Source organism: Rana temporaria, chromosome 1 (genome assembly GCF_905171775.1).
Source record: "Rana temporaria chromosome 1, aRanTem1.1, whole genome shotgun sequence".
NCBI classification, from domain to species: domain Eukaryota; kingdom Metazoa; phylum Chordata; class Amphibia; order Anura; family Ranidae; genus Rana; species Rana temporaria.
In genome coordinates this window covers 399758304-399827229 of record NC_053489.1, presented here as the reverse complement: position 1 = coordinate 399827229, position 68926 = coordinate 399758304, and the positions used below count along the sequence as shown (strand labels likewise).

General features: G+C 44.5%; 1 protein-coding gene across 1 annotated transcript; it reads right to left on the bottom strand.

The window, feature by feature from the left end:
• Positions 1-21841: 21841 nt before the first annotated feature.
• Positions 21842-31218, bottom strand: LOC120913270 (protein FAM32A-like). The gene is made up of 4 exons (XM_040323109.1): positions 31024-31218; positions 26563-26704; positions 23209-23262; positions 21842-21989 (listed from the first exon to the last, which is right to left on the bottom strand). Exons 1-4 carry the CDS (start codon positions 31095-31097, stop codon positions 21921-21923), a joined length of 339 nt encoding a protein of 112 aa, XP_040179043.1. The 5' UTR covers positions 31098-31218; the 3' UTR covers positions 21842-21920.
• Positions 31219-68926: the final 37708 nt, after the last annotated feature.

Sequence of the window (68926 nt, the reverse complement as noted above, 5' to 3'; positions counted from 1 at the left end):
ATGCCCCATAGGTTCTCTATGGGGTTCAGGTCAGGTGAGTTTGCTGGCCAATCAAGCACAGTAATCCCACGGTCATTGAACCAGGTTTTGGTGCTTTTGGCAGTGTGGGCAGGTGCCAAGTCCTGCTGGAAAAATAGGATTTTTGTACTCCCTGTAAAATCCATTTCTCTAAGTTCATGGACGGACACAGCAGCCTTTGACCTTAGGGTTACATCCGCTTCTCCAGGAGAGGTTTAGGCAGAAACACAGCACTTAAAGTGTTAACTTTTCTTCAGTGCAGCTCCTCCCAGGGGGCGTGGTTCCCCGGGTATAACCCACACCCTGTTCTAACAGCCTCAGTTCGTAACAAGCAGTAAAAACAAAGGAGGGGTGGGTGCTGTGTCCGTTCATGAACTTAGAGAAATGGATTTTACGGTGAGTACAAAAATCCTATTTTCTCTTCCGTTCATGGATGGACACAGCAGCCTTTGACTTTAGGGACGTCCCCAAGCAGTGTCAAAAAATTTGAGGGGTGGGAAAACACAGCAAACCAAACTTCACCCCAAACAAAACCGGAGTTACTCAACGGAGGAACTCCAACCTTAAACTGCCGCCTGTAACACCCTGCGGCCGAAGGAGGCATCAGAAGATGCACTCACATCCACCTTGTAAAACTTTGAAAAGGTGTGGACCGACGCCCAGGTCGCTGCCTTACACACCTGTAGTACAGAGGTTGATGGTGGAAAGCCCAAGAGGCCCCGATCGCCCGGGTCGAATGCGCCGTGACCCGAAAGGGAGGCGCCACCCCTTCAGACAAGGCCTGAAGCACAACCTGTCGGATCCACCTAGAAATGGTGGCCGACGAGACTGCCAGACCTTTTCTGGGACCAGACACCGACACGAACAGTGAGTCCGACTTCCGGAACGGAGCCGTCGCCGACAAGTACACTCGAAGGGCCCGAACCACATCCAGGGAATGTAAAGTGGCCTCCTTCTGGTTCTTCGGCTGGGGACATAAGGATGGAAGGACAATGTCCTCATTAATGTAAAAGGCCGAAACAACCTTTGGGATCCACGGCTCCTGTACTCTCTGGGGTTCCCCAAAGGCTCCCGAACACCTTGGACCTTCATTTCCATCGCCCAGGGGACCAGGATATGAGACCAGCCTGTTGTACTGTTGATGACACGTTGTGACACCGGACCAGCCGTTTCTTCCATTACATGCCTGTGTTATCACTGGTTTTGTGAGTAGCCATTCTTATTGTGTAAAAATTACTTGAATTAAATACCCACTTACTGCACTTAGGTTGGCGCATTTTCTCTTTTTGTTTATACATATCTTTTAGAGTCTGCTTCTGCTTCAGGATTTTGCTGCCACTAAAGTGCTATTGGACTTATATTGGACTATTGATTCATTAATTTTTCATTTTTTGTTATTGACATGGACCTTATGATATATGTACTTTTCAATTATTGACTGTGCTCTCCTGGTTATGCGCCATCTACCTATATGTATTTTACCAAATCTTTAACTTGGTAATGGTACATTGGAAGACCTAGCTAGAATAAACATTGAAGTGAAATGGGAAAACATCACTTTAGGTTTGTAGTGTCACTTTCCCTAGATCTGCGCTCCATTATCTTCAGTAGATGGTAGGTGAGACATCAGGGGTCTAAATTACACATGTATTTTCCTGACTACCCATCATGTTTTGTGAGGTCCTGGAGCACCAGAAAAGCAAACACCTCAAGGTATCTTCTGAGGCATGGTGAGTCTTTGAAAAAAAATATTCAACAAAATATTATACTATATATACATATACACACACAGTATAGTCATACTCCCAAACACATTCAGCTACTCCTCCCGAGCATGGGACTAGAACATGTGTGGGACTTTTTCAATGTTTAGACTAATTATGTACTGGACATTGTATCGTAGGCATCACAAAAAGCAACCAATTGTATAAAGACCAGTATATTGCAATGGTCACCTCTCTACAAGTGGTCAGGAAATATAGCTTAGTGTAGTATCTCTTATAGTCCAAGCAAGTCTAACCTATGGGCACTTGGCTGCCTCCAGGAATGTCCTATTCACTGGCCAGAAAGTACAGGAAGCTGAAGATCAAGAGTTCTGTGGTTACCGGAGTGCAGTTGTCAGCAGGGGATGCCTGGTACTAATGTCTCGAAGGAACATAGTCAGACATGCAGATTGGCCAGTTTAAGAGGCATGGTCAGCAAATGGGGGAAAAGGCTTAATCCAGGCAGCGGGTAGAAACCTAGTCCATGAGCAGGCAGTATACTGGTGTGTGCATTTTAATTTTCATAACAAAAACAATAAGAGCCGGTTCACACAGGGGCGACCTGGGATCCGACTTCAAGTTGCTGTACCCATTCATTTCAATTGAAGTCGCCTCCAAGTCGGATCCCCGTTTACAGTGAGGCAACTTTACAGGAAGTCGCCCCAGTGTGAACCTGTTCTAAGGCAAGATCCTCCCTCCCACAGGGGAACTCCACACCAAATTTTAAATAAAACCGGCATGGGTTCCCCTCTAGGAGCATACCAAGCCCTTAGGTCTGGTATGGATATTGTATATTTATACAATTGGTTGCTTTTTGTGATGCCTACGATACAATGTCCAGTACATAATTAGTCTAAACATTGAAAAAGTCCCACACATGTTCTAGTCCCATGCTCGGGAGGAGTAGCTGAATGTGTTTGGGAGTGAAATTCTAAGTATGACTATACTGTGTGTATATATATAAAAAAAAAAAAAAAAGTATAATATTTTGTAGAATATTTTTTATTTATTTATTTTTCAAAGACTCACCATGCCTCAGAAGATACCCTGGGGTGTTTGCTTTTCTGGTGCTCCAGGGCCTCACAAAACATGATAGGTAGTCAGGAAAATACATGTGTAATTTAGACCCCTGATGTCTCACCTACCATCTACTGAAGAGAATGGAGCTCAGATCTAGGGAAAGTGACACTACAAACCTAAAGTGATGTTTTCCCATTTCACTTCAAGGTTTATTCTAGCTAGGTCTTCCAATGTACCATTACCAAGTTAAAGACTTGGTATTCATTAATTTTAAAAACTATTTTCTGTACTTCATATACTGTTGTATTTTTTTTACATAAACTGACAAAAGCTTCTCACCACATGGGTACGCAAGCCCTTAAAAAGGAGTTGTAAAGGCAGAATTTTTTTATTTTTATTTATCTCAATGCATTAGGTTAAAAAAACCTGTGTGTAGCAGCCTCCTCAGCACCCCCTAATTACTTACCCAAGTTCCATCTCTCTCCAGCGCTGTCCACGAGTGTCTTAGCCACCCGGGACCCTCCTCCCGATTGGCTAACTGGCTGTCAAAGTCAATCAGGAGAGAGAGGGGGCTGACAGACTTCCGTTTCTAGGGGGGAGTGGTGTAGACATGGCGGCGTGAGACTGCTGGAGATCGGAGCCTAATCTATACCACTGTGCACCCATCAGTAGACCGACTGAAAGAAACTTTTAGCCCCGCGGTTAAGAGACACAGATCCCCGCTGAACATCTGACAGACTGATAAGCTGAGGAGAAAAGAGATGTAAGCCGGAGGTAAAGAAAGCATCAGTCTTGCGGCTAAGAGACACAGACTCACTCTGAACAGCTGATTTTCTGACAGGCGGAATAGAGAGAGCTTTTTTTGAGCTAGTGGAACCCGCTGCCTAAGAGCATAGACCGTGACTGAAAAAAATCTTATGTCCCGCGGCTAAGAGACACAGAGCTACACAGAACAGCTGATCGGACAGGCGGAACAGAGAGAGCCATACGGAGCCAGTGGAACCCTGCTGTTTAATAGCATAAACCTCCGGAGTACTGAGAGGAGGAGAGAAAGGGGGGCCAGTGGAAGCAGGCTGTGTAAGCGTCTGTAGCGTCTGTGGTGTAGTGGGCAGTAGCAGAAAGGAGGAGCGTGTTAGCAGTGGAAGCGAAGCAGAGCGGAGGTGTGTGCCGCAGATGAATGGACATATTGCACGTGCAGCTGCTGGTGAAGGGAAACGGCTGAGAGCGGGAGGTAAGCTGGTCGGAGAGCCCCCAGCAAACTGAGCTATCAAACTGATTTATTGGTGTGTCCCATGTCGAGGCGGGGGAGAAACCCTGGAGTCCCATCCACGCCATCACACTCCTACATAACGAGGTACTTAACGGTAAAAAAGGACCTTAAACAAGCGACTGATAGTAGCGGAGGTTTAGTCCTGATACAGGAGCCATACCTTGAAGCTGTGCAGCAGGGGGGTACTCAGGATTCAGTTATCCCAGGCCCACAGGGTGAAAGAGTTATGCGGTCGGAGGAGCTAGAGAAAGAAAAGGAGCTCCCAATGGCTGATAGAAACAAAGAAGAGGTACAGGTATGTTCTCATACAATATCTATGATACAAGATAAGGGGATAGAGAAGGATATTTTTCAGCTCAAACAATTAATTCAGGCTCTCCCCACTAAGGATGATATACATCAGTTAATGACCAGTATAACTGGATCATTAAGAGAAGAGATTTTGGAAGTTCAGAATAAAATTGAGACAGTAGATCTTAAAGTGCACAACGTGGAACAGAAACAAAATTTGTCAGATAACCGCATAGAATTGTTAGAGGAAAAGGTGCATGTCCAACATCAACGGATGATATTTTTGCAATTACAGTCAGAGGAATTTGAGAACAGAAGTAGAAGGAACAATGTTCGGATAAAAGGTATTCCGGAGGAGGTAGAAGGGGTGGCACTAAGAGAAACTGTTATGGCTATTTTTAACCAACTATTAAAACTCCCCCTAAACTCGCCTATAGAGCTGAACAGAGTACACAAAGTGCCCACGACTCGTAACCCTGCACACACTAAGCCAAGAGATGTCCTGTGCAGAATACACTTTTTTAGGGTTAAAGAGGATATACTCAGGGCTGCATGGCAAGAAGGCTCAGTAAAGTATTTGGAGAGCGAGATTCAGATATACCCGGATCTGTGTAAATACACGAAAATGAGGAGACGTATATTAAAGCCCCTATTGGAGTACTTATTGAATAAAGGGGCGACATATAGATGGGGGTACCCACTGGCGGTAATCATATAGAAGGATGGTCAAAGCTCTAATTTGAGAGATCCTGGCCAACTCCCAGAACTGTTTAGGTGGTTGAAGTCGGAGCCTATCGAGATCCCTAATTGGACAGATTTGCCAGCAGCAGGAGAATTTTTATTCTAGAAGAGGATAATTGGACTAAAGGAAAAAGGAATGGAGTTAGGCTGGAGTGAAGGGGGAAGAAAAGAAAAGAAAAGAAAATTAAGACTGATTTAAAACGGAACTGCAATCATTTGTTTTTTTTTGGGTGCAAGTAAAAGATATACAATTGACAAGACTATCTAATATGGGTGAAAATACAAGGGAAAACACTAATCTGGAGTTAGGATTTAGAAGAGTCGAAGTAGAATGTTTCCATTTGTATTAAACCTGGTTTAAGGCATAAGGGTAAGTAATCCCCCCACCCTTTTTGTTTTTTGTTTTTTTTAGGGGGGGGAAAGGAAACGGGGAAATGTACAAAAATGTATAAAAAGAGTCAATCAGTATATGACCTGGAAGGAAAGGGAGAAGAGGATTTTTTTTTTTTTTTGGCTTTCTTCCTCTCCTTTTGTTTTCCTCTTGGTGTTTTTTTTTTTTTTTTGTTTTATTTTTTGGGCAGGTAAAATATATACAATTGATAAGAGTATCTAATATGGTTAAAAAAATATAAGGGAAAGCAGGTATCTGGAATTAGGACTCAGAAGAGTTGAAGTAGAAGGTTTCCCCTATTTTTTTTTTGTGTGAAGTACTGGAAATGTACTCTGTTTTTTTTTTTGTGATATTGGGGGTGTGTCTATAAGGGGGCAGGATCAACTGCTGGGGTAGTTTTTTCCTTCTTGGTATGGGTAACATATAATAGCATGGTACATAAGTAGTTACAGTGGAACAATTCATAGTGGAGTGTTGCCCCTAGATCCCGGGGGGAGGGGAGTAGGGGTGATTGTGAGGGTGTATATGTCTTGGGGTATATTCAATTTTTTTATGTTGGGGGGGGGGGGGGGAATTCACAATATTTTTCACAGATAATGTTTTCACGGACAATAGGGGTCCCAGAATATTGTAAGTAATATGTGTGTGTATATATCGGCAGGGTTGAGCTGATACTATGTTGGCACTGAGGTTATACTTGTGTTACGAGTTATGTGTATGAATGGTAGGGGAGTTGGTATATGTAAATATCAATGTTGGTATAGGGGTACCTGTTTTTTTTTTTTTTTTGGGTAAAGGACTGGTAATAGGGGGGAGGGGGGGCAGGTTGTAAGGGGTAGTACACAGGTTTTTTGGATCACTAGAGCACTAGGCTATGAAGGAAGGGTAACACTTGATGAAGGGGGGGTAATTATTAATATAAAGAGGGGAGGAATTTAGTTAAGATAAAGGGGGGGAGGGAGGGGGGAAGGAGAGGGGGGAATAAGGGGAGTAAAAGGGAGGCATATTAAGTTTTTTTTTTGTTTCCCCTGGGAGAGGAGGGGCTACTCTTAAAAGGTACTACTAGTAAGGGACACCCCCAAGGTGGCAGGAAGGATAGCGGGGTTAGGGGTTCCTTTTTTTTTTTTTTTTTTTTGACTATGTAATTTTTTTTTTTTTTGGGGTTCCGTAAGAGTCTAAGTTTAACGGTCATATCTTTCAAACAGCATTGTTGGGAATAAGCAGTGGGAGTGAAGGGGGCTCACTGGAAGGGGAGGGGATCAAAAGGTGATGTTAAGGTAATAAGAAGCGGGTAGAAAGTGGGTGCAAGGGGTGGATAGGAAGGCTCAGATCGCTGCTGTGTTTATTTATTCCCCCCTATTTCAACGTCTCTCCTCCAAGTGGAGGGAAGTCGGAGACGTTTAAGATTTTTTTTTTTCTCTTTTTCTTGTTTTTGCCGTTTTTTTTTTGGTTTCTTATAGTAGGCAAGTAGTAGGCAGAGTTGCCAGGGCATAGTGCCTACAACTGCCTTGAGAGTATAACACCCAGGGTACTGGAGGATCTAACCAGACCCTAAGGAACTTGTAATATTTATTTATTTATTTAGTTATTTATTTATTTTTTTGAGGTTTAAGTTGTTTTTTTTTTTTTTTGGTTTATCGCTTTATTGAGTTTATTTTTTATTTTTTTTTTATTTATTGCTTTATTGAGTTTGTTTTTTTTTAGTTTTTTTTTTTTTTTTATCTCCCTGGGGTCCGGTCTTATCCCTCCACAGGGCCGTCTGGGGAGAAATTAGGGTAGGAAAGATGACGAAGTGTAACTTTACTTCGTACAATGTGAAAGGGCTAAATAGTCCGGAAAAACATACTAGATCAGTGATGGCGAACGCGTGGCACGCGTGCCGCTCCTGGCACGGCAAGCTGTTTCGGTGGGCACGCCACACGCCATGAAAAATTGAAAAGAACACACTAAAATCCATTTGTCCCCACCGCACCGCAAACTACAACTCCCACAGTTCTCTAGGGCTATTGATGACGTGTCTGAGTGGGAGTGACAAAGAAGAAACTCCCGGGAGTGATGTGCGTGCGTGTGTGCGCACGCACTCTGATCCAATCAAAGAAGCTGTCTCATCCACACCGCACAAATCAGCGGTGACGTGACTGGGAGCACACACGGCTGGAATCAGAGGAGCCTTTCGGCGGGAATAATGAGCTGCTGGAGCAAGGTCAGACACTGGGAGACAGGAGTTAATGTGCAGTGTACGGTACAGTTATCTTGTTAGTCCTAAGCCTGCCCCACTCTCAGATATCAGGTGCTAGCTCAGCAAATAATCAATTGTGCAAAAAGAACAGCCTCATTACTGTCATTGGGAAACATGTGTCATCATTGGTGTTATTCAGCCTCATTATTGGTTTCATTAGGAAACATTGTGCCCCATCATTGTTGTCGTCATTGGTGTCATTGTGCCTCATTATTGGTGTCATTGCCTCATTATTGGTGTCATTGCCTCATTATTGGTGTCATTGTGCCTCATTATTGGTGTCATTAGGGAACATTGTACCTAATTATTGGTGTCATTGTGCCTCATTATTGGTGTCATTGTGCCTCATTATTGGTGTCATTGCCTCATTATTGGTGTCATTGGAAAACATTGTGCTCTCCCATTTTTTGTCATTATTGGTGTCATTGTGCCTCATTATTGGTGTCATTAGGGAACATTGTGCCTCATTATTGGTGTCATTGCCTCATTATTGGTGTCATTGCCTCATTATTGGTGTCATTGTGCCTCATTATTGGTGTCATTAGGGAACATTGTGCCTCATTATTGGTGTCATTAGGGAACATTGTGCCTCATTATTGGTGTCATTGGAAAACATTGTGCCTCATTATTGGTGTCATTGCATGTGTCAGGTAGGTGAGTGTAATAGTCGGGTAAGTGAGTGTAATGGTCAGGTAAGTGAGTGTAATGGTCAGGTAAGTGAGTGTAATGGTCAGGTAAGTGAGTGTAATGGTCAGGTAAGTGAGTGTAATGGTCAGGTAAGTGAGTGTAATGGTCAGGTAAGTGAGTGTAATGGTCAGGTAAGTGAGTGTTATGGTCAGGTAAGTGAGTGTTATGGTCAGGTAAGTGAGTGTAATGGTCAGGTAAGTGAGTGTTATGGTCAGGTAAGTGAGTGTAATGGTCAGGTAAGTGAGTGTAATGGTCAGGTAAGTGAGTGTAATGGTCAGGTAAGTGTTATGGTCAGGTAAGTGAGTGTAATGGTCAGGTAAGTGAGTGTTATGGTCAGGTAAGTGAGTGTTATGGTCAGGTAAGTGAGTGTTATGGTCAGGTAAGTGAGTGTAATGGTCAGGTAAGTGAGTGTAATGGTCAGGTAAGTGTTATGGTCAGGTAAGTGAGTGTTATGGTCAGGTAGGTGAGTGTAATGGTCAGGTAGGTGAGTGTAATGGTCAGGTAAGTGAGTGTAATGGTCAGGTAAGTGAGTGTTATGGTCAGGTAGGTGAGTGTAATGGTCAGGTAGGTGAGTGTAATGGTCAGGTAGGTGAGTGTAATGGTCAGTGTATGTTGCACAATGCATTCCTAATCCCTGCAGTCTGAGCGAATCTGGCAGAATCGTCCATTTCTAGTCCCTTGGGGCTCATTTAGATAAGTCCCAACCTCTGTACAGAGCCGCTGGAAGGTTTAATTCTGTGTTGGCACTTTGCAAGAAATAAATTGCTCTTGTGTCGCGGTTTGGGCACTCGGGCTCAAAAAGGTTCGCCATCACTGTACTAGATTATTGGCGGAGTTAGGTAGATTAAAATCTCAAATTATTTTTCTACAAGAGACACATTTTAGAAATGACAAAATTCCTAGACTAGGGAACCGTAGGTTCCCAATCGTGTATCATAGCGCATCCCAAACATCAAAAGCTAACGGTGTAGCAATTATGATGTCTAACCAGGTGCCATGGAAAGAATCTAAGATAACTCAGGATGAGTCAGGGCGCCTTCTTATTATAAATGGAGTCTTGTATGAACAAAAGGTCACTCTGGTCAATATGTACTTACCTAATGAGGATCAAATAACTGCTCTAGAAACATATATGGATTTGGTTCACCAAAACAAAGAGGGAATTGTCATACTGGGTGGGGATCTGAATATTGCATTGGATCCCACCTTAGATGTCTCAAAGGGAGTGTCTCACTTGTCCTATTCCAAACTTCGGACGGCGAAAAGATTATTGCAAGACTTACAGATGATAGATACCTGGAGAACGTTAAACGCGTAATGAGAGAGATTATACTTTTTTTTCTGCAAATCACAAAACGTATACTAGAATCGACTATATTTTTATATCTCAGAATGCAATAACATGCATAGTGGAAGCCTCAATAGGCCCATTCACATTGTCAGATCATGCTCCAATGAGTTGTACTATGGAATTGGGCGAGGCAAGTCCGAAGGAATGGAATTGGAGGATGAATGAGACACTCATAAGGGAACCCGAGTATGAACACAAAATTAAGCAGGAACTAGAGGCTTTTTTTACTATCAATGAGTCAGAAGAAATATCACCATTATGTAGTTGGGAAGCTCACAAATGCTATATCAGAGGTATGTTGATAGCATTAGGGGCCCATAGGAAACGTGTTTTAGGTGCTAAAATGGAGACATTGTTGAAAGAGATTGGGGTATTAGAACTGGCACATAAGAAATCACAAACCCAGCAAGTAGAAGAAAAACTTATGAGGCTACGAGAGGAATTAAATGGGTTATTGATGGATAGAGCTAAAGCAAAACTAACACGATGTAGACGGGCGTATTATGAATATGGAAATAAACCTAGTAGAATGCTGGCAAACGCCTTAAGAGAAACTCGGGCTAGGAACCATATTGAACAGATAAAAACACAGGGAGACATTTTGGTGAAATCTACTAAGGATATAGCAGAAGTATTCAGAAAGTATTATACCAAATTGTATAAAATAGAAGGGCAACAGGAAGCAGTAAGGATGTCTAACCGAGAACATCAGGCAAAAGAGTATGTAGAGGCATCAGGGCTGCCCGGGCTGTCGGCAGAGGAAGCAGGAGGGATTGATGGGCCAATTACTATGGAGAAATTTTTAGAAGCCATAAAAGTAATGAAGCCAGGTAAAGCGCCTGGTCCCGACGGGTATACACTGCTTTATTATAAGACGTTCTCTGAGAAATTGGCATCAAAATTTTTGACGGCCTTTAATTCAATAAGGGAAGGGCAGGAGATGCGCGAAGAGACATTGATGGCTCATATTACACTACTCCCTAAGGAGGGCAAAGATCCAACTAATTGTGCCAGTTATCGGCCAATTTCACTATTGAACGTTGACCTTAAGATCCTGACAAAAATCTTGGCCAACAGATTATTAGGATATATTCCAGCAATTATACACCCAGATCAGGTGGGGTTTACTCCTGGTAGAGAGGGGAGGGAGAATACCCAAAGGGTAGTAGGAGCGATTCATACAGCGCATGTTCAAAAGAAGCCGTTAGTGATTATATCTGCCGATGCTGAAAAGGCATTTGATAGGGTAGACTGGACATTCCTGAGAGTGGTGTTGCAACATATAGGGCTGAGAGAGGGGATGTTAAATTGGATTAAGAGTTTATATACATGCCCTAGGGCAAGAGTCAAAGTAAATGATCTGATGTCTAAACCTTTTTCAATTAGTAATGGGACACGGCAGGGATGTCCACTCTCCCCTATCATATTTGTTCTTACGGTAGAACCATTGTTGAGGACAATTCGGGCTAATACAGATGTTAGGGGTTTGGTAACAAAAGGAAGAGAACATAAAGTAGCAGCCTATGCGGACGACTTGCTATTTTTTATAACTTCGCCAGCAATATCTCTACCAGTATTGCTACAAGAATTACATAAATACGGAGAGCTATCTAATTTTAAAGTAAATTATAGCAAGTCCGAGGCAATGGGTGTGGAACTAAGCGAGAAACTGAAACAACAATTAGTGGGGAATTTTGGATTTAGGTGGACGGATGCATACATAAGTTATTTAGGGACCAAAATACCAAACAAGCTGAGCCAAGTTTTCGAACTCAATTTTGCACCCTTAATCCGGCAAATAAAATTGGACTTTGTAAGGTGGGATAAAGAGGTATTCACGTGGTTTGGAAGAATAAATATCATTAAAATGAATGTGATGCCCAGATTGTTATACCTTTGAGAGATATCAGTTCTAGGTTTGTGAGATTTATCTGGGCAGGGAAAACCCTGAGAGTACGCAGAACGGTGCTGACTCTACCTAAAGAAAGAGGAGGGGTGGGACTTCCGGACCCAGAAAGCTACTATGTAGCAGCACATTTAATGAGAGTGGTAGAATGGTGTATAGCGGATAAGGAAAAACCATGGATACAGATGGAGCAAAATATAACTGATATACCCTTGGAGGGAATAGTGTGGATAGAGGAGGGGGTGATACCAAAGGAGGTGAAGGGACATCCCACGATAGGAGCTACAATCCAGGTCAGTAAAAAAGTATTCAAGAAAACAAAGATGTCGGTACACCCAAGTCCTATGACCCCAATTTTGGGGACACCAAGTTTTGAGCCAGGATTGGTAGACCAATGGTTCAAAGAGGTAAGGCAGAGGGGAAGTAGTAGGATGGTTCATTTTTCAAGGAATAACTATGTAATGACTCGGGAGATCGAAAATGAGTTCTCTGAAAACTTGGACAGCTTCAGGTTAATACAACTCAAAGCATATATACGGGTAGCCACGCAACATATGGCAGAATTACGAATGTTATCTGACTTTGAAAAGATATGTTTAAAGGGAGAGCCTCTGAGGCACTTACTTTCTGCTATGTACGCGATGGTGGTGGATCTAGGAGCTCCACAAGAACTGGCTTTTTTAAAAGTATGGGAGAGGGGGGGCGTGGCTAGCCGCGGTCGGAGATGGCTGCTTGATAGAGAAGCTCCGCACCATCGGAACTCCCAGCGGCACATAGCATCAGACCGGGCTCGTTCTGACACCCGTGGACCGATCCCAACACCGGAGGAGACCTGTCAGCAATGACGAGGAAAAGGAAGGAGGATCGGAAGCCTCACAAACTGACGGAATTCTTTCCGTTCAGTCACCAGGGAGGTAGGCAAGATGGCGCCCGCATGTCCTCAACCCCTGCATGCTCGTTCCGCTCTGTCCCTCATCCCACCAACACGCAGAGCAGGCCCAGCGGGTCCCCGGAGAGCACCCACTCATGCCCTGATACCCCACAGTCGGCCAGCCCGGCCAAATCCAGGTTCAGGCTGGAAGAACCACATCAGGGCCTAGACCTAGAAACGGGGGCAGACTCGGGTGATGACACGAGGGAACTCCCTGACAGGATAGAAACATTCCCAACCTCCAACCAGCCCATTATGGACACAGTTTTAAAGGACATGCTCCTCTCGCTCCGCAGCACTATCCAGGCAGACATGATGTCCTGCATGAAAAACGTCCGTGCTGACATACAAGAGGTGGAGACGAGAGTTGAGCATATAGAGACCAAAATGGGCGAATACGCCACAACAATTAATGATCTGGTGGATGCTCAGGAGCAGGGGGAGGACGAGATGGAGGGCCTCAAAGCAAAACTCGCTGATTTAGAAGACCGCAATAGGAGAAACAACCTAAAAATAAGAGGGGTGCCTGAATCAGTGTCACAAGGAGAGCTCAAAAAATTTGCCTCCACCTTGTTCTTGGCGCTAATCCCAGAACTCACTGCCATTGACATTACCATTGACAGGATTCACCGCCTCCCAAAACCATCCTACCTCCCTGACAATGTGCCCAGAGACATTATTCTGAGAATGCACTTTTTCCATGTCAAAGATCAATTGATGACAACCATGCGCAACAAGGATCAAGTGCCATCTCAGTACCAGCATTTGCAATTTTATGCTGACCTATCACAATACACCTTGGCGAAAAGGAGAGGGTTGGTGACCATAACGAAAGCATTGCGGAACCACCAGATCCCTTATAAATGGGGATTTCCAACAAAGATCACCGTTACAAAGGAAGGCAAAAACCATGTGATGACCTCACTAGACAATGGTCTAGCATTGCTGAGGGAATGGCAAATCCTCCCGGAGACGGAAACTACTGACAGCAACCGGGGACATCCACGGGCAGTAAGTCAAGACTGGAAGAAAGTTACAGCTAAGAACTCTAAAACACATGCCTAAGTCTGATCCATAGGTTCACTTGTTTTGCCCTTCAATTTCCGATGAGGGGCTTACTCTCTAAACCACGAACTTTCCCCCAATTATGCCTGTGCAGCTATACGCTGCATCATGCGGAACTGTTTCTGTTTTTTATTTTTTGGGGCGCGCGCAGACCCAAACGGTCGCCGCCCTCGCACGGTTACTTAGCATTGCCCTGCTATTTAGGCAGGTGAATTCTCTGTTTGTTTTCTTTTTTGAAGTTTTCTATTTCTTTTTTTTTTGCTATGACTCTCTTTATCCATCGAAGGCCATCCTGAAGAACCTTAAAGACACTTTGAGATCCTCTGTGCCGAAGCTCCACTCATCTAATCAGTGCCTGCCAACAGCTGAGGACCGAAGCGCCACATCGACGGTATACGGGACCCTCGCAACCCATGATGCCCTGCCAGGTTTCGTGAGTACTCCAGCTGCGCTGGCTTTGTCCCCCCACATCTTCTACAGCCCACCTACACTAGGAACTAAATCTACCTCTGATGACTATGCTATGCTCCCTGATGGAGCCTCCTATATCACTGGCTCTGCTCCGGCACTATGGGGGTAACATGTTTATCTGTCAATACCAGGGGTTTAAACCACCCTGCTAAACGTAGGTCACTTTGGGCGGAAGCACTACAACACAAAAGTGACGTTTTATGTGCACAGGAGACACATTTTTGCGCCTCGGCGCAACCCAATTGCTCTCATAAGAACTTTCCTTACATTTTTACGGCCAGTGCCAATTCCAAAACGAGGGGAGTTCTTACAGCTATCAGAGATACAGTATCATTTCAGCTGCATAAAGAGGTGAAAGATGCTAACGGCAGGTATTTGATTCTAGTCTGCGACATTAACTCTGTTACTTACACGTTAGTGAATGTGTACACACCGAATTCCCATCAAACACGTTTTCTGAATAAGTTGATGAAAAAAATTGAGCACGTCAGACAAGGTGCTCTGATTTGTTGTGGTGACTTTAATCTCGCTCCTGAAAGATCAATGGACACGACCTCAGGGCTCCCCAATAGAGGCCCCTCACTTCAACAATTTATTCTCCAGCATAACATGTATGATGTGTGGCGCTGCCAGCACGCAGAGGAGAAGGACTTCACCTTTTTCTCGACCTCACACGGATCCTACTCCAGGATAGATCTTTTTCTAGTGGACTTTGGTACCCTACATAGGTCTACCGACACAAGTATAAATACTATAACCTGGTCAGACCACGCTTCCATATCCCTAACGCTGTCTGACGCTCTATCAGTTGGGGCATCTCCAATATGGAGAGCTAATGCATCATTGTTGCAATTGACGAAACCAAGGACAGATCTGGAATCATATCTAAAGGAATTTTTTGAACTTAATGTGAATTCTGTGTCTGATGGTTTTACAGTGTGGAACGCCCATAAGGCGTATATGAGAGGCATGTTTATCAAGATAGGGGCGGGTGTAAAGAAGCGGAGGCAACAAAAGGTCCTAGATCTGACCAGGGAAATTGAAGCCCTTGAAAGGCAAAACAAGTTGGCCCCTACCCATCTCCTATCAGGGAAATTGACCAAGCTAAGATGTGATCTCAGGGCTTGTCTCCTGGAGGGTTTCGAAAAATCCTCCAGAAGATTAAAATCTCAGTTCTATGCCAGCGGAGACAAGGCGGGTAAGCTACTGGCGCATCGTCTCCGAGGGCACAGGTATAAAACTAGAATCCCTTATATACTCCACCCAACTACTAAACTTAAAAAATACCATCCTAAAGATATTGCGGACGCTTTCAGCAGTTACTATGCTTCCCTTTATAATTTAGAGAAAGACCCTGGTACTTTCCAACCTGATCCAGCTGCGATTACGGAATTTCTGTCTAAATTGTCACTACCTCAGCTAACCCCGAAACAGCTAGAAGAATTGAATACTCCGTTTACTATTTCAGAAATTCATACAGCAATAGACTCACTACCCTCTAATAAATCCCCGGGCCCTGACGGGTTTGTAGGAGAGTACTACAAATCGTTTAAGCAAATCCTATCACCTTATCTGGTCGATCTATTTAATGGTGCTGTTGCCTCGGCTTCTTTCCCTGCAGAAATGCTAAAGGCTTTGATCATTACGCTGCCCAAGCCGGGGAAGGACCCGTCAGAACCGAAAAACTTTAGACCTATCTCGCTACTGAATTTGGACTTGAAGCTCTATGCCAAATTGATTGCCCTTAGATTAAACACAGTGCTCCCTGGCCTCGTGCATGCGGATCAAACCGGATTTACGAAGGGACGCCAGACCTCGGACGCCACTAGACGCCTGATTAATATAATACACCACGCCAATAGGACACGAACGCCTTCTCTGCTCCTAGGTTTGGATGCAGAGAAGGCGTTCGATCGGGTGCACTGGGGCTATCTGGCTAAAGTGTTATCGGCTTTCGGTTTTGAGGGTTCGATTTTTTCGGCTATAATGGCGCTGTATACTTGCCCAACGGCTCAAGTATTTACGTCGGGCGTGTTATCTACTCCTTTTCCTATCACGAATGGCACACGCCAGGGTAGCCCACTATCACCTTTAATTTTTAATCTGGTGATGGAGCCCTTGGCGTGTCACATTCGAAGCCATCCTCAAATCTCAGGATTTGGGTCCCCTAAGTCCAAGCATACTATCAGTCTATTTGCGGATGACGTGATTTTAATGCTAACTGACGTGGAACGGTCCCTGGCTTCGGTGCACAAATCCCTGCAACTCTTTGGCCAACTGTCCTTCTACAAGGTCAACGAAAGTAAATCTTACATATTAGGTTTGAATATAAACGACACGCTGCGAAAAAAACTGGCCAACTCCTACCCATACGCCTGGGATGACACAGGGATCAACTATCTTGGAATCACCCTCACATCCTCTACTGCTGGCCTGGTCGGGGCGAACTACTCCCCATTCCTTACCAAGCTAGAGGCCAAACTTCGTGATTTGGCAAAAACTGAATTATCCTGGTCGGGCAGGTTAGCGGCCTTCAAAATGGTGCTCTTGCCACAGATGATATATCTATTTAGGGTCCTCCCTATACCAGTGCCAAACTCTTTCTTTGCGACTGCACAATCGATGTTAAATAGATATTTATGGAAGGGAAGGAGGGCACGCTGTGCATTCTCCAAATTACTCAAGACCAGGCGTATGGGAGGCGCGGGAGTAGTGGTACTAAAAGATTACTACACGGCCACCCTGCTGTCCCAACTTAAAGCCTGGTTCCCATCTTCCTGTAGACAACGGTGGGTGGAATTGGAGGAGAGCCAGGTGCCAGGCCACAATCTGTTTCACTTCCTTCTGTTATCCCATGCTTTTAGGGGTCATAGGGGGGACCTCTCTCCTACGATCCTAGCATCACTGGGGGGGTGGGAGATTCTCACCTCAATGAGCCTCCAGGATAATCATACCTGTTCTAAGATCCCCATACCAATACAATGCTTGTCTAGTATAATTGAAAACACTAACCTAGGCGGGTGGATGGAGAAGGGCATAAAAGAGGTGGGAGACTTAATGGTGGGTCCAGCCCTGAAAACCTTCCGAGCCCTCCAAATTGAGTTTGACATTTCCAACCAGGAAGCATTTATATATCTGCAGGTTAGGCATTTAATGCAATGTAGCCAGATCAGGGACATTTCACTACCATGGCAGGTGACTTTGTATTACACCAGCCCTACGACAAAGACTAGGGGTATTTCACTGTTCTACCTAATACTTAACAATAAAAACGTATTCAACAAAAACCCCACACTGTCACTCTGGGAAAAGGAACTGGGGAGGGAGTTTACCTCTGACCAGTGGCGTAAGGCTATCAATGTGACATACTCGACAACCAAGTGTGTAAACCTGTGGGAACTTACTCACAAAATTCTACTACGATGGTATATGACTCCGGCTAAGATTGCTAAATTCGCACCACAGACCTCGGCCTGCTGTTGGAGGGAGTGTGGAGAACAGGGGAATCTGTACCATATCCTTTGGTCCTGTCCTATACTGTGCAATTATTGGTCCGAAGTGTTTAATCTGATATCAGTCGTTACAGGACTGAATATAGCAATAGAGCCGGGCCTCGCACTGCTCTCACTGGGAGCGGAGATGCTCCCCCCTTCCAAAAGAATTATAGCCGTACATATTCTTTTAAGTGCACGACTAGTAATTGCACGCCATTGGAAACGAGCACATCCCCCACCAATACAAGAGGTAATTACTACCACGCACTCTCACGTCACTTATGAAGCATTGTTAGCCTCGTCACAAAACTCCCTACTGACTACACGCCCTACCTGGCAATTATGGTTCGACTGGTACAAGCTTTACAGTACTACCTGAAAACCCGCTTAGAGATGACTTTGATGGATGAGTAATAGCTATCTTCTTCTTTATTTGTTTTATTTTCTTGTTCTTTTTATTTCTTATGTTATACACTGTTTGTGGCAAAGTGATGCTTGAAACTCGCTTACTTCCTCAAGGCTTCCACAATTAGATTCTCATCTGAAGAATTAATAAAAGAATGATAAATATATTTACTGCTTGTTGCTGTTGCATCAGCTATGGGCCTCGAGCCTTGTAATATGCCACTTGAAAAATTTTTCCAATAAAAATCTAATGACTTTAAAAGTATGGGAGAGGGACCTAGGAATGACTTTTTCGGAGCTACAGAAAAAGAAAATACTGCTATTTACCCATAAAGCCTCGATGGCAACTAAATATCAGGAGGGAGGGTACAAGATCTTAACCAGGTGGTATAGAACTCCGGCAGTATTGAATAAGATGTTTCCTCAAGTGTCTAATCAATGCTGGCGGTGTCAAAATGCAGAAGGTACCATTTTACATATTTTTTGGGAGTGTTCTGGAGTGCGAGACTTTTGGAAGATGGTGGCTGAAACAGTAAAAAAAATTACAGATGTGGCTCTTGTAGAAAAACCGTCAGTGTTCCTTTTGCATGACATCCCGTTATCCAATGAAAAATACAAAAATTCTTTGGTGAGACATTTACTTACGGCAGCAAAAGCATGCATTCCGAGTCTTTGGAAAAGTACAGTAGCTCCAACAAAAATGCAATGGATAGGGAGAATAACGGAGATTCAACAAATGGAAAACCTGACTATGATATTAAAAGAACAGGAAGGGAAATATCAGGAAGTATGGTCACCATATGAGGAATATAAGAAACAGAATCCATAAGGGGGTGCAAGGGGGGGGACCGGACCTCAGGGGGAGGGGGTAGGTTGTGTGTTTTTTTTTTTTATTTATTATTTTTATTTAATTTTTTTTTGGTTCTTTTTTCTTTGCTTGTTGTTTTTTTTTCTTTTTTTTTCTCTTCTTTTCTCTCTGCTTTTGTTTTTACTTATATTTAAACAGCATAGGATAAGAAGGGTGTGGCTGAGAATGGGGGGGCTCAGTCGGACCTGAGGTAAAATGTTTTTGTGCTAATAATATAGAGTGATAGTTGAGCTGTTCAGAATTAAGGGATAACCAGTGGTAAAGAGGATAGGTGTAAAGAATGTAATAATCAGAGAAGTGGATGTAAACTGTAATTTGAAATATTGACATGTGACTGTGTATTAGTGCATAATGTTGTTAGGATTGCTGTTAACAAAATAAAGAATTTAAAAAAAGGAGAGAGAGGGGGCTGGTCCGGGTTCCGTGTATGAATGGACAGACAGAGCTGTGACTCAGCTCAGGTTCCCCCATTGCAAGCTGCTTGCTGTGAGGGCACGTCACGGGAGGGAGGGGCCAGGAGCAGCAAAGAGGAGCATCTAAGCGGTTTCCTGCAAAACCAACTGCACAGAGAAGGCAAGTATAGATTTTTTTTAGATATATATATATAAAAAAAAAAAAAAAAAAGAGTGCAATAGATAGGCCTAATATTGCACTACCGGCGCCCGATAACATTATAACACCTTTAATTAAAGTGACAGTGCAAAGAGTGAATAAAAAATACCAAAGAGATTGAAGAAAATACCACTGAGTGCTAATGGTATTTATCTTTAGAAAGCAGCTATTTAAATTAAACGGAGTGCACCATTTAAAGAATAAAGCAGAGTATCCAAGTATCACGTGAACAGTAGTTCAGAAGATAAAACAGCGCTAGTGAGTTGGTGAATGCCCAGCTCAGAGAAAAAAGATGATATCCCAGTGATCACGGATGATGTGAGAGGTGATCGAAGGAAGGTGTAATTGCACCATACACCTCAAAGAATGACACCCCTATACGTGGTTTACTCCCCCTAATGGGGTGCAGGCTTACCACAGCAAAGGACATGACTTTGCAAGTACACCATCTGATCCTCCAGGTATTGTTAAAGGAAAAAACTCTCAGCCAGGATACATGCAAGACAAATAAACAAACCAGTAATAGTGTAATATTGTCTGTGTTGGAGCCTGGCTAAGTGAGGTAAAGACCAGAGGTTAATGCCCGTACAATAAACTGTTAAAATGAACAAATAAACAGGTAAGAATTCACCGCTGTCACCGCCCAGGCGGTGATACTTAGATACTCTGCTATATATATATATATATATATATATATATATATATATATATATATATATATATACACACACACACATATACACACACATATATATACACACACACATACACAGTGAGGAAAATAAGTATTTGAACACCCTGCTATTTTGCAAGTTCTCCCACTTGGAAATCATGGAGGGGTCTGAAATTGTCATCGTAGGTGCATGTCCACTGTGAGAGACATAATCAAAAAAAAAAAAAAAATTCCAGAAATCACAATTTATGATTTTTTAACTATTTATTTGTATGATACAGCTGCAAATAAGTATTTGAACACCTGTCTATCAGCTAGAATTCTGACCCTCAAAGACCTGTTAGTCTGCCTTTAAAATGTCCACCTCCACTCCATTTATTATCCTAAATTAGATGCACCTGTTTGAGGTCATTAGCTGCATAAAGACACCTGTCCACCCCATACAATCAGTAAGAATCCAACTACTAACATGGCCAAGACCAAAGAGCTGTCCAAAGACACTAGAGACAAAATTGTACACCTCCACAAGGCTGGAAAGGACTACGGGGAAATTGCCAAGCAGCTTGGTGAAAAAAGGTCCACTGCTGGAGCAATCATTAGAAAATGGAAGAAGCTAAACATGACTGTCAATCTCCCTCGGACTGGGGCTCCATGCAAAATCTCACCTCGTGGGGTCTCAATGATCCTAAGAAAGGTGAGAAATCAGCCCAGGACTACACGGGAGGAGCTGGTCAATGACCTGAAAAGAGCTGGGACCACCGTTTCCAAGGTTACTGTTGGTAATACACTAAGACGTCATGGTTTGAAATCATGCATGGCACGGAAGGTTTCCCTGCTTAAACCAGCACATGTCAAGGCCCGTCTTAAGTTTGCCAATGACCATTTGGATGATCCAGAGGAGTCATGGGAGAAAGTCATGTGGTCAGATGAGACCAAAATAGAACTTTTTGGTCATAATTCCACTAACCGTGTTTGGAGGAAGAAGAATGATGAGTACCATCCCAAGAACACCATCCCTACTGTGAAGCATGGGGGTGGTAGCATCATGCTTTGGGGGTGTTTTTCTGCACATGGGACAGGGCGACTGCACTGTATTAAGGAGAGGATGACCGGGGCCATGTATTGCGAGATTTTGGGCAACAACCTCCTTCCCTCAGTTAGAGCTTTGAAGATGGGTCGAGGCTGGGTCTTCCAACATGACAATGACCCGAAGCACACAGCCAGGATAACCAAGGAGTAGCTCTGTAAGAAGCATATCAAGGTTCTGGCGTGGCCTAGCCAGTATCCAGACCTAAACCCATTTTTGATTATGTCTCTCACAGTGGACATGCACCTACGATGACAATTTCAGACCCCTCCATGATTTCCAAGTGGGAGAACTTGCAAAATAGCAGGGTGTTCAAATACTTATTTTCCTCACTGTGTAATATATATATATATATATATATATATACATACACATATATACACACACACACACACACACACACACAAGACTTTACAATTACTTTAGGTGCCATTCACATGGCTAAAATCAAGTGTCAAAAAGCTTAATTCCTGTTGCTAGGTTTGGCAGCTTTGAGCAGATATATTCCCATCACAACAAAGGTGAAAGAATACAAAATTCAATCCCACAAAATGTTCACAATTTATTTTATTTACATGGATGCAAATGGTAAAAAGTAAATACAATATAGAAGTTACATAATAAAATAAAAACAATCTTATTTTGTCCAGCTAACTTTCGGGATGTCATAATGCTCCGTCAGTGTGTCCAGGTGACGATTAAAGTCCTAAAAGAAAAAAAAAAAAAAAAAAAGTGTAAAACTCGACTCCAGTCTTGACTGACACCTCTCGCAACACACACACACACTCCTGTTCTGTATTGAGAACAATCACTCTTATTCCGTGCAAACTTGCATCTCTACAATATAACCATTTTAACCTGCAGCAATTACCTTGGCTAAATTTCAATCATCCTCCCCTCTCCTCCTGATCCCTACTGTAGTTGACCCACCTCTTATAGCATCCCCTATCAATCACGTTTACTCTTCATGTGTGGGTGTAATCATTAGGGCTGGGGGGGAGAGAATAGATGAAGAGGGGACACATTCCCAGCATTCTGCCTGATAACATGCCGTTATAGTGTAATCAAACAACTGATCAGCAGATTATATAGCCCCCAGAGAGGAGGAAGTACATCTAAAAAGGGGATGCCAGTGATGTATAGTTTCAGAAATTGTTCATAAAAACAGCAGTACAGTAACTGGGAGGTACCCAGCAAGGCAGCCAACATTTACAAAAACCCTCCAAAGAGCCAGGTCGCTGCTTAGGAGGACTCTGGAAAGAAGGAACCACTCTTTTGCATTACTTGCATTTGACAGAGTTTTACACGCACACATCTGGGAATTCCTATCAAAAATTCAACCAGCCACTCAAAACTTCTTGGATGTCCAAGTACTGCCATGTTTACATTATATATGACCCATGCTTCTACATTTAAAAAAAAGGATTGTAGCAGTGACCGATTTAGGCTTCATTTTCACTGGTGTTTTTACAGCCACTTTTCTGAGCGTTTTTTACAGCTTAAAAACGCCTGTCCATGTTATTCTATGGCATCATGCCCACATAGACGTTTTTGAGCTGCAAATGGCATAGGCGTTTTTGAGCTGTAAAAAAAACGCAGGACCAGGGCGTTCTGAAGCTCCAGAGTAGAGCTGTAAAAACGCCAGACGTTAAAAAACGCTCAAAAACGTGCGAAAACGCTCAAAAACGCGACCGCGGCATTTTTAAAGCTGCAGCTCACAAAAAAATTTTTTTTTTTTTTTTACAAAACAAACATGGACAGGCGTTTTTAAGCTGTAAAAAAGCCTAACAACAGTGGCTGTAAAAACGCCAGTGGAAATGAAGCCTTAAGATGTCCCAAAAATGCCTTAAAACAGGATGTGTATTGAAGCACCAAACATGTCAGCCTACACATACATTTTACAGATCAAATTACTTTTTACCCACCTCAACTCTTTGTTTGTGTGTTTTTGTAGCTTTCTTCAAAATTCTTTCCATTTGCTGCAGAAAAGAAAGTCAAGTTTTAGGTCATGTGAAAACGATAGCTCTTTGGTACCATGGTTATAGCTATATGGCTTTAAGTAGCCCTATTCGTAAAGGGTTAAACTAAAATAAAACCAGTCTTTAAAAGGATAAGTTCAAGGAAGACTCAACAGCGCCGTGGTACAAGCCGACAGCCGAAACGGATGCTTGGACTTGTAGCTCATTCACAGAACACTGAGCATGAATGGCACAGCCCTGTATGGCCACAACATTTTTAAAAAGTGACAGCTACAGTGCCTTGAAAAAGTATTCATACCCATTAAAATTTTACAAATTTTGGCATGTTACAACCAAAAACAAATGTATTTTATTCGGATTTTATGTGATAGACCAGCACAAAGTGGTTTCAAAATATTTGAAAAGTGTGGTGTGCATTTGTATTCAGCCCCCTTTAATCCGATACCCCTCCAGCTAAAATCTAGAGCAGTGGTTCTCAACTTTCTAGTGCCGTGACCCCTTGATAAAATTTCACAAGTTGTGGGGACCGCCAACAGTAAAATTATTTTCATAGCGTGGGTTGAAAGCACCCAAGGCAAGACAAGTAATTTGCTCCTCTAACCCACGGACATTTAGCGCTCCCTGAGTGCCTTCCACTCGTACAGTATTAAAACCCCTTATAGTACATTTTAGGGTGTACCACACTTTCTCTTGGTTCTCCTTTCATCTCTCTCTATCCTAATTCCTTGGTTTTTCCCACATCCCTCTCTCTAATTGTCTTTCTTGCTCTCTCCCCCCCCCCCTTCTCTCCCTTTTAGTAATTACCTAATTAGTAAATAGAGTCTACCTCTGTGTAATTCAATCTCAGTATAAATACAGCAGTTCTGTGAAGCCCTCAGGTTTGTTAGATAACCTTAGTGAACAAGCAGCATCATTAAAACCAAGGAACACACCAGACAGGTCACGGATAAAGTTGTGGAGAAGTTTAAAGTAGGGATTAGATTATATAAAAAAAATAAAAAAAAATACCCAAGCTTTGAACATCTCAGGAAGCACTGTTCAATCCATCATCTGAAAAATTGAAAGAATATGGCACAACTGCAAAGCTACCAAGACATGGCCATCCACCTAAACTGACAGACTGTTTGTGGAGTACCAATTATTAGTTGTGCACTCCACAAACCTGGTCTTTAAGAGTGGGAAGAAGAAAGCCATAAGAAGTTCCATTTGCACAGTTTGCGAGAAGCCATGTGAGGGACACAGTAAACATGTGGAAGAAGGTACTCTGGTCAGATGAGATCAAAATGTTAGCGTTTAGCTTATAGGCCAAAAAGTATGTGTGGTGGAAACCTAACACTGCAAATCACCCTGCACACACCATCCCCACCGTGAAACATGGTGGTGGTGGTAGCATCATGTTGAGGGGATGCTTTCCTTCAGCAGGAACAGGGAAGGAAGTCGGAAATTATGGGAAGCTGAAATGAATATATATATATTTCATTACAGTCTGCAAAAAAAAAAAAAAAAAACACACCATTTATGTGTTAGAATGGCCCAGGCAAAGTCCAGACATAAAATGTATTTGAGAATCTGTGGCAAGACTTGGTTCACAGATGCTCTCCATCCGATCTGACAGAGCTTGATCTATTTTGTAAAGAAAAATGGGCAAAAATGTCACTCTAGGTGTGCAAAGCTGGTAAAGACTTGCAGCTGTAATTGCAGTGAAAGGTGGTTCTACATTGACTCGCTATGACTCTATACGTGCACTTTACACATATTTGTAAAAAAAAAAATTAAAAACCATTTATCAATTTTCCTTCCACCTCACAATTATGTGCTGGTCATAATGGAAACAAAAAGCAAAATATTCAGTGCTGTCTATCAAAGATGAGCAGCTACAAAACCAAAGACAAGTGGATGAATAGACAATGCGAACAAAAATGTAGCGCTAGATAATGGATGAATATACTACATGAATAGTATACAATATACGTTGTAGATCTGTGGATACATGTGTAGATTAAAAGTGCAAACAAAGTCTATATAAAATTAGTGATCAAGTGATGGTGCTCCAAAAAATTCAATGTATAAATTGAACCAAAGTGAGAAGAAGCCGTCACCAACTGAAAGGAGGCTTACCGGAGAGATTGAACCCTGAGGAACATACGTTCGAGAGGGTCAATCTAGCGTGATATAGGCGCATGGATCAATCAATGCTGCAGCTCATAAAACGACCTCCAAATCTCCAAATGGTGTAGCCAAATACATCAAACCATTCACCTTTGGCTACACCATTTGGAGGTCGTTTTATGAGCTGCAGCATTGATCAATCCATGCGCCTATATCACGCTAGATTGACCCTCTTGAACGTATGTTCCTCAGGGTTTAATCTCTCCGGTAAGCCTCCTTTCAGTTGGTGACGGCTTCTTCTCACTTTGGTTCAATTTATGCATTGAATTTTTGGAGCACCATCACTTGATCATTTATTTTGGACTGTCACTTATTTTATATAGAGTGTGTTTGCACTTGTGGTCTATCACATAAAATACATTTAAGTTTTGATTTGCAACATGACAAAATGCGGAAAATTTCAAGGAGGTATGAATACTTTTTCAAGGCACTTCTCCACATACTGCTGTCACAGGGAGAGAAGGCAGTGGCTACATGTTACATGTTCTAACCTATAAAATGGGTGGAACATGCAACATGTTCCCAAAGGTGAACTTATGCTTTAAAGTTCACTTTTTGTGGATTTTTTTTTAAATGAATGCACATATTTGTGTAAAAAACAAAAAAGGGCATTTATTTATTTTCCCACAGGAGTCTACAAAGCATTACATCCATGATCAGTGGAAAGTTGGTGCAATGTCAGCCACCTGCAGACAAGACACACAGCCTTCAGCCCATGCCTCTAAATGGGCTAATCAGTTTGAAAGCTGCAGGGTTTGTAATTGAACTACAAGGGCGCTCATCGGCACATTCGCAGTTCATTGAGAAATACAAGCTGTCTGACACAATAGAAGACGGGACTTGTAGGTTTCTCATCCACAGACTCTAGTGAATGAATGGTATGGCTGTACACACCAATCTTTAAAATGTGACAGTGGGTGCAGGGAAAGGATCCCCCCACACAGGGGGAGGATCAGGTGGCAAGTAGGACATGCGCTGGAGCATGTTATGTCCTAAATATGAGTGTAAGGCCAAATGCAAACAAAATGCATCCGAAAGCAAATAGAATTTTGCTCACTGAAAAGCCCAAAGCCTGTCAAAACAGAACAACACTTTAAGAATTAAAGAAGAAAAAAAAAATTCAACTCCTACTCTTTTTTCCTGCATTTTTTCAAAAGCAATCTGAGCTGGTGTTCTTTTATCTAAAGCCGGCTTCTTTTTTTCCTCCTCATTTTTCTTGCTAGTCATCATTTGTTGTACGAGTTTGTTTTTGTCTTGGTTTTTCTTTTTCTTTCTAAAAAATAAAAATGTAGATTATAAGTAACAAAATCATTTAAATAAACTGTGATGCAGCACTATAAAACATGTAGCGAAGACTAGGTAGAATAGAATCTACAACTTTTAGTCAGCGTCCAAGTCTTAAAGAAGCAGTCAGCAGAACCCACCTTAAAGTGGTTGGAAACGGTAGAAGATTTTCTTACTGCATTAAGGTAAAAAAAAAAAAAAAACCCCCACCTTCTTTGTGCAGCTTTCCCCTATACTTACACGAGCCCACTCCCGATCCAGCTCTGTGCTGAAGAACAGCGTTTCTCAACTCCAGTCCTCAAGGAGTCCCAACAGGTCATGTTTTCAGGATTTCCCTCAGAAGAAACAGCTGTGGTAATTACTACAAACCACCTGTGTAAAATAATAGGAAGCCTGAAAACATGACTCGGTGCGCCTTGGGGACCGGAGTTGAGAAACACTGCCCTAGTGCAGCGGCTCAGTCTCCCCTCACAAGGCAAATTGCTAGCAGCAGGAGCCATTGGCTCCTGTCTCTGTCAATCAAATTCTGTGATTACGGCATGGGGGCAGTGCCAATGGACAGTGTGGCTTTGGATTGAGGCCAAAGGTGTGCCACGATAGGGAATAGCTTCCTATGGTGGCACACAGATGAGGATCCAGGAGTGCTAGTGGGAGACCCAATAAGAGAAGGATCTGGGATACTCTGTGCAAAACACTTGACCTCTGAAAGTCCCAAATCCCCCCCCCCCCCCCCTTAATGACCAGGTATTTTTTTGGGGATAAGTCACTGCGTTACTTTTGCCCGGTCATGCAACGTTGTACATAAATGAAATTTATGGACTTCCCCCCCCAACAAATAAAGCTTTTTGGTGGTATTTGATCATCTCTGCGTTTATTTTTTTGCCCCATAAACAAAAAAAGAAGCTCAACAATTTAAAAAAAAAAATAGGATTTTTTGTACTCGCTGTAAAATCCTTTCCTCTGTCATCCATGGACAGACACAGCTTCTTAAATCTTGACTTGTGTTCCTGTGCTATAGGAAGTCCTCTCCTATAGAACAGGAACATAACCCACAAGTCCGGATTTAAGGAGCTGTGTCCATCCATGGATGAAAAAGAGAAATCTTTTTTACTTTCAGCTATAGAACCTATACAATAAATGTTTTAAAAAAAAAATCTAATTTCTTCATAAATTTAGGCCAATATGTATTCTGCTACATAGTTTTTGTAAAAAGAAAAAAAATCCCCAGCGCATATTGATTGGCTTGCTCAAGCTTTCCTACAAATTATGGTTGGTGTGTGTGTGTGGGTTGGCGTGTGAATTGAATTTTTTTTAAAGTAATGGCAGTGATCATCGACTTATAGCAGGACTGTGATATTCCGGCACACATTCAAGCACTGACTCACAAAATAAAAAAATAAAAATAATGCAGCAGTGGTCCGTTTTTATCCAATCACTGAAATCTATCACCTATTTTGTAGACGCTATAACTTTTGCACAAAGCAATCAATATACGCTTATTGTGATTTTTTTTACCAAAAATATTTAGAAGAATACATATCAGCCTAAACCAAGGAAATTTTTTATTTTTTTAATTGGAATATTTATTATAGTAAAAAATATTGTTTTTTTTCCCCCCCCAAACTTGTCACACATTTTTGTTTATAGTGCAAAAAATAAAAACCACAGGTGAAAAAAAAAAATTATACACACACACACACACACACACACACACACAATTGTTAGCTCTCGTGGTAGATGCGTTTTTGTGTAGTGAGTCGACACCAAACAGGCATGTATCGTTAAGGGCCTGGTAGCCCACGTTTATTAAATGAGAAAAACAAAATTCCACTCAGGAATCCCACGTAGGGGGACGATGATCAGAAATAACTGAAAATACTAGTCCAACTGGCTACTCTTCGACAGCACTGCTGCCATAGGTCCCATAAACCAGCAGCTCCTTCAGACCCCCAGTCTTGGGTGAACACGGCTTTGAAGCCCTTCAACTCCCACAGCGTCTGTCCGCACACAGCGACACCAGCAGCCACTGCTCCAACTCCACCTTCCTCTCACTTCTGCTCTCCCCAGCCCTTCATTATATGACAGTGGTTCTCAACCTGGGGGTCAAATGATGATTTTCCAGGGGTCACCAAATCCTCAGCTGTTCCTGAAGCCCGCAACTCTTTTGCAGCCACCCAGCAGGGCTGTCCCTAGAGCCCACAGCTGCCTACTCGGCCTCTTTGCAGCCGCCCATTCAGTTTACAACATGGCTGGGGGGGGGGGCAGAGACTTTAGGCCAGCAGACTAGTGAGGAATGTGAAGTGGGAGACATAGTGAGTAACACTACCTGTGATTATAGTTCCCATTAAAAGTTTCTCAGATCAGCAAATGACCTTGATCAAGAGCACCTATGTTGACTGATCAGAACTCTCCCACCTGCACTGCCACTCATCCCAACTCTCCCACCCCCAAGGCCACTCATCCCAACTCTCCCACCTGCACTGCCACTCATCCCAACTCTCCCACCCCCAAGGCCACTCATCCCAACTCTCCCACCCCCAAGGCCACTCATCCCAACTCTCCCACCCCCAAGGAGTAGGGAAAGGAATAAATATAGAGAATACGTGGAAAGGAAAAGATGGGGAACATATAAAAAGGGAGAGAAAGATTGAGAGAGAGAGAGAGCGCAAGAAAGACGGCTAGATTGAGGGATGGGGAAAAAAAAAAAAAAAAAGAAGAAGAAATTAGGATTAGAGAGATAAAAGGGAAAGAAAGGAGAACAAATAGTGGTACATACTAAAATGTGCCATAAGGGGTTTTAATACTTCACAAATAAGGGTTAGAGGGGCAAATTACTTGTTTTGCCTTAGGTGTTGACAACCCACGCTACGAATTTTTTTACTGTTAGGGGTCCCTACAACTTGGGAAATTTTATCAAGGGGTCACGGCACTAGAAAGGTTGAGAACCACTGTTATATGAGCTGTGTGCACCTGGGCACACACCCTGCAGGCGGTCTTTAAAACCCGGACGACCCCCCCCCCCCCAGTGCAGACTGTGTTCCTCCCAGTTCAGCCTGTGTCCCCCCCAGTTCAGCCTGTGACCACCACCCCAGTGCACACTGTGACCCCCCCAGTGCCAACTGTGTCCCCCGTGCAGCCTACTTGTGCAGGTGAAGAGAGAGGGGAGCCGGAGCCACTGCCTGGTTGATTACAGCGCTGGGGAACATAACAGCTTTCATTTCAATAGCTGTGTTCCCTGCCGTGCGCCGTCATATACAGCCCCTCCCACCCCATCCGGGGAACTTTGATAACAGATCACCCATCCAATCCTGGGATGGGTGATCTGTCTATCAAAGTTCCCCGGACAAAGGGGAGGGGCTGTATATGACGGCGCGCGGAGGGGAACACACAGCTATTGAAATGAAAGCTGTTATGTTCCCCAGCACTGTAATCAACCAGGCAGTGGCTCCGGCTCTCCTCTCTCTTCCCCTAGAACGGCTCCCTTACCATCCAGGCTAATGGCGGTTCTCGCCCCCCCCCCCCCCCCAAGCAGCCTACACTCGCCAGCCCTCAAAATGCGAGTGGAATTTTGAGGTGTGTGTGTGTGTGTGTGTATAAAAAAAATGTAATTTGGGTATAGTGTTGCATGACTGCGCAATTGTCATTCAAAATGTTACAGCGCGGAAAGCTGGAAATTGGCAGGAAGGGGGTGAAAATGCCTGGTATTGAAGTGGTTAAAAAAGGGAAGTTTCTTTTTAACCATTTCCCAACCCAAAACAGTGATTCCTTTAAAAAAAAAAAAGTTTCTGAACACCAGGGAGAGGGAAAGATCACATGACCACTGCGACTGTCACATGAGTCACGTGATTGGGAGCTGGTCTCACTGAGCAGCATTCATTAGCAGGGACCAAGAACTATCTTTCGCAGCACAATAAAAATCACGCATATGTACATTAAAGAACACTCTGTCATAAGGGTCAATCTAAAGGAGATTGTATAAGATCAGATTTACAGGAAGTGGAAACTAGCAACTCTACTGGCAGGATCAAGAGGGAAGCAGAGAATATATATATATATATATATATATATATATATATATATATATATATAAATATATATATTATATATATATATATATATATAGTTGTTTATACCCAGTAAGATACGACACAGGTAGGTACACAGATACATACCACACATTTTTTCAACAAGCTCACACACAACACAAAGAAAATCCTGTACAGAGACTACCGATCATTACTAATACAGAGATTATACACATACATGAAACCGTCCTCTAGGTGTCCCTACTCTCAGCCGTATACTTACTTCTTGCCTACACTCAGCTCCCCAGCCCCTTTTAGCTTCAAAGGCCCCTTCTGAGCCAAGCTGTACTCCGACATCTCTTCGTCTCCTCCAGCCAGCTGAACAACACAAACTTCCGCTCTCAGAACCAGCCTATGAACACTAGAGCCCGTTTACGAGAGAGAAGCCATCACAGTTGCTCTGTGTCGTCCATTTTTTTGTAGACCACGGGAGACTATAAAATGGCGAAGCCGGAAGCGCTGCGACGACTTGTAAACACCCAGGCAGGTCGGACTGCTCACCACCAGTACTATCAGAAAGTGTGTACATCCTAAGTTCATAGCGCCATCTTGTGTGCATTCAGGAAATTACAGGCTATCAGCCATTTAAAAGCATACCGTAGTTGGCAAATAAACAAAGCAAACCTTTCCTAGCAGAAACATGGTCTGGGAATTCAGTATGCTACTCGGATAAATAGCTGGCACATAGCTCCCAACTGTCCCTGATTTTGAGGGACTGCCACTCATTCAGAACAAAGTCCCTCTGTCCCTTTCCTACTCATTTGTCCCTCATTTTGGTCTGATCTAGGGTTGCACCAATACCACACCAAGCGGTGTTCCAGCCGTAAACACTGTAGCTGCTGACTTTTAATAAGTACACTTACCTGTCAGGGCGCCCCGCGATGTCGTCCCCCAAGCCGATCCGTCCATCGTATTGTGTGCCGGCGCCGCCATCCGCACTAAGGGGTAACAGGGAGTGGAGACTTGCGGCTTCACTGCCCGTTTCCTACTGCGCATGCGCGAGTCGCGCAGCGTTTTTTGAATGGTCGGCTGTCTTCCGGGACACACACAGGTCCCAGAAGACAGCACACCCAAATTTCCCAGAAGACAACGTGAGGAGAAGAATGAAGACTACCGTGGAATAGGAAGTGGCAGATTAGGACGATCTGCCTAGCAACAGCCATTTCTGGTAAGTCAAAAAATATATATGTTTTCAAATGCATTTTAAGTTAGGGTGACCAGACATCCCCAGCTTCAGGGGACAGTCCCCTGATTGAGGACACTGTCCCCGGACCAAGTCTGTCCGTGGTTTTGTCCCCAGATTGAATTTAATAGGGGGCAGGGGCAATTTCAAAGACAATCAGTAGAGAATTAAAATAAAAAAAATTGAATTAAACACCCCCGCTCCGCCGCTCCCACTAGCATAGGGTAATTGTATTTTCCCCATTATCTGTGCCCCTTTCTGATGATCATGTGCTGGTCGGAGTGAAAGGAATATTTCTTCAGTTTCGGGTGCATGCCCATTCAGCTTCGCTCGCATGTTCTTCTGCCTTGGCTCAAATCCTGGCCAGCCACCTGCCTATCTCCTTGCCTTCCCTGGCGGAGTGATCTTCCTCCGCTCCCCATCCAGTAGTAGCCGGGGCCCGAAGAGTAATGCCGCGTACACTCCATCATTCTTTATGTGATGAAAAAAAAATTACGTTTTTAAAAACGTCACTTTAATTGACTGTGTGTGGGGAAAACGTCGTTTATGTCTTGTAAAAAACGACCAAAAAAAATTGAAGCATGCTTCAATTTTATGTGTCGTTTTTCAAAAGTGCACTTTTTACTTCACAGAAATTGACCGTGTGTAGCAAAAAAACGTCGTTTTCTAAGACGTTTTTTTCATCCACGCATGCCCAGAAGCTGGTAAAACGTGGTGGAACGTAACCTCACTTTGCAAGAACATTGTGAGAAAAAACGATGGTGTGTAGGCAACTTCGTCTTTGAAAATTGAAGTTTCAAAAACGTCATTTTTTACTTCACAGAAAGTGTCGTTTTTTTTCATCACATAAAGTGATGGTGTGTACGCGGCATAAGACTTGAGAGGCTGTGAGGCGGGCGGCGATAGGCAGAGAGTGCTGATTGTTGCCATTACTAGTAAAGGAAAAATATGTCCCCGATTTCATTGAAAAAAATCTGGTCACCTTATTTTAAGTGTCTATGTATTTTTTTTTTTTTTTTTAGGGTGGACCTCCGCTTTAAGACAGAGTACAAGTACAGATATTTATTTTCAAGTACTCGCCAATACCGATTACCGATACTTTGTTTTAATGTTATGTGACAGTGGCACTAATATGCAGCACTGATGGGCACTGATGAGGTGTGGACTGTCAGTAGTTTTTTATTTTTATTTTATTTTTTACCGGCTCCTTTCTCTGCTCTCTATCCTGACAGATCTGGGACGGGGGAGGGGGGGAATAATGACCCAGGGAGCTGGAGGGGCATGCATAAGACCTGGGGAGCCAGAGGAAGCCCCGGAGGAGGACACCGGGAGTAAGAGGAGGACACAGAGGACAGTCGGGGGTAATTGGTGAGGAGGTGGGGGCAGTTACAAGCACCAATCTCAGCTGAGAGCCGTGGGAGGGAGAGGAGCAGAAGCGGCTTTCAGCTGCTTTATTGAATGCTATACAGAGAGATTGGTGCTTGTAACGGCCCCCATGGCTGCACCAATCATCTGTTGTGAGTATGCCTCCCCCCCCCCTCTAGCTATGCTGAGGACGCCAGACCCGGTACAACAGATATTGGATTAAGCATCAGAGCATTTGCACAAGTACAAGTACTCTGTATCTACTAGTATCAGTATCGGTGCAACCCTAGTCTGATCTACTGTAGATAGTTGTATATACAGTATCTCACAAAAGTGAGTACACCCCTCATATTTTTTAAAATATTTTATCATATCTTTTCATGTGACAACACTGAAGAAATTACACTTTGCTGCAATGTAAAGTAGTGAGTGTACAGCTTGTATAACAGTGTAAATTTGCTGTCCCCTCAAAATAACTCAACACACAGCCATTAATGTCTAAACCGCTGGCAACAAAAGTGAGTACTGTGTCATCAATTGTCACCACTGTTCCATGCCATCAAACGCAGCCACTGTGCCATCAATTCGCACCACTGTGCCATGCCATCAAATGCAGTCACTATGCCATGCCATCAAACGCAGCCACTGTGCCATGAATTGTCACCACTGTTCCATGCCATCAAATGCAGTCACTATGCCATGCCATCAAACGCAGCCACTGTGCCATCAATTCCCACCACTGTGCCATGCCATTAAACGCAGCCACTGTGCCATGCCATCAAACGCAGCCACTGTGCCATCAAATGTCACCACTGTGCCATGCCATCAAACGCAGCCACTTTGCCATGCCATCAAACACAGCCACTGTGCCATCAATTGTCGCCACTGTGCCAATTGTCACCACTGTGCCCTTTAATTGTTGCCACTGTGCCCATTGATGTCACTGTGCCCTTTAATTGTCGCTACTGTGCCCATTCATGCCGCTGTGCAATTGTCCCCACTGTGCCCATTGTCCCCACTGTGCCCATTGATGTCACTGTGCCCTTTAATTGTCGCCACTGTGCCCATTCATGCCACTGTGCCAATTGTCCCCACTGTGCCTATTGTCGCCACTGTGCCCATTGATGTCACTATGCCCTTCGTCGCCGCTGTGCCCTGTAAAATGCCCCTTTCCCCCCCGCCCGGGACTTACCTTTTACTGGAGTCAGCCATCCACGTCCTCGACCCTCGATGTCTTCTCCCGCCCTCGATGACGCTTCAGCCAATCAGGTTACCGGTAGCCAGAACCGGCCAACCTGATTGGCTGAGACGCCTGTCAGTCTTATCCAAGGAACGCACCCCCCGTGCGTTCCGAGGATAAGCTTCCGGGGACCCGAGGGCTGTACTCGGAAAGCCGCTGGCTCTGATAGGCACTTCCGTACAGCCAACCAGCTGCCGTTATTCAGATGGTCGGCGCCTCATGTCCGGCCATCTGAATAGAACAGCGGCAGCGGCGACAATAACATAGATTTGTGCAATGCATTAATCTATGTTATTAGACTCAGTGGCGGTGAGGGCCAAGGGGGGACGGCGCTCCAGCGCCCTCTTTGGACGAACCGCCACTGCATCTGAACCAAATAAGCTTATCTTGGTCTCATCAGACCACAGGACATGGTTCCTGTAATCCATGTCCTTAGTCAGCTTGTCTTCAGCAAACTGTGTGCAGGCTTTCTTGTGCATCATCTTTAGAAGAGGCTTCCTTCTGGGACGACAGCCATGCAGACAAATTTGATGCAGTGTGCGGCGTATGGTCTGAGCACTGACAGGCTGACCCCCCACCCCTTCAACCTCGGCAGCAATGGCTGGCAGCACTCATATGGTCCTATTTCTCAAAGACAATTCTCTGATATGATGCTGAGCACGTGCACTCAACTTCTTTGGTCGACCATGGCAAGGCCTGTTCTGAGTGGAACCTGTCCTGTTAAACCACTGAAATAGTCTTGACCATCGTGCTGCAGCTCAGTTTCAGGGTTTTGGCAATCTTCATCTTTATGTAGAGCAACAATTCTTTTTTTTCAGATCCTCAGAGAGTTCTATGCCATGAGGTGCCATGTTAAAACTTCCAGTGACCAGTATGAGAGAGTGAGGGCGATAACACCATATTTAACACACCTGCTCCTCATTCACACCTGAGACCTTTTAACACTAATGAGTCATTGTACATGACACCGGGGAGGGGAAATGGCTAATTGGGCCCAATTTGTACATTTTCACTTAGGGGTGTACTCACTTTTGTTGGCAGCAGTTTAGACATTAATGGCTGTGTGTTGATTTATTTTGAGGGGACAGCAAATTTACACTGTTATACAAGCTGTACACTCACTACTTTACATTGTAGCAAACTGTAATTTCTTCAATGTTGTCACATGAAAAGATATAATAAAATATGTACAAAAATGTGAGGGGTGTACTCACTTGTGGATTTAACCAATCAATTTTTGTTACAATTCTCCTTTGGGGGGGGGGGGGGGGGGGGGTGACAGGGGTATATCCTACATACTTTGCTAATAGCTGTCCCCAGGGGTCAAGTCCGGGGAAAAGTGTGGGAACTCCCACCCAAGATCCACTCCCCCACCGCATAATTACTAAACCGCAAGTTCTTTCTAATCCCGCGATAACTCGCAGGCAGACCTCTGCAATGTCTCCTGGGAACAATGACAAAAGCTTCCCAGAGGACATTGCGCATTGAGGAAGTGACGGAATACCGCACACTACCTGATGAATCCATATACAGGAAGCGGACAGTAACATAAAAGATTACTAAGGTTTACCTGCCCCTGATAGTGACTCGAGCTGGGCATCGCCGCTTAGTAAAGGATTGGCTCGGGCGGCTCGGCTGCTCTCAGCTGCTCTAGTCTGCAAAGGGAACGGAGTTCCTGCTGTGAAAAAGTGCAGGAACTCCGTTCCCACGCGTTCCCGCAGGACTTGAGCCCTGGTTGTCCCTCATTGCCATCTCAGAAGTTGGAGGTCTGCTGGTGGGTATGACCATGTGCCAAATTCAAAAAATCCTTGCTGCCAATTTCCATAGCGTTACCTACACATGTGACAGATTCAGGAAGTTCTTACAGCGGTATGAACTTCACCACCACATTTTTGTTTCTTTTATCGGGCCCTAGGATGTCATAATTATTCTCGCATTTGATGCAAACTTACTGTCAAACAGAGCCATCCCATGCTGCACTGTCACCACCACTAGCAGGTCCTGGACATTCCATATTTGTCCCATCTTCCTTCCAGGTTTGTGCTCTCTGACCACTTGAATGGCAGGCCGGTGATACTGTCACTCTTGTGCATGCACACATGTGGGCAGGTCCTACTCAAACTGTACATGGGGTACTTCTTCCCATGTGCATGCTCATTAATGTCCAGACCAGGCAGGTCTGCGTTCATGTGACAGTGAACAGTATGACAGTTACCCCAGCTTACAGATGAGCATACACTGTGTGCAGTAGTTAAATGTAGATCCTATATCACTACAACACCTTCCGTGATTTGTGTTGCATTTAGAAGAGGACACTGCGAGCCTGTGCCCTCTCCACCACCCAGCGTAACTCCGCCACCTCACTCCCCAGTAACAGAATGGGGTCCCGTTCAGGCACTTGAGCAGACCTCATCTGTGTTCAACATGACTCCTTCCGCTCTCCCGTTCATTAACCCACCTCGCACCGCATTACCTGGCACCTGTGCCAGGTACTACTTTCTATGACTGTACACTTTCCCAATCAGTTCCTGGTTACCTGTGGCAACTATCATCCAACTCCAGGCTCTTCTACCGAGTTAAAGTGGTAGTAAAAGCTTATTTTTAATTCATACCTACAGGAAAGGCCTATAATAAGGCTTACATGTAGGTACAGTAAATATCTCTTAACAGTAACAACCGTTCAGGAAAAAAAAAAAACGCTCCACTCGCAACAAAGTCTAACTGCCGAATGCCTGCTCTGCTGTTTGACAGTTCTTAAAGCGGAGGGTCCACCCGTTTTTTTTTTTTTTTTAAAGCCAGCAGCTACAAATACTGCAGCTGCTGACTTTAAAAAATAGACACTTACCTTCCAGCGCGCCCGCGATGTCAGCAGATGAGGTGAGCAATCGCTCGGTCCTCGGCTGCTTCCACACGCCATCCTCAGTGAGGGAATCAGGAAGTGAAGCCTTGCAGCTTCACTGCCCAATTCCCTACTGCGCATGCGCGAGGATCGCGGCACACCGTTACTAAACCGCAAGTTCTTTCTAAATCCAGCGATAACTCGCAGCAGACCTCTGCAATGTCTCCTGGGAACAATGACAAAAGCTCCCAGGAGACATTGCGGCATTGAAGAAGTGACGGAATACCCGCACACTACCTGATGAATCCATATACAGGAAGCGGCCAGTAACATAAAAGATTACTAAGGGAAGGCGCATGCGCGGAGGCTCCTGTGATGGCGGCTTAAGCTCGGAGCTCCGCACTGCCCCGGCCATTCCGCCGTCCTAGCCTCGGACGAGGGCAGCCGGCAGCCGATAATTTTGGTTGTACATCCCGGGGAACCTCAGGGCTACTAGCCCATGCACAGGCAGCTCGGTCCGGCGGGACCGGAGGACAACGCTATACGCCGACGGAGGTCGCGGTCGAATCCAAAATGGCGACCGGCACCTCAGGTAACAGACGCTAACGCTGGGGGAAAGCAGGAGGGCAGACAGGCTGCATCCCAGAACCCGGTCTCTTATGCTGAAATGGCTGCACATGGAGCTCCTCTCCTCTTGTCCCTCTCATCTGCTGCCTCAGAGCCTCATAAAGGGAACCCATCACAGCAGCACTCTGTCCCTCATAATACCCATATGGGAGCCGCTCTGTCCCCCTCAGGCGCCATATTCTCCTCAGGCAGCCAGGAACACATTATGCCTCAAAACGCAGGGGAACTTTTCTTAAAACTATCTGAATTGCTGGAAAGGGGCTTAGCCACTACTGCTAATAAGATAACTAATGATATTAGATCTGATTTCCAAAACCTTGGATCCAGAATGGAGGTGATAGAGCAAAAATTGGATATCACAGTTTCCAGGGCCAACCAGAACACTGACCATATACAGTCTTTACAAGAACAACTGGACACTGCTTTGAACAGAATTGACGACCTCGAAAATCGTTCGAGAAGAGAGAATTTTAGGGTCAGGGGGCTCCCTGAATCCATTTTGGATGTTCCCACAGCAGTTCAAGACCTCTTAAAGCACCTTTTGCCGTCAATTAATGGTCATAAATTAGAACTGGACAGGGCACACAGATCCTTAGGCCCTCTCAGGAAGGACGGCTCACCCAGAGACATTGTAGTAAAACCACATTACTACTCAGTGAAAGAAGAAGTAATGAAAGCCTCACGTCAACACCCCTCCATCTTGTTTCAAGGATTCAACATTCAAATTTTCGCAGACATATCCCCCCTAACCATCCAGAGGCGTAGGTCCCTGAAGCCCCTGCTATCTGTTCTGTCTCAAAAGGAAATTCGGTATTGGTGGGCCTTTCCATTTGCCCTGAAATTTTCCATTAATGGGAAAAATTATTCCTTCACATCCCTAGCTGAGGGAGAAAAGATCCTACTGTCCCTGAAGCTCATTTCATTGGATCCAGCAATGGACACTTCTGCCCCACAGACAGGATCGTCCAAAAGGCCGACTCCCACTAGCCCTATTTCGCCGCCATGGAAGTCTAACAAAAGCAGACGCATAAAAGAATCAGCCGCGACTTGACTTTTTCATGTCAACACACCTGCTTTCCTCCTAAAGGTTTCCTGAGACGTCCCTTATGGGGGCTTCTCTGCCAGGAGTTCCCAAGTTCATTGGGGAATCTCTGGTCTACTTGGACCAAAATATGTTCAACCAATTCCGTTTGCTATTGCTCCTCCTCAGGATCGACTTTTGCAAATCTTATTATTACCTGTTTTTTTTTTTTTTTGGCTTTTCAGTACTACTAGGCTACTTATACAAGTTCTTGATTGTTCCAGTTTGGTGAGAAAATCTAAGATAAATACTCCTTTGGTATTTTTTGGTATTTTTTGATAACATCTACACTTATTTTTAGTCCTCTCAGAACCTCAATTTAGTTATCATTGACTCATGGTCATTGAACATAGATGCAAAATTTAGCAATATGCTACTGTTCTAGAATTACATGTTGCTGTGTTTGATTTAAGTATATTCCTGATCAAAGGGCTCCGGCTGCCCTCGTTCTACAAGTTCTACTATGTTACAGTTTTTCTGGATTTACATAACTATGATAATTTTATGAGCCTTATTCCTCTCAGGGATGGCTATGGCCGGGGCAGACGCCTTGTGCCCACGTCCGACCTTCGACTGTGGATACTTCGCAGTCGGGAGTTGGACTGGTAGCCCTTAACTTGGGCTATGTGAATGTTTTGTTTGGCGGGAGGGGGTTGGGGATTTCCCCCCACCACTCTCGTTGGTTTCATTTAATATGCTTTATTATATGCATTTTTCTTCTTCTTTCCTGTTCTTCTAGTCTGTCCTCTATTGTCGCCAGTCTACGGACACAGCACCTTCCATGCCCTTCTCGGGGGTATGGTCCCACTGGTATCGTCTGCTCTCGGATCCCACGCCTCCTACCGTCCGGGGTAAGTTCTCATAGCTATGATATGATTTTGTGTTCCAATGGTTATGCCACGTAATACCATTCCGTCTCCACTCCTTAGAGTGGTGTCCCACAACGTCCAGGGCCTGAATTCCCCGGTCAAACGCAAGAAAGTGTTCCAATCCTATCGTTCACAAAAATTGGGAGTACTTCTTCTACAAGAAACCCACTTCCCTGCAAGTTACTCCCCTTCGTTCATCCACACTCATTACCCACAGTTCTTCCTGGCAAATGCTGAGGATAAGACCAGAGGGGTCGCAGTTCTTTTCGCTAAATCTTGTAAATTTAAATCGCAGCTGATACACAGGGACCCGGACGGCAGATTTATTCTAGTGAAGGGGTGGTTAGATGAGCAACTCTTTTCTTTTGTTTCTTACTACACTCCTAATAGAGGCCAACTTAAATTTTTTCAAGATATGTTTAACACTTTAGATTCACTACTGGAGGGGATAGTCATATTTGGAGGAGACTCCAATGTGGCTTTCGATCAAAGTCTTGATAAGTCCAGACCTTTATCATCACAATTAACCCGTCCTACTAGGATTAGTTCACACTTAGCAAAGCTGGTCTTCCAACGAAGTCTTGTGGATGTCTGGAGGGAATTTAATCCCTCTAAAAGGGATTATACTCATTTCTCCAACCCTCATCGCTCCTATTCAAGGATAGACCACATTCTTGTCACCTCGAGGCATGTCCCCCTGATCACTAAAGCACTTATTAAGGATACGTCTCTCTCCGACCACTCAATGGTGATCTGTTCCCTGCGAGGTCGAACAGGTGACTATCGTCAATTTCATTGGCGCCTTAATGAAACCCTCCTTAAAAACCCAAATGTTATCATGGACATTGAGAAAGCATTACAGGAATACTTTAGCTTAAATGATGTAGAAGGGATCTCAGCTGAGACTTTGTGGGCCGCGCATAAAGCCTCGATCCGAGGTAAGATGATACAAATTGCTGCTAAACTGAAAAAGGCCAAAGCTTTGGAAATAGAAAAATTAGACAAGGAATTTTCAGAACTTTGCAAACAGCACAAAAAAAAACAAACAACAATTACGACTTCCCAGTTGGAATCCGCTAGACTTAATCTTAATCTAGCGCTTACCGTAAGGGCGGAAGGGTCCCTGGGTTGGAGCGGAGCAAAATTTTACCAACATAAGGATCGAATGGGCACTATGCTGGCCACCAAACTATCACCGACTTATCGCACATTCTCTCTCCCAAAAATTAAAACTCGGGACGGGACTACAACCCTCAACCCTGAAAACATACTTAAAACCTTCCAAGGTTTCTACTCTACACTTTACCAGTCCGATGACTCAGCTGGGATTCCTGAGATTCAGTCCTATATTGCCAAGCTACCTATTCCTAGCCTTCACAGGGAGCATGTGGAACTCATGGAGGCTCCTATCTCCGTGAGGGAAACATTGGAGGTGATCAAGAACCTGAAGGGCGGTTCGGCCCCGGGGCCGGATGGCTTCTCAAACCCCTATTATAAAAGCTTTGCCGATACCCTGGCCCCTCACCTTACAAGGTTTTTCAACTCCAAAAGAACGGGGGAGGACCTACACCCTCATCTGAACGAAGCGTTCATATCTGTTATCCCCAAGCCTGATAAGGACCCGGAATTAGTTGAAAATTATAGACCCATCTCGCTGATCAATAACGACATGAAAATTCTCACAAAAATTTTGGCTAACAGAATAAATTCGTTCATTTCCCATTATATACATAGAGATCAAGTAGGTTTCATACCAGGGAGACAGGGCCCGGACCAGATCAGGCGGGCGATTGATGTGGTCTCAATATTGCAGTCGGGGTGGGATGGAGGTCATCCCCAGGAGGGAATGCTCCTTTCACTGGACCTTCAGAAGGCCTTCGATTCTATATCGTGGCCATACTTATTTGAGGTTTTAAGGAGGTGGGGATTTGGAGAGAGTTTTATGGGTATACTGCGCTCCTTATATTCAGGACCACAGGCGAAGGTCAAACTACAGGGATACTTCTCAGATCCGATACAGATTAGAAGAGGAACCAGGCAGGGTTGCCCCCTGTCACCGGTGATTTTTGCATTGGCAATAGAAACCTTGGCCATTGCCATTAGATCTAATCAAGACATTACTGGTGTTTGTTGTGGACAACACACTCATAAGTGTGCTTTGTTTGCTGACGATTGTCTCCTTTTTGTTACCTCCCCAAATACATCCTTGACGGCCATTTGCAAAGTACTTGAATCTTTCGGACATGTCTCGGGATTGCGAGTGAATATGAACAAATCACATGCTTTAAATATAAATTTGAAATCCACAATGGTAGAGAATCTGAAGGTTTCCTTCAAATTCCAGTGGGCTGTTTCTTCCATTCGCTACCTTGGGATAAATCTAACTAACAGATTTGAAAATCTTTATCAGGCTAACTTTCCTCCTATGTACCGCAAACTCGAAATGGACCTAAAAACATGGGCCACTCACAAAATATCTTGGCTAGGGAGAATTAATTCTGTTAAAATGACGCTCCTACCCAGACTGCTATATTTATTCAGATCTCTCCCCATTGCAATAAAGAAAGATCAACTTAAAAAATTTCAGGGAAGGGTGCTTAAGTTTGTGTGGGGTGGTAGAGGATACAGGTTGCCCCAAAATGTTTTATATGGGCCCATAACTAAAGGGGGTCTAGGACTACCTCATCTCTTTCGCTACTATCAAGCAGCCCGGCTGGCTCAGTTGTCTTCTATCTACTCCGGTCGAGAGAAACCGGATTGGATGGAGATGGAGGGACAGGCAGTTCCTCACATTTCTCTGGATGACCTGCTTTGGTGTCCCCAAAGACTGAGACCGGCCATTATGGCCCCTACACTCTCCCAAGCCTTCAGGCTTTGGGACGAATTGCGGAAGTCTCCAGCTATAACCTCTGCCATACAACCTTTGGCTAATCTATTTCAAAATCCCTATTTTAATCCGAGGGGGGACTCTACAATTTATCGCTGGTGGTCGGACAAGGGACTTTACAGGATTGGACACTTTCTTGCCCCATCGGGACTGATCTCGTTAGCACATTGTGTGGGGACCTTAGGAATGCCGGATACAGAAAAAGATAGATTTTCCCGAATATCTCAATTTATTAACTCAATCTGGAAAAATAAGCCAAATCCCCCTGACTTTACTCCTTATGAGAAATGGTGCATCAATTTTACAGAACAAAGAGGTGGCATTTCCATTGTATACAATTCATTATCAGAACCTACATCCAAATCTTCCTACATGGAGGCGTGGGAGAGGGATCTACAGATGTCATGGACCATGGAGAGGTGGCATGAGGTAGGGTTGAGGGCTTCTAGGGGTCTCATCAACATCTCTCTAATAGAAGCTAACCTCAAAGTATTTATGCGGTGGTATTTGGTTCCTTGCAAGCTAGCTGCAATGTTCCCAACCACTTCTCCATTGTGTTTCCGAAATTGCCTAGCCCAGGGTTCTATGTTGCATACCTGGTGGGAATGCCCTAAAATCAGGGGATTTTGGAACAAAGTGTTCTCTCTCATTAGGAAGGTGACCGGGATACCGGTGGACAAATCTCCACAAATAGCGTTATTGGGGGTTAATGTCCCACAGGCCACCAAATACACTCAAAAATTGATAGCCTTCTTGCTCACTGGTGCTAGGATCACACTGGCTGGGGCGTGGAAACAACCTTCTGTATCATTCCAGAAGACCAAAAGGAAAATCTCTTGGATCATGCACCAGGAGAAAATGGTCAGTACAATACTCGATTCTTCCAAATCTTTCGAGGCAGTATGGGAACCCTGGGCTAGATATATAGGCATCTCTTTGTTATAAGGATAAGGGAAGGTGGGGGATATCCATCCTTTTTGGATTGCTGTTATTTTTGATATTGGGACGTATAGAGCGAATCATATAGTCCGTAGCTGGCGACACTAATCTATGTTTTCTTTCTTTCTGGTCTTCCTCTGTCTCTCTGTTTCTTTTCTTACCCTCTTTCTCTTCCTTTTCCTTTACATATCTCCATAAATATATTAAGGTATGATAGGCAGTTGCATCTTGAAAAGACTACAGTAGAGAACTTTATCTTCTCTCTTCTTTGTTTATGTTTATGTGTTATAGTGAGCACTGGAGATTACTGCTTGTTAAGTAAGCTCTCGTCAGGAGTCTCATGCTTTTACTAAAATATGGAAATAGGCTAGGTTAATCCCTACGTTGGGATGGGCCCATGGTCTCGGAAATTTCTGTTATTCCGGGATAGGGGGTCCATTCTTACCCTAGTTAGGCACACATTGCGAGCTGAACGCATTCACTGGTTCTTAGGCACAGTATGAACCCATTGGGGGTGCCGGGAATGCAGTCAGTACCAGGTGCCATTTTATTCCTTTTTTTTTTTTTTTTTTGATCGCATTCTTATTCTCGTTTTCTCCCTTTTGAAGACTTTAGTCTCAAAGTGGTGAAATTATCCTATTACATGTATATGTGATGTCCTTGCACTAAACTCCTTCTGACAATATTGTTACCTTAGTCTCTGTACTGTATGTATACCTTTTAGCCCCAGGTTGTGCTGGAGGCTCATGCTATGTACTGTACTGCCTTTCAATAAACTGATTTGAAATTAAAAAAAAAAAAAAAAAAAAAAAAGATTACTAAGGTTTACCTGCCCCTGACAGTGACTCGAGCTGGGCATCGCCGCTTAGTAAAGGATTGGCTCGGGCGGCTCGGCTGCTCTCAGCTGCTCTAGTCCTGCAAAGGGAACGGAGTTCCTGCTGTGAAAAAGTGCAGGAACTCCGTTCCCACGCGTTCCCGCAGGACTTGAGCCCTGGTTGTCCCTCATTGCCATCTCAGAAAGTTGGGAGGTCTGCTGGTGGTATGACCATGTGCCAAATTCAAAAATCCTTGCTGCCAATTTCCATAGCGTTACCTACACATGTGACAGATTCAGGAAGTTCTTACAGCGGTATTGAACTTCACCACATTTTTGTTTCTTTTATCGGGCCCTAGGATGTCATAATTATTCTCGCATTGATGCAAACTTACCTGTCAAACAGAGCCATCCCATGCTGCACTGTCACCACACTAGCAGGTCCTGGACATTTCCATATTTGTCCCATCTTCCTTCCAGGTTTGTGCTCTCTGACCACTTGAATGGCAGGCCGGTGATACTGTCACTCTTGTGCATGCACACATGTGGGCAGGTCCTACTCAAACTGTACATGGGGTACTTCTTCCCATGTGCATGCTCATTAATGTCCAGGACCAGGCAGGTCTGCGTTCATGTGACAGTGAACAGTATGACAGTACCCCAGCTTACAGATGAGCCATACACTGTGTGCAGTAGTTAAATGTAGATCCTATATCACTACACACCTTCCGTGATTTGTGTTGCATTTAGAAGAGACACTGCTGAGCCTGTGCCCTCTCCACCACTCCAGCGTAACTCCGCCACCTCACTCCCAGTAACAGAATGGGGTCCCGTCAGGCACTTGAGCAGACCTCATCTGTGTTCAACATTGACTCCTTCCGCTCTCCCGTTTCATTAACCCACCTCGCTACCGCATTACCTGGCACCTGTGCCAGGTACTACTTTCTATGACTGTACACTTTCCCATCAGTTCCTGGTTACCTGTGGCAACTATCATCCAACTCCAGCTCTTCTACCGAGTTAAAGTGGTAGTAAAAGCTTATTTTTAATTCATACCTACAGGAAAGCCTATAATAAGGCTTACATGTAGGTACAGTAAATATCTCTTAACAGTACACCTTTCAGGAGATATTTACTTTAGCAGTGTCAGTGATGACAATGGCTCCCTTCTGAACCATGCCAGGCCACATTCTCTCAACATGGGGGGGGAGGGTGCCCCCCCCCATATCCACCCCTCATGTGAATGAGTATGGGGTACATTGTGCTCCTACTCATTCACCAAAAATGTGTCAAAAATAAATAGACAGGGGCAGTTTTTGACACTTCTTTTATTTAAAAAATAAAAAAACAATGTTCCCTGATGTAGATCTATCGTCAATCACGACGTCCGCCGCACACGAAAAAAAACGCTCCACTCGCAACAAAGTCTAACTGCCGAATGCCTGCTCTGCTGTTTGACAGTTCTTAAAGCGGAGGTCCACCCGTTTTTTTTTTTTTTTTTAAAGCCAGCAGCTACAAATACTGCAGCTGCTGACTTTTAAAAAATAGACACTTACCTTTCCAGCGCGCCCGCGATGTCAGCAGATGAGGATGAGCAATCGCTCGGTCCTCGGCTGCTTCCACCGCCATCCTCAGTGAGGGAATCAGGAAGTGAAGCCTTGCAGCTTCACTGCCCAATTCCCTACTGCGCATGCGCGAGGATCGCGGCACACCGTCACTGGTCCCCGGTCTCTCCTGAGAACAGTGTTTCCCACAAGACAGCGGGGGGGGGGGGTGGATGACGTGACAAGGCTGGACTTCCGCGGGAGTCAGAACCCAGAAGTGGTGCAAATACCTGTCGCAGACAGGTATCTGCACCCCCCTGAAAGGTGCCAAATGTGACACCGGAGGGGGGAGGAATCCAAAAAGCGGAAGTTCACTTTTTGTGTGAACCTCCGCTTTCAATAGGTAAGGGGCAGGCCATCTGGTGACATCACCTGGTGGCACAGCCCCCTTGTGACGTCACCGACCCAGCATGAATCAGTCCCAGAGGGAGCAGTAAGTAACCAGTCCACAAGCACCTTGACACAACACTTTTCACCCCGCTTCCCCTCCCAGCTAAACTGGGAAACAGCTTTAGAATATGCCACCCATGAAGAGAGGATAGGAGTACAAACTTGCTTTTAAACTCTTTACTTGTTATATCAGCAGGGAATACATATTTTTATCTGTCTCCGGAGACAGCTGTATTTTCCCTATTAAGGTAGGGAAAGTTCTGGACAGCCGCACTCCAAATTGTTTTTTGCCTTTATTATAAAAAGATTTCAAAAGTATAAGCCACAGCAGAGTACAGGACAGAAACTGACGCATTTCATACTTTCAACAGTGCTTAATCATAGCTATACAGCCACAAAACTTAGCTGCAAATATATACTGATCCATATTAAACATGTGACCAAATGTGGTTAATTGAAACGAATTAACAAATTGAGTGAATTTAATTAGTATACATGGCTAACATATGTGGTTGAATGTGGGGACACATACTTATATCCAAGTAAATAAAGGTAAAAACCAAAAACGTGATTAAGAAAATCCTTTAGTGTGATTATAAATACTCGATGACTGTACATGTGTGGTATTTATATAAAATTTGTGATAATTAAATATTGATAATGTGAAGCGAGATGATAATGAATGTTCATATGCCAATAAGTTATGGTGACCAGATTTTTAAAATGAAATCCGGGGACATATTCAATAATTTTTTACTAGTAATGGCGACAATCAGCAAATCTCTGCCCGTCGCCGCCCGCCTCACAGCCTGTCAAGTCTTAGGTCCCATTCACACCTGAGCGTAGCGTTTTTTAGCGTTTTTTCCGGCTTTCGTCACACGTTTTGTCACGCGTATTCGCACGTATTTGCACGTTTGCATACAGCGTTGTCCGACGTTTTTGAACTTCATCGTTTTTTATTTTAGCCAATAGGAAAAATTATCACCTCTTTCATCATTTGTTGCTATGTTTGTAGATTTTTATTTTCTTCCTGGATGAATAATCTTTTTCACAGAACAGATTAAAGCGACAAAACGCCTTTAGAAACGCTCGTTGTCGCGCTAGACGCTTGAATCGAGCATTTCCATTCGTTTCTATGGGAATACAAATGTTCAAAAATGCCCAAATCAGCCCAATTCGAGCGACAAAAAAGGGTCCAGAACTTGTTTGAGCTTCAGGCGTTCGGCTTCAGGCGTTTTGGAGTGGAGATGTGAACCATCTCCATTGAGAATAATGGATTTTTTCCCCTCTAGTGTTTTATAGCTTCAGGCTTCAGGCTACAAAACTCTCAGGCCTCGTACACACGACCGAGTTTCTCGGCAGAATTCAGCCAGAAACTCGATCGGAGCCGTATTCTGCCGAGAAACCCAGTGGTGTGTACACTTTCGGCCGAGGAAACCGACGAGGATCTCGTCGGGCCAAATAGAGAACATGTTCTTTATTTCCTCGTTGTTCAATGGGAAATTTCCGCCCGCCGAGATCCTCGGCGGCTTCACAAGGAACTCGACGAGCAAAACGATGTGTTTTGCCCGTCGAGTTCCTCGGACGTGTGTACGAGGCCTAAGGTGTGAATGGGCCCTTACTCTCTGGGCCCCGGCTACTACTGCGTGGGGAGCGGAGGAAGATCACTCCACCAAGGAAGGCAAGGAGATAGGCAGGCGGCTGGCCGGGACTTGAGCCAAGGCAGAAGAACATGTGAGCGGAGCTGAATGGGCATGCGCCCGAAACTGAAGAAATATTCCCTCCAGCACATGATTATCAGAAAGGGGCACAGATAATGGAAAAAAAATACCCCCCCCCCCTAAGCTAGTAGGAGCGGCAGAGTGGGGGGGGGGGGGGGTGTAATTCAGAATATTTATAAGTACAACCTTGTATTTTCCCTGTCTCGGGCAACCTTTGTCCTGGCCCCTGCTAGGGGAATCAGGACCCCTAGGCATTCCACAGCCAGGAAATGCCACTAGTTTAAAGTCTTTGTGGTGTACAACACGGCCCCTCCTCATTCCCTAAGGGGGCCGAACCTGGATCCTCTATCTTCCTAAATGTTTAATGTCCAAACTCCACCAAGTCTGCACAGAACCCTAGCATATATGCCAGGAGTGGTTGTTATCTAGTGTCAGAAAAGTAAAAACCCCCTAATGCCATTCCACCCTTTGACTATAGTAAATTAAATCTGTGTCCAAACTAGGACATTTTGTCAGACACGGCCAATTTAACTTTTGGAATATATTTTTGTTTATTGTCTGTGTATTGTCATGATTGCCAATGTGTTGCACATGTATTGCCGTGGTTGCCAGAATTTTGCCCACATTTTTTGCCCATGTACTGATCTAATCAATACGCGTTGCTCACATTTGTTACTCTTGTGTTATTATGATTACCATTACATTCTCACAAATTATCACACATGCTAGTTTATTACCACATACTGTTGGTGTGAGTGTGTGGCAAAGTCAGGGCTGGTATTTCTACAGACTTTATTACTACTTGACCAGAAATGGCATGCCACTACCAAAGCATGTCCCAAAAAACACATTCTGGCCCTGCCTCTAATATTTACATCACAGTACATTATTGTCCCTGTTCCCCATTTTTTCACATCTCATTTTTCTTTCTACACATAGACAAAGCCTGAATCATTTTTGCATGCAAAATGCAGCCTGCCTAGAAACAGTAAAATTATAAAAATGACCTCAAATCATTAATTTCTCATTGAGAAGAAAAAAAACAGTGACTATAACAAGACCTGAAAATCTAATAAATACTATCTGTGCTTAGTGTGAAAATAAAAAATTCAATTCAATTAGTGATAATTAATAATGCTGACAGCTGCACTCAAACATATTGCACATAACAATATAAAATTACAAATAAAAAAGAAAAATTTTGCGCTGTCATCAAGTAAGTAAATATATAAAATTTACAAATGTAAACCAATAAACAATTATTAAAATACATAAAGTTCCTCATGGCAGTATGTAATGTGATATCAATAAATTTGGTATAAACAACAATCAAAAAATAATAATCTGTGCAGCCATGCAAAGATCACAGTGGGCACAAGTTCAATGTGCACATCCTCATTATGCTGGTGCTGTAAATAGCCACCTATATGTGCTTCACTCTGGGCCGGGCCCGTGTGTGTGCTCTCCACTCTCCTCCAGCCCGGGGGGGGGAGACAACAGCAGCCCCCAGTTCTCCTCCACCAGTAACATCTTCAAGTAAGGAAGTGTTGCAAACCTTTGCCATACAAATGTACACAATGGGGCAGATCTACAAAGAAAGTACGCCGGCGTATCTATTGATACGCCGGCGTAATTTCAAAATTGAATCCTCAAAACAAGATACGATGGCATCTGGGTTAGATCCGACAGGTGTACGTCTTTGTACGCCTTCGGATCTTAGATGTAATTTTTCGGCGTCCGCTAGGTGGCGTTCCCGTCGTAATCCGCGTCGAGTATGCAAATGAGCTATTTCCGACGATCCACGAACGTACAGGCGGCCGACGCATTTTTTTACGTCGTTTCCATTCGGCTTCTTCCGGCGTATAGTTAAAGCTGCTATCTGGTGGCGTACTCAATGTTAAGTATGGCCGTCGTTCCCGCGTCTAATTTTGAAAATTTTACGTTGTTTGCGTAAGTCGTCCGTGAATGGGGCTGGACGCCATTTACGTTCACGTCTAAACAAATGATGTCCTTGCGACGTCATTTAGCGCAATGTACAGCGGGAAATTTTAGGGATGGCGCATGCGCAGTTCGTTCGGCGCGGGGACGCGCTTAATTTAAATGAAACACGCCCCCTACGCGCCGCATTTGAATTCCGCGCCCTTACGCTGCGAGAGATACACTACGCCGCCGTAACTTACGGCGCAAATTCGTTGTGGATTTCAAACAAAGCCAGGAAAGTTACGGCGGTGTAGCGTATCTTAGATACGCTGCGCCCGTGCAGATCTTTGTGGATCTGCCCCATTACCTTCATTTATAGATAAAATTACACCTGAAAATCAGGAGAAGATTGATCAAGCTCTTTCAAGAGAAATATACTGAGAGTGTCTAAGTGTCTATACTAAGGGCCAGATTCACAAAAGAGATACGACGGCGTATCTCCTGATACGCCGTCGTATCTCTGAGATCCGTCCGTCGTAACTATGCGCCTGATTCATAGAATCAGGTTACGCATAGATCTCCCAAAGATCCGACAGGTGTAATTGTCAGGGACTCACCTTCCAAAATCGTCAGCCCAGTATTGGGCTGAGACAGCGGCGTGCATCAGCGGGACGTGCGCGTGCGTGCACGTGAACCCTCCTTGGCGCCAAAACGCCTTTAAAAGCTCAGTCCTTGCTTCCTGCAAGTTGCTGTCTGATCTGCAGTCCCTGATTGAACTTGAACCTGAGAACCTGCTTACCTGATTTGAACTTCTGATTGAACTTGTGACCCGGCTTGTTTGACCATCCGTACCTCTCCGATCCTGACCCCGGCTTCCATTGACCACCTCTTCAGATTGACCTACCGTTGCCAGACCTTCCTGCTTGTACCCTGATTACTCTTCTGCCTGCTGCATCTGATTACCTGAACCATCTGTTGTGACCCGGCTTACCTGACTCTGCTTCCGTCTGCTGTCATCGATCCAATCATCTTCCAGCCTACCCTTCCAGAGGAAGTCAGCACCTGCTTCACCTACCCAGCACGCCGGCACTCCTACCCCGCCAGGCTCCTGAGTCTGCTGTCCCCAATCCGGCAGCTCACGAGCCGGAGCTGTAAGAGAGGCCTCCTCCTACCATCGGGCTCTGGCTACCAGGTACGTGATACATAACAGTATCAGACAGCCATGACAGAGCCTTCAGGAGTGGCCCCGGCCATGGAGGAGATTTGTAAACACCTCGCATCCCTCACACAAGCTGTAAAGAACCTACAGGACGGCTACATGCGACTGGAAGGTCAAGTACAGAACCTATCCGGAGACGCAGCTCCTACATCCGCTGCCAGATCATCTCCATCGGCCTCTGCTCCATCCGTAGTAATGCTACCGCCCGAACCCAGAGTTCCGATGCCAGAGCGATTCACCGGGGATCGTTCCAAATTCCGGGATTTCCGTAATGCCTGTCAATTATATTTTGCCCTTCAACCAAGGACTTTTTCCCTAGAAGCCACTAAAGTGGGATTCGTGGTTTCTCTTCTTCAAGGAGAGCCCCTAGCCTGGGCACACCGATTATTGGAAGAAAATGGCACCAACACAGAGACTTTACTAGCCTTTTTTCGGGTCATGGCACAAATGTATGATGATCCTCAGCGGACTACCACTGCCGAGGCCGCCCTGCTCGCACTTCAACAAGGCCGCCGAGCAGTGGAGGATTATGTCGCGGACTTTCGCCGCTGGAGTGCGGACACCCAGTGGAACAGCGCAGCTCTGCGACACCAGTTCCGCCTGGGACTTTCAGAGGCCTTAAAAGATGAACTGGCTCGCATCGGGGTTCCTGATACCTTAGAAGATTTGATTGACAAGGCTATTCAGATTGATCGACGTCTACGAGAACGACGGGCCGAACGTTCTTCTCATCTAAGTCGTCCAGTTTGGGTCACTACCAAAGCACCCATGCCTGCATCCCGATATCAACCACCTGTCTGCCCAAGTCCTGCTAGCTCTCCCCCAGATACTTCAGAGCCTATGCAACTCGGAGTCATGCGACCCACATTGCCTCCAGAAGAACGAGCACGCCGTCGTCAACTGAATCTATGCCTATACTGCGGTGAGCCCGGTCATTATGTCGCCAACTGCCCCACCAAGATGCGTAAGTGCCGTTCCTCTGTTTCTCTCAACGTTTCCGCTCTCCCAGTCAATACAAACCACCTTGCTCTCTCTCTGTCTTTACAGCTCCAAGGAAGAACGATTCCGGTCAACGCAATTATTGACTCCGGGGCCTGCAGCTGCTTCATTGATGCCGCCTTTGCCAACCTACATAATATTCCTCTTCGAAGAAAGAACTTCAGACTTTCCGTTTTTCTAGCTGATGGATCCCACATTAAATCAGGACAAGTAACACAAGAAACCCTTCCTCTACCTGCTACTACTTCCGCTGATCATAAAGAATTATTAATTTTGGATGTGATCTCCTCTCCTCTATTTCCTGTGATTCTTGGCATTCCCTGGCTCCGGATTCATAACCCTCAGGTTGATTGGTCCTCTGGAACTTTACGATTTCCTTCTCGGTACTGTCAAGAATATTGTTTACCTAAAGTACCTAGTTTTTCTCCCACTCTGCTATGCCTGAACACCGATCCCAGTTTACTCCAGTCCGTCCCGGAACATTATCACGAGTTCCTCGATGTGTTCAGCAAAAAGGGGGCCGACTCCCTACCACCTCACCGTCCTTATGACTGCCCGATAGAACTGCTTCCTGGGGCTGAGATCCCTTTTGGGCGCATCTTTCCATTATCCGAGAAAGAACAAGATGCTCTGAAAATTTATATTGACGAAAACCTAAACAAGGGGTTCATTCGGCCGTCCACCTCACCGGCGGGTGCTGGAATATTTTTTGTTGCCAAAAAGGATCAAACCCTTCGCCCATGCATCGACTATCGGGAACTCAACAACATCACGGTTAAAAACCGATACCCGTTGCCCCTAATACCTGAATTATTCCAAAAACTAAGATCCGCCACTATTTTCACCAAGCTGGACCTGAGGGGGGCTTATAATTTAATTCGCATCAGAGACGGTGATGAGTGGAAAACTGCCTTTCGCACTCGGTATGTCCACTACGAGTACCTCGTCATGCCTTTTGGGTTATGCAACGCTCCTGCTACCTTTCAGCATTTTGTCAACGACATGTTTAGAGACTTTTTAGACATCTTCGTCATCGTCTACCTGGATGATATACTGGTTTTCTCTGGCTCGTTAGACAAACATCGGGAGCATGTCTGCAGAGTTTTAAACCGGCTCCGCCTGCATGGCTTATACGCAAAGGCAGAAAAATGCGAATTTGAGTTACACACCATTCAGTTCCTGGGTCTGGTGATCTCCCCGACGGGAATCGAGATGGACCCAAAGAAAGTGTCTGCCATTCTGGACTGGCCAGTACCTCTAGATAAAAAGGGGGTACAAAGATTTATAGGATTCGCAAATTTCTATAGACGCTTTATTAAAGGTTTTTCTTCCATCGTTGCTCCCATTACACAGCTCACCAGACAAAATTTCCGTTTCCACTGGAACTCCGAGGCTCAGAAGGCCTTTGACACCTTGAAGGGACTCTTCACTTCTGCTCCGATCCTCAGTCACCCCAACCCGGTTCTACCTTTTCTCCTTGAGGTGGATGCTTCTGAAGTCGCTGTAGGGGCCGTTATATCTCAACGACTTGGGAACAAGGACTTAGTACACCCGGTGGGCTTCTTCTCCCGAAAACTCTCCCCTGCGGAGAGAAATTACGACATAGGTGATCGTGAATTATTGGCCATCAAGGCCGCATTAGAAGAGTGGAGATACCTGTTGGAAGGTGCTGCACATCCAGTGCTAATTTATACGGACCACAAAAACCTAGAATATTTAAGAACTGCTAAACGATTGAAACCTCGACAGGCCCGCTGGGCTCTCTTCTTCTCCCGTTTCTGTTTCCACATCACCTACCGTCCTGGATCAAAGAATGTCAAGCCAGACGCTCTGTCCCGCATGTTTGACAACCCAAAGGACACCTCTACCCCTGACACCATTCTTCCAGAAAACAGCTTTCTGCTATTACATGCCGATCTTATATCATTACTTAGAGGAGCGTCTTCTGAATCTTCAAAACCTCCCAATATTTCTCTAGAGTCCAGAGATGGATTATTTTGGAAAGGAAGCCAAATTTTTGTACCTGAAAAGACCCGAGTCGAAGTTTTAAAACATCTGCACGATCACCCACTGGCAGGACATTTTGGGGTTCGCAAAACCCTGGAACTAGTACGCCGCACCTTCTGGTGGCCCGGCTTGGAGGATTTTTGCAAGTCCTATATCAGATCTTGCCCTATCTGTAACCGGAACAAGACACCCCGAAACCAAGCTTGGGGGCTACTGAAACCACTACCTGTGCCCGATCGACCATGGAAAATGATCGCCATGGATTTTATTGTAGAACTTCCCTGCTCTGAGGGTTGTTCTGTCATTTTTGTGATTGTGGACCGTTTGACCAAAATGGCCCATTTTCTTCCTTTAAAGAATACACCTTCTGCCATTGAGACTGCTCGTGTATTCATTAAAGAAATCGTCAGACTACATGGGGTGCCCTCCAACATCGTGTCAGATAGAGGAGTTCAATTTACCTCTCGGTTCTGGAAAGCTCTTTGCAAGACGCTACAGATTGAACTTGCTCTATCCTCGGCCTATCATCCTCAGACCAATGGGCAAACTGAAAGAACCAATCAGACTTTGGAACAGTACATCAGGTGTTTTACAACGTTCTCCCAAGATGACTGGGTGTCTCTGTTACCCCTAGCAGAATTTGCGTACAATAACGCCAGTCATTCTGCTACGGGGCAATCTCCCTTTTTTGCCAATTATGGTTTCAACTTAACCTTTTTACCAGACTTTCTTTCAGAGTCCTCAGTTCCGGCTGTACAGAGCACTATGGAGTTCCTCAAACGCAATAACCAACTGTTACGGGAGACGGTGACCAAGGCCCAGGCTGACAGTAAGAGGTTCTTTGACAGAAAAAGGAGAGGTGAGCTAGATCTGAGACCAGGAGACCAGGTATGGCTTTCTACGAACAATCTTAGACTAGCCTGTCCGTCCAAGAAATTGGGACCAAAATTTTTGGGACCCTTTCCGGTCAAGAGGAAGATCAATACAGTTTCATATGAACTATCCTTATCTGATTCTCTTAAAGTGCATCCTGTGTTCCATGTCTCTTTGTTAAAACCCGCAGTTCCGGATCCTTTTCCTAATAGGGGGTCCAAACCTCCCGAACCGATCCATGTCGATGGCAACGAGGAATTCGTGGTAGAGACCGTCCTGGATTGTAGGAAAAGACAAGGACAAAACCAATTCCTGATCAAGTGGAAAGGTTATGGACCAGAAGACAATTCCTGGGAACCCGAAGGTAATATCCATGCCAAAAGACTAATACGTGCATTTTTTCTCGCTCACCCTGACAAAGTGGCCCGACTGGGCATCCGGAGGTTGCCCCTTGGGGGGGGGGCAATGTCAGGGACTCACCTTCCAAAATCGTCAGCCCAGTATTGGGCTGAGACAGCGGCGTGCATCAGCGGGACGTGCGCGTGCGTCAGCGGCGCGCGCGCACGTGCGCAGCGGGAGCGCGCGCGTGCACGTGAACCCTCCTTGGCGCCAAAACGCCTTTAAAAGCTCAGTCCTTGCTTCCTGCAAGTTGCTGTCTGATCTGCAGTCCCTGATTGAACTTGAACCTGAGAACCTGCTTACCTGATTTGAACTTCTGATTGAACTTGTGACCCGGCTTGTTTGACCATCCGTACCTCTCCGATCCTGACCCCGGCTTCCATTGACCACCTCTTCAGATTGACCTACCGTTGCCAGACCTTCCTGCTTGTACCCTGATTACTCTTCTGCCTGCTGCATCTGATTACCTGAACCATCTGTTGTGACCCGGCTTACCTGACTCTGCTTCCGTCTGCTGTCATCGATCCAATCATCTTCCAGCCTACCCTTCCAGAGGAAGTCAGCACCTGCTTCACCTACCCAGCACGCCGGCACTCCTACCCCGCCAGGCTCCTGAGTCTGCTGTCCCCAATCCGGCAGCTCACGAGCCGGAGCTGTAAGAGAGGCCTCCTCCTACCATCGGGCTCTGGCTACCAGGTACGTGATACATAACAGTAATTGACTTACACCATCGGATCTTAGGCTGCAATTCTAGGCCGGCCGCTAGGTGGCGATTCCATTGCGGTCAGCGTAGAATATGCAAATGACTAGTTACGCCGATTCACGAACGTACGCTTTGCCCGTCGCTGTAAATTTACGTAGTTTCCGTAGAGATACGCGGCGTAAAACTAAACCTGCCCTCTAGGTGGTCTAGCCAATGTTAAGTATGGCCGCCGTTCCCGCGACGAAATTTGAAATTTCACGTCGTTTGCGTAAGTCGTCCGTGAATGCCGCTGGACGCCATTTACGTTAACGTCGAAACCAATGACGTCCTTGCGACGTCATTTAGCGCAATGCACGTCAGTAAATTTTAGGGACGGAGCATGCGCAGTACGTTCGGCGCGGGAACGTGCCTAATTTAAATTGTCCCCGCCCCATTTGAATTAGGCGGGCTTGCGCCGGGCGGATTTACGCTACGCCGCCGCAAGTTTACAGGCAAGTGCTTTGTTTATCAAGCAATTACTCTGAAAACTTGTGGCGGTGTAACGTAAATGGGATACGTTACGCCGCCGCAGCGTAGGGCAATTCTATGTGAATCTGGCCCTAAGTGTCTTGCAAAAGTATTCATACCCCTTAAAATTTTCTACATTTTGTCATGTTACAAACTAAAATGTAAATGTATTTTATTGGGATTTTATGTGATAGACCAACCAAACTGGCACATAATTGTGAAGTGAAAGGAAAATGCTAAATGGTTTTAAATTTTTTTTTTTGTGGCGTGCATTTGTATTCAGCCCTCTTTACTCTGATACCCCTAGCTAAAATCTAGTGGAACCAATTGCCTTCAGAAGTCACCTAAGTAGTAAATAGAGTCCACCTGTGTGTAATTTAATCTCAGTATAAATACAGCTGTTCTGTGAAGCCCTCAGAGAACCTTAGTGAGCAAACAACATCATGAAGACCAATGAACACACCAGACAGGTCAAGGATAACATTGTAAATGTTTAAAGCAGGGTTAGGTTATAAAAAAATAGCACTGTTCGATCCATCATCTGAAAATGGAAAGAGTATGGCACAACTGCAAACCTACCAAGACATGCCTGTCCACCTAAACTGACAGGTAGGGCAAGGAAAGCATGAATCAGAGAAGCTGCCAGGAGGCCCATGGTAACTCTGGAGGAGCTGCAGAGATCCACAGCTAAGGTGGGAGAATCTGTCCACAGGACAACTAATAGTCGTGCACTAGACAAATCTGGCCTTTATGAAAGAGTGGCGAGAAGAAAGCCATTGTTGAAAGAAAGCCAGAAGAAGTTTGCAGTTTGTGAGGAGCCATGTGGGGGACACAGGAAACATGTGGAAGAAGGTTCTCTGGTCAGATGAGACCAAAATTGAACTTTTTGGCCTAAAAGCAAAACGCTATGGGTGGCAGAAAACAAACACTGCACATCACTCTCAACACACCATCCTCATCATGAAACATGGTGGCAGCATCATATTGTAGGGATACATTTCTTCAGCAGGGACAGGGAAGCTGGTCAAAGTTGTTGGAAAGATGGATGGAGCCAAATACAGTACAATCTTAGAAGAAAACCTGTCAGAGTCTGCAACTGGGGCAGAGGTTCACCTTCCAGCAGGACAACGACTCTAAACATACATCCAGAGTTGCAATGAAATGATTTAGATCAAAGCATATTCATGCGTTAGAATGGCCCAATCAAAGTCCAGACCTAAATCCAATTGAGAATATGGGGCAACAATTAAAAATTGCTGTTCACAGGCGCTCTCTTTCCAATCTGATAGAGCTTGAGCTATTTTGCAAAGAAGAATTGGCAAAAATGTCACTCTCTAGATGTGCAAAGCTGGTAAAGACATCCCCAAAAAGACTTGCAGCTGTAATTGCAGAGAAAGGTGGTTCTACAAAGTATTGAATGTGTGAATGCATGCCACACTTTTCACATATTTATTTATAAAAACAAAATGAAAACCATTTATTATTTTCCTTCCAGTTTACAATTATGTGCCACTTTGTGTTGGTCTATCACATAATATCCCAATAAAATACATTTACATTTTGGGTTGTAACATGGAAAAATTTGGAAAATTCCAAGGGCTATGAATACTTTTTCAAGGCACTGTATGCTTCTGGATCAGCATTGTCCATAACTGAAAATGCATATTGGCAGGAAGTTTTTACATTATTATTATTATGAGGGAAAGGGGGAGGGGTGGTTTACTTATTGAATATGTATAGTTGAAATGTTACCCCGTATACAGTCCTTGTTATTCAATTTGTAATAAAAAATATATATATTTTTTAAAAAGTTTATTTTTCCTGAATAAGATGTACTTTTATTTCAAGAATATTTATTTTTTTATACACTGCATTTCACGTTCCCAGTGTAAACAAAATTACTTTGAATTTGTAAAACTACTCCACACTGAATTTCGTTTTTTTTCCAGAAGGAAAAAAAATTGCGAAAAAATCGTTTTTTTCCCCCATGGATTCAAAATGTTATGATATTTTACATCTCTAGCACTGTGGCCAAGTAGCAGTAGCTGTATGTGCCTTGTGTATATATACTGTAAGGGTGTCTGGTTGGGAAAGCAGGCATGTGTAAAGGCAGCCATGGTCTGCTGAGCACCATTAGCCTGACCTCTCCTTATGGCATCCTACTGTCTGGCATTCTGCTCTTAACCTTTGATTCCCTTTTTCCCTTCAATAACACCTTTAATTATTAATTACGTTTGTCATTTGTATTGAACTCTTCTTTGTCTGTCTGTTGTTTTATCAGAAATGTAGTGGAGTATCTTCAAAGGTAGAGCAGTTTGTGCAAACCAAAAAGTTTAACTTGATGCAACAAACAAAGCTGAAATTTGTTTTATCGCTAAAATATTATATGTAGTTACTGCGATATGGCTGCATTGTAGTTTTATTAAATATTTGATTATCCGTGTGATTAAGTCTTGTACAAACCTATAGAATTGTTCCCACTCAGAAGTAACACTAGGCAATCATCAGTTATATATAGAATACATTTTGTTATCAAGAGTAAGGTTGATCAATGTGCTACGTTTATGTTTCAGACTTCTTTGTGCTTTTGTTCTAGCTCTCTCTGAATCTACGTTCTAGCTCTCTCTGAATGTAGGTTCTAGCTCTCTCTCTCTCTGAATGTAGGTTCTAGCTCTCTCTGAATGTAGGTTCTAGCTCTCTCTGAATGTAGGTTCCAGGGCCGATCTTAGGGTCACAGACGCCTGGGTGCAGAAATATTTCTGGCGCCCCCCCACATGGGTGTGGTCATCTTACCAACTCCTCCCCTTTACAAATGTTTCTATGGCAACGACTCAAACACAGAGATGCTCCCCTAACACGGACAAAGAGAACACGTTAGGCACGGACCACCCCCCAGAGACGTCACTGCATGGCTGGACTCTCTCTACACAGAGACAGCCGCTGCTTCGCTCTCCTCCCCTGACAGGAGGAGGGAGGGGAGACGGGCTTGCGCAGGAAACACAGTGGCTGCGGTGGTGACCGGCGGAGAGAGGCGCCTCTAGACACGGACAAGGAGAGGAGGAGGGAGGGGAGCACTCTGGTGCTTCAGTGCCTCCCACCTTTGTGGCGCCTGGGTGCTGTCAGGGAACTCCTGTGAGACGTTTTGCACACAGACGTGCGCAAGCGCATAGCCTTTGCCATAGAATGGCACACAGGCGCGCGCATGCGCGCCAGAGCTTGAAATTGCGGACACGCATGCGCACAGATGCGGGCACATGCGCACAGATGCGGGCACATGCGCACACACGTACGAACCTAATCCCGTTTGTTGCCAGACAGCCTATTTAAAGGGAGTCTGGGCAAGCCTAATCCCGTTTGGTGCCAGACAGCCTATTTAAAGGGAGTCTGGGCTCTTGTGCTTTGCTGACTGATCTTCAGCTGTGTTCCTGAATCTTGCTCTGATCCTGTGTGTCTTCCCAGTAGGCTTGCTCTTGACCTTGGCTCTGTGTTCTGTTCCTGTACTGATGCCCATCCCCGACCCGGCTCCGTTCCTGACTCTGGCTCTGTCTATGATTTGGTACCTCACTGCCCGCTTGCTGACGAACCTGACTATCCCTGAGACCTTGCTCCTGTCTATGTTCCTGGTTGCTGTTAACCCTTGGTTATCTGCCTGGCTGTTACCTGTTCTTGCGCAGCTCTTCACAGTCTGCTCCAGGCCGCTGAACCCTGCCAAGCTGTTCTCCCGGGACCTTCTGCTCCAGGCACTCGTGTCCCTCTTGTCCTTCGGCTTCCTCTGTCTCATCTTCAGCGGAGCCAGGACAGGAGATATAAGAGGGGCCGACCTCATCAAATCAGTCTCCCTTCCGATCCCTGACAGGTGCACTGCACCCCACGCACCTGCCTAGGATCAGCCCTGGTAGGTTCTAGCTCTCTCTGAATGTAGGTTCTAGCTCTCTCTGAATGTAGGTTCTAGCTCTCATGGGGCTTCTTTCATAGTGATTCCCTTTACTCAGTTTCATACAAGATATTTGAAATGTTTTTAGATACAGATAATAGACTACATCCTCGGACCAAGGATATTGCTATCATTGTGATTTTCTGGTTCCCAGTAGTGACATCAGGCAGGTCCTTTCTTGCTGGAATTGGAAGCTAGTGACCATGGATGCCAGTCTGGGCAGTCAGACCTAGGCAGTTAGCCAGAGAAATGGTTCTGGTTGCTGGAGGAAACTCAACAATGTGTTGGACGTATAGAGGAAGTAAACCTATCCATAAAACATTCTCATGCTGGAAATGTAATACTCCCATTAGTTGTGCTCTCAACCAAACTGTCAAACCATCCAATAGCTGGTGTCATAACTGATCACATGTGCAGCATCATGTTGGTTGTAGATTAAACAGAGGCCAAGATGGCAGCTTCCATGGCTGAAAACAATAGGGGGATTTACTTACACTTTAATAGAAAACTCTTGTGCTTACCATACATCTAATTATTATTATACAGGATTTATACAGCGCCAACAGTTTGTGCAACGCTTTACAACATGGGGGGCAGCGAGTACACTTACAACAGAAATCAATACAGGAGGGATCAGAGGTCCCTGCTCATTGGAGCTTACTAGCAGCAATTCCACAAAGTGTTAATCAACCTTGAAAAATTGTGTAAAAATAAGTTATACCTAGAATATCTACAATATTACCTTATATAAATCAATCCAAAATATGTATGAATAAATCAACACTGTCAGAGAAATCTTGCACTCATTAAACCCAAATCATGTATATGAAATCAAACATCAAGTCCAATAGTCCACTTTTCTTTATATGAACAACCAACTGTACTCAGAAGGGGTACAAAGATTAGGTAATGTTCACTCCACCACCGCCATCACCCATGGAAACACTTTTAAAACCCACAATTTTGGAACCCTAACCTTATAAAAGGTCAAATGATAGGGCCCAATTTAGACAGCTGTGATAAGCTCTAATGGAGGATTAAACTCACTCTGTCAGTGATCACACCAAGGGAAATCCCAATGAATGATCTCAGAAAGAAAAAAACAAAAAGTGTGCACTGTATAGCCTAAATTAGATAATATTTATTAAAAACTCACTCACATAAAAACATATTAAGAAAAGCTCATCTCAGATTAGTAACTCCAGAGCAGAGAAGTACTCAGCAGCTCACTGCTCTCACTGGTCATAACCAGGATCAAATCTTTTAACTTGTGCTGCTGCTGGAAGCACAATTTCTCCTCCCCACTTTGGACATTCTCATTCTCAGCTCTCCGCCCTATGCACGTTACATTATCAACTGACTTCCTCAGGGCGGAACTTGCGCATTTGACCTTTTATACCATAAAGGTCCAACATTGAAACATTGAATGTGAGAGTTTGCGTAAAACGGGTACGTTTTTGTATCCAGGGGACAAACCATTTCCAGACTGGATTCAGCAACCACCGCATAGGCCTCTCTCACTGAACTAGCAGCCGGTGTGAAGCTCGTTCAAAAGTCTCTGCCACAGACTTCATGAGTGCCGTCGTGCCGTTGCACAGTCCTCTGCCACAGGACCGTGTAACCACAAACACACTTTGACGTCCAGGTACTGTGGGACTTCTGAATCACCCCCAGCTATAATAAGGTAGAATTGGAGAAGAAGAATACTTGCAATTAATGTCCAAGGGTGGATCAGAGTTTGATCGATGAGCTGGGTAATCGGTTCTCAAACTTACCAGATGTTCCTGCTTGGATGGTAAGAAGGAGAACTACCCATTGACTTGGCATCTCCTCTTTTCTGTCAGATCAAAGGGGTGTTGACAGCGACCAGTGACCAATCCTATGGTCATCTTATTTAGGGGTTGGTTGCTGGGAGGGGTCTACATTCATGCCCATGTCCCAGGTACACTTTGTGATACATATTCATATCTCTGCATCTCTAATGTTTACAAACTAACAATGTCCATTTTATTGTTCACCGTGACATTTGGTTTAAAACAAGTACAGAGTCAGACATGACAAGTCTCCCATTTCTAGTTTACCTAGGAGGAATAAAGGTTACCAGGGGCTTTCCATATGACCTATTATATTGCCGTCTAGACTTGAAACGTTACAAATTATCTGAGGAAACTAAATGTGTCCATATTATGGCAGTGCTATTATTTATTTGGAAGTTATGAAACATGTTGAACTTTCATACTTATTCCACGGTTTGAACTCTATGTACACTAAAGATATTTACGATCAGGGTCTGTTGGTCCTCTAAATTGAGGGGGGTGACAGTTTTACAATAGGCCTGTAGCTGTTAGCTGTGTTTTTTCAGGCCTAGCTTTCTCTGTTGAGATAACAGCTCGTTTGAAGTATTAAGCCTATGAATTCCTGAAAATAAGGGAGGAGGGAGGGAGTGAGTTCAGTTGTACTGCAAACTTACACTGTTAGCCAAGCTGTCATGGCTGCCATACGGTTTCAAACAACATGGCCACTAGCTACAGCTATTTGTGTATCCAGTGCATGATATCGTTACAATGCACCAATTCCTTTTTCCTCTGATACTCATCTATGAGCCTGGTTTTTACAAATGCTAGTGTCAGATCTGTCTTAGGTCGTGTCTCCAGTGCATTGATCAGTGCAGTATATGTATTGGGCAAACTGCATAACAACGTGGCTGCAGCGTGACTGTCTGTTATATTCCCCCCAATTGATCTGAGTTGCACAATCGCCTCCAGCATTGCGTTTATATGCTTCTGCATGTCCTGTTCTCTGCTAAGTCTCATTATGTAAAGTTTCCGCAGCAGAAACAGCTTGCTGTTTAAACTGGATTTTTCATGCAGTCTTTTCAGTACGTCCCACATGTCTTTCGCTGTGTCCTCATGGCGTATATGAATGAGCTGATCATCCTCCACTAGTAAGCTTATGGCGGCTCGTGCCTGTCTGTATTTCTTGTCCCAGTCCTGATCATTATCCTGTGGCCTCTCTGTGGTGGTAACCTCCCACAAGTCATCTCTAGATAATAGCATTGCCACTTTAAACTTCCATAGCTGATAATTGTCATTGTTCAACTTGGCCATTGAGAGTTTAAGCTCTGAGTTTCCGGCCATTTTTCCCTCCTTTATATATGAACAGTCTTACTTGTCTATAGGAGATGTCACTGGAAAACTTCCTTATGTCGATCTCCGCATCAGCCACACTGTCTCCCGTTCAAAGCTTTGTTCTCCCTGGGCCGCACCTGGTCATAAGACTTTATCCAGACACTGGGCCCATAACCTGTTGCAGAGTACGATTGCTGGGTGCAGCGGAGTCGATTCAGATCAGACGTTGTGGAGTAACAGGAAATGGCTTCTTTATTGGAACATAACCACAATAGCAAAGATGTCACCTCACATGGTAAGAAACAAAGACAGGAAAAATAAACCAACAAGTACAGTACAATGTACAGGAAATACAACACATCATAGAAAATGCATAAATATCACTGAGCATTAGCGACATCTAGTGTCTTACTTGTGAACTGCAGTCAATAGGCTAAGATGAAAGTTGTTGTATCTCCAACATTTACGTCACCCACGTTTTGGATGGTTGGAATTTGATCGACGAAAATTCCATCGGATTTTAGGCCATCGGAAATTCTGATTGTGTGCACGGGGCCTTAGAGTTTACCGGTAACATCAGACAACACTACACTACTACTTTGTCCCTTTGGTGGTGTACATTCTTGCGTGGGAAACTGGCAGGCAGACTTTCTCAGCAGACTATGCACCCAGTGAAGGGTTTCTTCACCAGTGTTTCAGGACCTTTGTCTTTGTAGGATTGTGGAATGTGGATCTCTTTTGTTACAATTCGGAAAAAGCTTCTATTTTTTTGGGCAACACTAATTATACAAGCTGAACGTTAGAAGCTGATGGTTGGTTACTATGCACAGCTGCACCAGATTCTGTATGCACCAGTTTTAGTAAATCTCCCCCCGTGAGTCCAAACTGGCCATGAACATTGTCAAATGCTCATTCACCTGATCACTGATGGTCCACAACCACTTCCAGATCATCCAGATCTGCTGTTGCAGGGTTGACTCTTGTTTGATAGAGGCTTTTTGTACCACCAGATCTGGAAGGCCAGTATATGTTGGCATGGGGCCAGGAAGCTATTTAGGCTGCACACTCTGCTGTGGTCATTGTTGGGGTTTTTCTTTCATTTAAATTTTAGTCAATGCAGCACAGTGAACTTGAACACATATAAGTGGACAGGAACACCCAAAACTCTTAGGGGGGATAGAAAAATAGTTGAGAAATATTACAGGAAGTTCTTATTGTAGGAGAATCCAAGGCATATAAGAAGCTAGGTGCTGGCCAAGCCCACAAGGCTGGAACTATAACTAAAATATATATATTGGGTGGACTGGCCCTTCAAAGAGAAGGGGTGCTTTCAATAAAAGTACATTAACTAACCTCTCCTAGCCCTTCTGCCCTATTCAGTAATATAAACCTCCAGTAGCACAAGAGCTACAGGCAGAGGCAACAGCTTTATATGCACCAAGGATGGGAGAAGCCATGGAGTTTTGAAATGTATTTTATGATGGCATGAGCAAGTGAATGCATACAGGAATGGCAGGTGGAGCACCATGCATTGTGAGCTCTGTATTGTAAACTAATAAACTGGATCTCCTGGGACTGAAAACTAACAAATTGCAAAAAGGTGTACTGTACTGTAATAGTTGTAAAACTGGAAAGATGGCTGCTGAGATGGCCGCTCCCCGCCCCTTCACAGCTCAGCGCTCCAGTGAGCGTGGAAGAGCAGAGAAGGAGAGCTGCTGATTGACAGGCAGCAGCTCTCTGCTCAGGGAGCTGAGAGAACCGAGCCATCAGCGTTGTTCGATGGCTCGGTTCTCAGTGCAGAGACACCGAGGGACAGATGCAGAATCTGTCCGATGCTGCATCCACCTAGGTAAGTATGATTATGGGAATTTTTTTTACCATACTTCTCTTTTAACCTAAGGCGAATGTATACAGTAGAAGCACACATAACAGCACAGCATTTAATAATGTCAAGCTGTAAAAGAGATAGTCAGGAGTCATAGCAGCTTTTAAACACAGAACATTAATTAGTGTAGCACCCTCTTAGATTAGGGCAGGCTGTTGAATTTGTAAATTCAGTGAATTTAGTCTAGCTTCTCTTTAGTCAGCGGAGCAGGAGTAGATTTTTTCTGGCCTGCTCAGTGTCTCACAGACTTCTGCTCTAATTACTTCCCCTGTATTCTAAAGGATTCTAGAATCATAGTAGGAGGAATGACATAGAGGGCAACCTACATTTTTATGGGGAATCCAATCAATCCCTGGGGAGGTGTGCCCAGTAAGTGGCTGAAAAAAAAAAACCATAAACAGTCTGAGGCCCGAGGCGAAGACAGATTTCCTAGGGTCAGTCCTGTAGGAAACTCCTGTGCAGGGTCTCTGCGCCTTGGGCAGGATTACTGGGAGTTCCATCTAGAAGACATCGAGGTCTCAGCTCAAGCCTTAGCTGGAGAGCCTACTCGCAGAACCTAGTCCTAGGGTCTGGGTGTGGGAAAGCTCACTCGAGAGTACCAGGAGGAAGTTGAGAGAAAGGTGTCCAGCTGTCCTAGGGTAGTATAAGTCTGTTTCTCCCTCACTGAAGATTGCCTGGTGGATATCAGAAGGTGGTAACCTGATCCTGTGGCCGGGTGAATAGTTACATACATAGTAGGTGAGGTTGAAAAAAGACACAAGTCCATCAAGTCCAACCTATGTGTGTGATTATATGTCAGTATTACCTTGTATATCCCTGTATGTTGTGGTCGTTCAGGTGCTCATCTAATAGTTTCTTGAAACCATCGATGCCCCGCGATGAGACCACCGCCGGTGAAAGGGAATTCCACATCCTTGCCGCTCTTACAGTAAAGAACCCTCTACGTAGTTTAAATCCACCCTAAAAATGAAATTTCTATTAACAGCTTGCCTTTAATATAAAAAAAATTAAATAAAAAATAAATACATTTTTTACTCACTTCTATCTGGCTGTCACTAGGCAGTATTCGTAATCTGCCTAGTTCCTGGTTCTAGGTGGTTCAACTTCCTGTCCTAAGACCCCAGTGCTTCCTGGTAAATGATGACACTCATTTCCCAGGAGTCTCTGGCCATTACTGTGCCTTAAAATCGCCCAGCATGCACCTCTCCCTAAAAACAGGGAAGAAAAAGGAACTGGGCTTCACATGCCCACACATATGATGGATACGGCCACAACATGAGCTGGAGGATATAAGGCAAGTGTTTGCAATGATTTCTGGAATGATTGGGGAGCTATTAATATGTTTTAGGGACTATTTAACCACTTGCCGTCGCCGCACCGTCGTTATACGTCCACAAGGTGGCTCTCCTAGGCGAGACCACGTAAATGGACGTCCTTACTTTTTAGCCGCCACTAGGGGCGCACGCGCGCCGCCGGAGGCGCGCGCGCGCGCGCCCCCCGCTCGCCCCCGACTCCCGTGCGTGTGCCCGGCGGGCGCGATCGCCGCCGGGCACACGCGATCGCTCGGTACAGAGCGGGGAACGGGAGCTGTGTGTGTAAACACACAGCTCTCGTTCCTGTCAGCAGGGGAAATGCTGATTTTCTGTTCATACAAGTATGAACAGAAAATCAGGTGTTTCCCCTAGTGAGGCCACCCCCCCCCCCCCACAGTAAGAACACACCCAGGCATACTTAACCCCTTCCCCCCGCCCCCTAGTGTTAACCCCTTCACTGCCAGTGGCATTTTTATAGTAATCTAATGCATTTTTATAGCACTGATCGCTATAAAAATGCCAATGGTCCCAAAAATGTGTCAAAATGTCCGAAGTGTCCGCCATAATGTCGCAACACCGAAAAAAAAATCGCTGATCGCCGCCATTACTAGTAAAAAAAATATTAATAAAATGCCATAAAAATACCCCCTATTTTGTAAACGCTATAACTTTTGCGCAAACCAATCAATAAACGCTTTATTGCGATTTTTTTCTTACGAAAAATATGTAGAAGAATACGTATCGGCCTAAACTGAGGAAAAAAAATGTTTTTTATATATTTTTGGGGGATATTTATTACAGCAAAAAGTAAAAAATATTCATTTTTTTCAAAATTGTCGTTCTATTTTGTTTATAGCGCAAAAAATAAAAAACGCAGAGGTGATCAAATACCACCAAAAGAAAGCATCTATTTGTGGGAAAAAAAGGACGCCAATTTTGTTTGGGAGCCACGTCGCACGACCGCGCAATTGTCTGTTAAAGCGACGCAGTCCCGAATCGCAAAAAGTACTCTGGTCTTTGGGCAGCAATATGGTCCGGGGGGTAAGTGGTTAATGTGATTCATTTTAGCTTGCAAAAAAAATTAAAAAAAATTATGCCGGGAATCCAGCTTTAAGGTTAAACCTCTTTTCTTCTAATGTTAATGAGTGACCACGTGTCTTGTTAAACTCCCTTCTGCAAAAAAGTTTTATCCCTATTGTGGGGTCACCAATAGGGATGAGCTTCGTATTTGAGTCAAACTCACGTTCGACTCGAACATTGTATGTTCGATCGTTTGTCGAATTACATTTTGGGCCGTTCGCGCCAAATTCGAGTGGCGTGTCTCGGCCCATGAGTAAGCCTGGCTATTTGAACTTTTGAATGAAACGTCCTGAGAAGAGACGCTATTGACATAACATGTGTCAAAGTGCACTTTTACATAAGTTCAGTGCTCGCAACCTTTCCTCATAACTAATATCCTCCAGGCCCTTTATTAACTTTGTTGCCCTTCTTTGTACTTCTCCATCTGTAGTACATCCTTCCTGAGGACTGGTGCCAGAACTGGACAGCATACTCCAGGTGTGGCCAGACCAGAGAGGAAGAATTATCGTTTTATCCCTGGAGTTAATCCCCCTTTTTAATACATGCCAATATTCTGTTTGATTTGTTAGCAGCAGCTCGGCATTGCATGCCATTGCTGAG

Excerpts from the sequence above, each read along its gene's own strand:
- LOC120913270 (XM_040323109.1), bottom strand. The coding sequence starts at position 31,097 with ATGTCGGAGTACAGCTTGGCTCAGAAGGGGCCTTTGAAGCTAAAAGGG. Across the intron at positions 26,705-31,023 it reads GAGCTGAGTGTAGGCAAGAA|AAAGAAAAAGAAAAACCAAG; the intron begins GTAAGTATACGG and ends TTTATTTTTTAG. Across the intron at positions 21,990-23,208 it reads CACACAAACAAAGAGTTGAG|GACTTTAATCGTCACCTGGA; the intron begins GTGGGTAAAAAG and ends TTTTTCTTTTAG.